Source organism: Coptis chinensis, chromosome 1 (assembly GCF_015680905.1).
Source record: "Coptis chinensis isolate HL-2020 chromosome 1, ASM1568090v1, whole genome shotgun sequence".
In the NCBI taxonomy this organism is placed as follows: domain Eukaryota; kingdom Viridiplantae; phylum Streptophyta; class Magnoliopsida; order Ranunculales; family Ranunculaceae; genus Coptis; species Coptis chinensis.
Window position 1 is genome coordinate 76,996,696 of NC_141456.1, and position 72,089 is coordinate 77,068,784.

Sequence of the window (72,089 nt, forward strand, 5' to 3'; positions counted from 1 at the left end):
GGAGTCGAGTTCAGGAACTCCAATAGTACGAAAGAGTCATCTCGAGGAGAGAAGAAGGAGTCATCTTGAAGAAGTACAATATGTAGCGAGAACGACACCGAAAGTGGTGCAAGAAGAAGAAGGTAAAGCACTAGTCACAAAGGAGATGGTGCAGGAAATGATGCAGAAGCAATTAGGAGATCAGTTATTGGAAAAGGTCTCGGCGTCGATAAGAAAGCTAGCAGATGATGTCGGTAGAAATCCATTAAAAAAGGAGATAGAGAGGGCCTCATTACCTCCAAAGTTCAAAAATCCAAAATTGAGCCAATATGAAGGAGCTACTGACCCCAAGGACCATCTTTTTAGTTATCGACATCAGTTCTCGATATATCAAGGCACCGAATATTGGGATACTGTACTATGTCGATCATTTTCGTCAAGCTTGAAAGGGAAAGCATTAAAGTGGTTTTGCAGAATTCCAGAGGGATCCATTTCATGCTTTCGAGAGATTGAAGAAAGGTTCCTCACTAATTACGGTCACCAGAGGGTGAAGCCAAATCAGGTGTCAGCCTTATTCCAATTGAAGCAAATGAAGAAGGAGTCATTAAAAGATTTCTTAACAAGGTTCAAGGCTGAAACGCAATCAGTGGAAAGATTGGATGAATCAGAAATGACAGCTGTCATAGCTTTTCAAGCTCGGGTAATACCAGGATCTTATATGCATAAGTATCTGTTGAGGAAAGAGGTTAAAACATTGCAAGAGTTGTATGATAAGGTTGATAGAGATATCATAGTAGAGGAGGGGTTGAGAGCCACCACTGTGCAAACAGTATTACAAGTCACCGATGCGGTGAAAAAAGATAAGGATAATAATGATCGCTATGAAAGTCAAGAATCCTCGAGGTCAGATAATAAAAGACCTCAAGAGCATTATACAAATCGAGATAGTCAGCCACAACAGTGAAGAAAGTATGACAGAACATTGAAAGAGGAGCTCGATCCTAGCAATTTCATAACTCTCAATTCCATGCTAGAAGATATTTTGCGGAGGATAGCAAAGGAAGATTTTGTGGTGTGGACGAAATACACTCTTAGGGAAATGAAAGGAAAGCCTTATTGTCAATTTCACAAGATTGAGAACCATGAGACTAATAGGTGTCTCCAATTATTGAAAGAGATAGACAGGCTCATGAAAGATGGGAAGCTGAGAGAGTTTCGTGCTGATGTTAAACCTGCAGAAACAGCGACCATAAGGGAGAAGCCATTGGGCGTAATAAAAATGATTTACAAGGGGGAAATTCCTTAGAAAAAGATTTTTCGAGATAAGATAAGGAAGATCTTGAGGTCAATATCGAGCCAGTGCCGGTGAGTCAGTAGCTAATATCGGCTAGCATTCCTGGGGAAATTATGTTCGTACCAGAGGACTTGTCTAAGGTAATGTTACAACATGATAATGTGTTGTTAATTACTTTGCGTATTTCGGGCTATGATGTATAGAAGATATTAGTGGACTGTGGTAGTTCACTTAATATTTTATTTTGGAAAGTATTTAAAGGAATTGGTCTCAATGAGTCACATTTAAAACAACCAAACTTCAATTTATATGGTTTTAATGGAACTTCTACCAAACCTGCTAAAGAGATAAAATTACCAGTTCGAGCTGGACCTCAAACGGTGATGACGAAATTCGTGGTTATCAAGCACCATTCTGATCACAATGCCATATTGGGAAGGAAATGGATACACAAAATGCGTGCTATTCCTAGTACATTTTATCAAGTGCTCAGATTCCCAACTGTATATGGATTGCATGAGATTAGGGATGATCAATCCAAATAAAAAAAGTGTAATTTCGTCACAATAAAGGGAATGATGAAGGGGAAAAGCGAAGACACTGGGGGCGTCTTGGAAAATTCTAATTAGCAGTTACAGCAAGCTTTACCTGCCGATACCAACATGCAGATGCAAGAGTAGGTAAAGTTCACTAAAGAGATGAACAAACATGAAGAACCACCATAGGAAAGAAAAACCATAGAGGCGGTGGAGAAGATTAATATCAGTAAAGAAGAAATAGTGGGCATCATACGCTCATTGGTACAGAAATGGCTGTAAGTATAAGAAAGGAGTTGGTAGTATTTTTGAAAGAGAATCAAGATGTTTTTGCATGGTCGATGTCGGATCTCATCGGTATCGATCCAGATATATGTTCGCACAAACTGAATATGGAAGAAAATGCAACTCTAGTGCATCAAAAGTATAGAAAGGTGAGGCTAATGTACGAAGAAGTAGTGCAAGTGGAGATACAAAAGATGTTAGATAACGGCATCATCAGAGAAGTTGAGCATTCTGAATAGGTAGCAAAAATAGTGATTGTACCTAAGAAAGATGGTAAAGTTTGAATTTGTGTCGACTTTACCTATGTAAATAAAAAGTGTCCAAAGGATCATTATCCCATGCCTAGAATTGATGAATTGGTCGACCGAACTGCTGGTTTCAAGTTGATCAGTTTTTGCGATGGTTATTCAGAATACTTTCAGATTCTAATGGTTGTATTAGACCAGTTAAAAACGGCATTTGTGGTTAATGGAGGAATATACTGCTTCATCAGAATGCCATTCGGATTGAAGGATACAGGAGCCACTTACCAAAGACTAGTGGAGAAGATGTTCAAGAAACTCATCAAGCGTATTGTCGAGGTCTATATCGATGATATGGTCATCAAATCTATGAAAGTTGGAGATCACATAAAGGACTTCGACACGGTATTCAGAATATTGAGAGAGTTTAATATGAAGCTTAATCCCGAAAAATGTACTTTTGGGGTCAGTTCTGGCAAGTTTTTGGGATACATAGTTACGAAGCGAGGTATTGATGCTAATCCTGAGAAAATACAAGCGCTTCAACAAATGCCATCACCTACAACTCGAAAGCAAATACAAATGTTGACGAGGAGAATAGCGGCGCTCAATAGATTCATCTCCAGAACTTCTGATAGTTGTAAGCCACTTTTTAAGTTGCTTAAAAAGAATGTCAAATTCTGTTGGAATGAGAAATGTGAAGAAGCATTTTCTGAATTAAAGAAATAATTGCAAGAAATGCCAACTCTGACAAAGCCAGATGAGGGAGAAAGTTTGCTTCTTTATTTGGCTGTATCAGATTTTGCTATAAGTTATGTCCTTATGAAAGTAGAAAATGGATTGGAAGACCAGTGTATTTTCAAAGTAAAACAATGCTCGAGGCTGAGACTCGATATTCGATGATAGAAAAGTATGCCTTGGCACTGTTATTCTCGTCTCAAAGATTAAAGCCATATTTTCAAGCACATTCGGTGATCGTGATGACGAATCTCCCATTAAAGCAGACTCTGGTGAAAACTACTAAGTCAGGAAGGATGTCTAAATGGTCTGTACTAATAAATGAATTTAGAGTCGAGTATCAAAACTGAGTATCAGAAAAGAGTCAGGTACTGGTTGATTTTCCATCTGAGGATGCCAGTTGGGGCATGGAAGAAGAAGAATTCGCAATGCTGCAAGAGCCTGAAGATGTTATCGATGCAGACGATCCATGAGCTTAAACAAATGGTTGGAGACTTTTTGTCGATGGATCCTCTAGAGGAAAGGGGTGTGACATCGGAGTGGTGTTGGTTACTCCTGAAAATCAAAGGCTCGAGACTGCAATAACATTGAGTTTCCATGCGTCCAATAATGAGGCTGAGTATGAAGCCTTAATAGCTGGTCTCAAGATGGCTAAATCTCTCAATATAAAAAAGTTATCGATCTTTAGTGACTCGATGCTCGTGGTCAGCCAGATCAATGGGGGATACTCGACAAAATGTGAAAATATGGTCGATTATTTGAATTTTATAAAATCCAAATTGAAGAATTTCAATAAAATAAAACTTCAACATCTCAATAGAAATGAGAATAGGCATGCGGATGCCTTGACATAGTTGCAGCGATGCTGGAAAACACAGAGGGTCGTACTCTGCATATCGGAGTTCAAGAGAAGCCAAGCATTGACATTGACGACTCAGCAGTCATGGAAATTGATACACTGGGGGCGTCATGGATTGAAGCATATATCTCATATTTATTTGATGGGAAAGTAGTGGAGGACAAAAATAAGGCCAGAAAAATTAAGTATGGCGCCTAAAGATATGTATTGGTTGATAATAAATTGTATCGAAAGAATCCTGGAGGTCCACATTTGAAATGCATATCGTATGAGAAAGTGCAACTAATCATTGTCGAGCTTCATGAAGGCGAATGTGGAAACCACTCAGCTGGTAGATCATTGGCCAATAAAATCACGAGACAGGGATATTTTTGGCCTCAAATGCGAAGGGACTGTCTTCGATACACGAAAAAGTGTGTACAGTGCCAAGTTCATGGGAAAGCCATACATGTCCCAGTTGCATTGTGTCTCAAACCCATGGCCTTTTGCTCTATGGGGTATGGACATTGTCGGTCTGCTTACACCAGGGAGAGGCAAAAGAAGATTCATATTGGCAGTCACAGATTATTTTACAAAATGGGTAGAAGCCATAGCTCTGCAGCATATCAAAGAACAGGATGTCATAAGTTTCCTTTTTCAACGAGTCATATGTCGATATGGATTACCTTATGCCATTATATCAGATAATGGGCTACAGTTCGAAGGAGGAAAGGTGAAAGCTTTCTTGGAATCTTACAAGGTTAAGCACTTCACATCTGTGCCATACTATGCTCAGGATAACGGGCAAGCAGAGGCAACAAATAAGACCATTATGGATAATATCAAGAAAAAATTAGAAGACAAGAAAGGTCTTTGGGTGGATGAGCTAAACATTGTTTTGTGGGCTTATAGAACGACACCTCGAACAGCTATAGGTGAATCACCTTTTACTTTGGCCTATGGTATGGAAGCAGTAACTCCATCTGAAATGGTGGTATCGACATCTAGAACAAAGATGATAGAAAATGGTCAAAATAATGAAAGAATGGCTTCAGAAGTTATAAATCTTGAGGAAACAAGGGATCAAGCAAGGGTAAAGCTCGACACCTATCATAGGCAGCTTAGAAAAGCTTTCAACAAAAAAGTAAGAGAAAGGCATTTTCAGGAAGGTGACTTGGTATTGAAAGTGGTCACTCAAGCTACTAAAAAAAAGGGGCTGGCAAACTAGCAGCAAGCTGGGATGGGCCTTACATCATTCACAAGGTCGGAATCAATGGAGCTTATTACTTAAAACCGGCTTAAGGTGTAATATTACCAAAGCCTCAAAATGTAAGCAATTTGAAAGTATTTTATCAATAAAGAATGTTTCAAGTATCATGGTGTAATTTTTGTTATCAAGGCTATACATTCAATAAAGATATTGTCATTCTCGAAATCAACATTTATACATGTATAACAAATATTTGTATCTCTAGAATTATATGATTGATAATAGCTCAAGCAAAAGCCTGGTGATCTATAGATCTTCATCTCGGTACCAGGTCAAGTAAAATCCTAGTGATCTGTAGATCCTCATCTCGATACCGGTCAATAAAATCTTGTTCTTGGCAGAAATGCAAGTTCAGGTAAATAAAATCCAGTTCTTGGCAGAAATGTCAAGTTCGGGTAAAAAAAAATTTGGTGATCTGTAGATCCTCATCTCGATACCAGGTAAATAAAATCCTGTTCTTGGCAAAAATGTGAGTTCAGGTCAATAAAATCTAGTTCTTGGTAGAAATGTCAAGTTTGGGTTAAAAAAATCTTGGTGATCTGTAGATCCTCATCTCGATACCAGCTCAATAAAATCCTGTTCTTGGCAGAAATACGAGTTCAGGTCAATAAAATCCAGTTCTTGGCAGAAATGTCAAGTTCGGGTCAAAAAAATCCTGGTGATCTGTAGATCCTTATTTCGATAGCAGGTCAATAAAATCCTGTTCTTGGCAGAAATGCAAATTCAGGTCAATAAAATCCAGTTTCTGACCAGAAGTGTTGAGTTCGGATCAAAATATTCAATTCCTAGCAGCAATGTGAGGTGAATTAGTAAGGTATGTATTTATAAGTGATATTTTAATACAATGTCGATGTCAAAATTCATTCAAATATATATTAAGTATCGATACTGCTTTTAGTTGGAGTGGTATCGAAACTCAATGTTAAATTCAAAATATATATTAAGTATTGATACTGCTTTTAGGTGGAGTGGTATCGAAACTCATTTTTTAAAATTCAAAATATACGTTAAGTATCGATACTGCTTTTAGTTGGAGTGGTATCGAAACTCGTTTTTTATATTCAAAATAAATATTAAGTATCGATACTGCTTTTAGGTGGAGTGGTATCGAAACTCGTTTTTTAAATTCAAAATATATATTAAGTATAGATACTGCTTTTAGGTGGAGTGGTATCGAAACTCATTTTTTAAATTCAAAATATATGTTAAGTATCGATACTGCTTTTAGTTGGAGTGGTATCGAAACTCAATTTTAACTTCAAAATATATATTAAATATCAATACTGCTTTTAGTTGGAGTGGTATCGAAACTCGATGTTAAATTCAAAATATATATTAAGTATCAATACTGCTTTTAGTTGGAGTGGTATCGAAACTTGTTTTTAAAAATTCAAAATATATGTTAAGTATCGATACTGTTTTTAGTGGAAGTTGTATTGAAACTTGTTTTTTATATTCAAAATATATATTAAGTATCGATAAAATATATATTAAGTATCGATACTGCTTTTATTTGAAGTCGTATTGAAACTCAATTTTAAATTCAAAATATATATTAAATATCGATACTGCTTTTAGTTGGAGTGGTATCGAAACTTGATGTTAAATTCAAAATATATATTAAGTATCGATACTATTTTTAGTTGGAGTGATATCGAAACACATTTTTAAAAATTCAAAATATATGTTAAGTATCAATACTGTTTTTAGTGGAAGTGGTATCGAAACTTGTTTTTTATATTCAAAATATATATTAAGTATCGATACTGCTTTTAGTTAGAGTGGTATCGAAACTCGATTTTAAATTCAAAATATATATTAAGTATCGATACTACTTTTAGGTGGAGTGGTATCGAAATTAGTTTTTTTAAATTCAAAATATATGTTAAGTATAAATACTGTTTTTAGTTGGAGTGGTATTGAAACTCGTTTTTTATATTCAAATATATGGTAAATATCGATACTATTTTTAGTTTGAGTGGTATCGAAAATCGGTTTTTATATTCAAATATATGGTAAGTATCGATACTGTTTTTTAGTTGGAGTGGTATCGAAACTCGATTTTAAATTCAAATATATATTAAGCACTCATATGAAGTATTCAAAATGAGGTTGCTTCCTGTTTATGGATGATAAATATCAGATGTATTGCATTCAATATGAGGTTGTTTCCTATGTATGGATGATAAATAGCATATGTATTGCATTCAAAATGAGTTTATTAAAAGCAAAAAGATCTATTTTCCATAATTCAAAAGAAGTTTAAAGCAGTTAGAAGAGATAGACAGACCATTGTATCAATGTTACGATTACAAAACTTCAAGACAAAGAAGTTAAAGCTGGGTGGAGTTTACATCAAGATGTTTGGTTTCAAGAAGAGTATTGATGCCAGCTTGCACTTTATGGTCATCTAAGCAGCTGGGTGTACTGATGAGAGAGTCGGGGTTGAAGATTGGAGTAGCCATGTCAGTCTTGGAAAATTCAGCAGTAGGCGGAGTGGAGTCTACATTAACGATATCCAGATCATGGGTCGCAAGGTCGGAGGGCATCTCGCTCTCGTCATCAAAATCAAGATTATACTCCTTGATAACATCAAGAGGAAGATAGGATCTGAATCCCTTCATGGTATCAACACAATATTGCATATGCTCAGTGTTGGTAGCTAGTTTAGCATGGGCCTTCTCTAATTCAGCTTCTAGATCAATCTTTTGGGCTGCCCATTCCGTTTGCTCAGAGGCAAAGGAGGTTTTTGCTTGGGCAAGTTCTTTCTCCATAGCCTCAAAAGAGCTTTGCAGTTTCTTGTGCAGTGCTGTGTGTTCGGCAAAATAATTCTTCATCTCGACAGCATGATCTTGCTGAACTTTCTCAAGAGATTGTTGAAGATTTTCTTTGTCCTTCTTCAACTGTTGGTTCTCATCCCTATAACAGCAACTTTAACCTCGGGATGGAGATATAGTTAATGAATACAGAATAAGTAAATTAAGATAAGAATAAGAGGAAGGATAGATACTTACTTTTTCAATAGAAGAACACAAAAGTTGGAATCGTTCATCTATGCTAATTTCAGTCATTGCTGATCTATCTCGAGGAAGTATAGTATTCAGCACAATAGCTTCTCCGAGGCCTGGTATCGGAGGTTCAGAAAACAGAGAAGTAGTTTTTGGAACTTTGGCCTGATCTCGAAGGACAAGTTTCACCTCGAAATCGCCAGCTGAAGAAGAAGAATCAGAAGCAGTAGTCTTTGGATTGGCTGGAATAATTGAAGATTTGGAGGGCATATTTATAGGTGCAATGTTAGTAGTAGTTTTTGCATTTTTGCTTGGTTTCGAGGCTGGTGGTGCTGAAATATGGCAAGGTTCTTTTCTTTTTTTTGAATGAAGACCAGTGTTGACATTTTTATAGGAGCTTGGGAAGAACTGCCATCTGTTGGTTTTCTCTTGAGCAGAAACTTGTCCAGAGATTTCGATGATTTGACTAGAACTTGGGGAATGCAAGATGCCATATCTGTGAACAATAAGCAGTGGTGGTCAAACACATCGTGCAAAAGAGGATAATTATATAAATCGGGAATCTCTTGTTTGATTTGAAGAAAAAGATCTTCGATCATTTTAAAACCTTTAAGCATATATTCAAAATAACATTGAGGAGTGTTAGCAGGTAATTCCGTAGAATCAAAAGTTTTTCTTAATACTTTTTCAGAGGAACAAGGCTGTAAGGGACATGGAGTAGTTTTGAATGGCATAACAGATTGGGGAGGTAAAGAATCTTGACCTCGAATGACGGTACTTTTTAAGAAGCATAAAGGAGAGACATAATTGTCAATATCTGGAAGATCGACAGTAAATTTTGGATTGTCGTATTTATCAGTGCTAGTGCGAGCAGTGATTTCTTCATCAGTGCCTTTTAGAAGACTTTTCATTTAGGCTGGTTTTGGCACTGAAACAAAGTTGCAACAATAGACCAATCAGATAGCAGCTCCGGGATAAAGGAGGGATGGGATGTCGTAAAATAACGTACCTCTAGTGTTAAAGACAAGATGTACCAAGGATGGAACAGAGATCGCAGCAGATGATTCCCATTGCCCAGATATAACGATAGGGTATAATGGCCATCTGAAATCACTATCTCGATTTATCCTTATAATGCCTACGCGGTTCATTCATTTTTTGGGATAAAAATAACCACTGGGTTCTTTTATACCATGTTTATTCTTCTCATTACGTTCAATAAAGGAATAGTGTTTTTGGATGTCGATAAGGCGAATTCTTTGGGATGACCAGACATCGGGAACAAGGTGAGAATTATAGAAATTACAAATGTACAGCAATCTCCAGAAATTGCCTGTGCCTTGGCCAGGAGAAATGGTTAGGTAGTTAAGTACTTCTCGATCGAGGTTAGATAAGGAAAGGCGCAAGCCAGCAGCTAGTTACCCAACAGTAATAATGGTGGTGTTAAGATCGCCACTTTCGCATCGAGTTCCTTTTGTACTTCTAGTATAATGTCGAAGATGGACAGAGTCTGGTATTTGGTAGGCAACTCTAACTATGTCTAAGTTGGGTCTTTTTGGAAAACAAGGGTTCAAACCGCTACTCCACATGTTATGATCATCCATAACTTCACGATCAGATTCGGATTCCACGGTCTCAAAGGGATGGCAGGCTAGGCCATCAGCCAGATACGTGGAACGCCATTTTGGTTCGTCAGTCTCAATCCTTTGCGATGACGGTCCTTTGTGATGACGAAGCTGAAGAGGACGAGTTGTTTCGAGTTGCAAATTCAATACTTTCGTTCGACATGTCGGTATCACTAAAAACAATAAAGTTTTTATTATAATTATATCTTTTATCTGAGCCACTATCGCTATATCTAGTATAAGTATATAATATATTATTTACTAAGCACGTATCGAGGTCTCGAGATGATAATGTCGGGGTTCGAGGTGAAGAACTGTGTCTCAAACGCATACGTTCTTGACGTCGAAGCCAGGATTGTTTCGAGAGAGTGCGTATAAAGTTAACACAAGTTTTTCTCCTAGTCATACTATCAAAGATTATATTAAAGGTCTAGTTAGTATAGGGACACACAAATAACACATTCAAGCTCAAAACCCTAACCCTAAATTCTAGTAATATATAAAGGAAAACAGGCATTTTTCTTCAAGAAATTAAAGACAACGATGAAGTTTATTGCAGAAAATCTCATTTTAAGTGTTTATGTTAACTAACCTGACAAATTTGCAGAAAGTTTTGATGATGGAGACTGCGGAAAAATCCAAGTTGAAGCTTTTTCAGTTTGTTAATGGTGGTGGGGTTGGAGTGTCTCAAGCTTTTTGTGAATAAGTGAAGAGAGAGAAAGCAATTGGAAGCTTTTATATCTAATATTTCGTGATAACTATTCATTTTCCAAATGTAACCGCTTGATATTTTGAAATTTTGAATTTTGAAAATTTTAAATTTGTGTTGGTTCTCGAAATATTCAAAATTTTCATGGTTGAAATTTGAAAGTGTCGAGAGGGGGCGATGTCGTGGGCAAATATTGTCAACCCGATATTCCAGCCCAAATATCGTGACTAATAAGAAATATCGATGTAATGGTCGATATTTCGCAAATGCAGTTTGTGTATTGCAGATTTAAGGCGGGAAAAGGAGGAAGAATAAGAAAATGATGGACATGCGGCAGTTAATGATTGGTGAAGGCTATTCTCAAAGCACTGTATAAAGACTGGAAAGAGACGAAAAGGATTCATTCCAAATCATTATAGAAAAATTTGTAAAACTAGAACAAGAGAGAGAGAATATTGTAACCGAGGTTGTTATTCAATAAGAAAACTCATCTTTAGCTCGATTCAATCTTTACTTTACATCTTTAGCAATTCATTCTTGTTAATCATAGTTAGTTTCTCTTGATCACTACAAATGATATCTACTTTGTTAAAAATAGAATTACATATATATTTTCTGAAAGTAAACAAAATATGAAAATAAATCGTTAAAAATATTTGTAAAGCATATTTTAAATAAATTTATTTATCATTTCTTTTCTTCAATAATCCATCTCCCTTCCTCAAATATAATATATATTTTGTTTTACAAGAAATCAATTTAGTGTTTAAAATAAATAGCATGAGTAAAATTGTCCGAATGATTTATATTCAGCTTTCAGAGCTAGGTTATTCTAACAAAAAACAAACATGTTTTTCATAATTCAGCAATCAACATTTAGAGGATGGGCCATTTAGCATCCACCATTCAGAGGCTCAGAAAAATAAACAACCCCTAAGCAAAATTCCCGTCTCTGGAATGCAATTTCCAACTATTGGAGTATGCTTGTCATGACATCGCATTTATAAAATGTTTTGAGTAGGAATGATAGTATGATACACTGGTTTGCATATTAAAGCAAAAATGGTCATGTTCTACAAACCTGACATTAAGAACTTTTGCGTTCGATGGGGCCTCTCTTTATTTCAGTTTAAACACCACTACAGTTTTTCCCCCACACCCATTCAAAATAGAGCAATGTCTTCTAACGGTTGCAAGTCATCTTTCAAATAAGAAGCCGTTATAACAATGGAGAAACCTGAGGTACACAGTTACCATGTGGACGGGCTCACACAGTTGCTTAAACAGGTAAAACACCTACAACTCCTATAGGCACATTTGTTTACTCTTAACTTTTACTATCATCAACGAGCACTAATTCCCTTGGACTAGAAGTTCGGTGGACGGTGGTTAGGACCAAAGAGTGGAGCCAACAAACTCAGCCATAGCACATTCGTACTGCCTAAAATAAAGAAAAAGAGTACCAGGTTGAAGCTAATTATGAAATTTTTTGTGCTAACAGTAGCTCATCATCTCATGTCAAATCAGAACTTGATTATTACAATAATATGTTGTGCAAAAGGGGTTGTTATGTACTTATCTGTGATTGCAAGGCAAGACAGGGAGGTGGTCCTGTGCTAAATGAACCCATGGGTAGGGACTACCGGACTAGGTGTCGAATCTCAGATACTCACACCACTCTTTTGCGGGAGTGGCAAAGCTGTTTCAAGTTTCCTTTCCCCTCGCTAAAACCTAACTATATGCGTTACTTATACTGCCTCTTTTGGCTTGTGGGGCACCAACAAAGTTAGTAAGCTACTTCCAAATCTAACATTGGAACCATATGGCATCGGATGTAGTAGGCCAAAAGAGTTCACTATTCTCAACAACAACCTGTGTGATCTAAACAACTTTAGGTTGAATTCTTCTGAGCGTTTCGTGATAATCTAGGCACTGTCTGTAAATGTACCTCAACACTGCACCTGTGATCTTCAACACTGGACAGACTTTGATGAGACCAGATTGACCAGCAAGAAATAAAGATAAATATCAAATAGCTTTAAGCAAAATGAGATGCAATTGTGGTCTTGTTGTAAATATAAGCGTACAACTAGATGGCAGGTAAGAAGAACCAAGACCAACCTCTCATTCCACTGTAGGATGGCAATTTGGTGTACTACACTCTGAAAATGCATGCCATCTTTAGTTTCAGTCTTTCAGACCGGAAGGGTCCCGAGCAGGAAACAAATCCATTTAGGACTTCAATATTAGATCTGAAAAGTCGTGTTCTTGCCTACAAATGGCCATTAGAATGTCAACAAAAGCATTTATGACGATGCATTAGGCATTATATTTCCCCGTACACCTGGCTAGTCAAGATTCATGAGCTACAGTTCTATGTTAAATGTCTTATCAACTGGGAAGCTCCTCCATTAAGCCCTATAAAAAATAAGTTACAAAATATTATTAAGGAACTTCACGAAACAGTAATAGTAAACTTCTAGACATTAGAATAAAGCCTAATTCACCTGCGATATGAACAGCTCAGCATCAGTTCGCTTGAGAAAGTGTATAGAGTGGCGTGCGAGATTTGGTGATTGATCACTAAGAAACACGTCACCAATATCATCAAGGACCCTGACTTTGATGTAAGGATCCTTTGGGGGAACCATATCCTGGTGATTTTATGATAACAAATCAAAACTACTAATCCATGCGTACAAATCCGTGTGCTTGAGTGTGTGCACATTTAAACAGACATGGACAGAAAGAAAGCTTTAGACTCTCTTACAGCATAGCCTGTTGAGTCATAACGAAAGCTACTGATCATAATGAGATCATGCTTCAATACTTGCTATAGTTTACATCGTCAATCAAGCCTAACTCATTCCATTGCCAAACAATTTAACTTCCTCACAAGGAAAAATAACTTTTTCTGCAGGTGCCGACTAGCAAAGTCGGTAAAACCTTTGGGTGAAATCAAAAAACTATTATATTACCTATAGTTTTCTAGGGCTCGAACCCCGCCCGCATCAAAGGGTTACTGATCTCATTTAAAACAGGCTTTCCAATAAAAAAAAAAAAAAAAAAAAAAAAAAACTTTTTCTTAGAAACTGATTTGACATCAATATTGAAATCAAAAATGAAACTTCAGTGGCTGATCAATTACTCTAACAGCTAAATATCTTATGACGGTCAACAAGATGCCACTTCTTCCACCATCTTTTTGACGCATTTGACACATTTACCAGTCCTAAACTCAGTTCAGTATTCCCATTGGACATCAACTATTATGGCTGTAGTTGCAATTGTGGAAATCTGCTTGTAAATTGATTTTGACCGATTTTTGTTTGTATAAAGCTAGAAAAATACTAAGTTCCAGCAATTCCATACATGTTCCAATATTATTTACACGTACACTACCACTGTGTCACAGTCACTCAATTGTGTCTGAGAGACAGAGGGATAGAAACTTACCACAGTCAAATCGACTTCCATCTCTGACATGTACGACTCTAAGGCTGCAGAGTGATTCTTGAAATACTCTTCCTCTGAGTAGTTAACCTTTTGCTGAACTTCTTGTGGGAGGACAGCCCCCACCTTCCATCTCAAACTTTGGATAACTTCTGCACGATTGTACCTGGTTAGTAACAAAATCATGAGATAAGAAGATAAAAAGATGAAAAGATGAAAAAAATGCATTGAAAGGTAGCCAGAACCAGTTTCCTACAAACAAATAAGCACAGAGAGAATACTCACACATAAGCCATAAGACAACGCTTATTACGTATTAAAGCAAGGTGGTGAATAACAGCACCATAATGGTCTGCATTTCTAGTTGTTTGTATGTCCAACCCTTCTTCTTGGATTTTCCTGTCAATAGATTATATAGAGGACGAATAATGGAAATAGTTAGATACTAACATAATTCTTGAAGAGTATCAATTGCTTGTAAAATTCTCAGAGTCAAGACAGTATTGGGCACAACGACATGAAGATAGCCTGGGCCGCTGGGCCAACATCCTATACTAGTAAAAATGTTCCAGAGGATATGAGCGCTTACTCAACTGTGTTTTGAGTGGAAATTGGGTGAGATGCGTCAGTTCTTTCTATTAAGATTACATTGTCTTTTCAGATTTCCAATTTTTTCTCCTTCCTTCTTTGAAACTTTAATATCAGAAGGAAAAAAAAAACAATCACCTACTTTACCATTGTTGTGAGCCTAGATAATCACCTGACATAATAAGTACTTTCCTATGGCCACATGGCATTATGATACCGTAATTCAACATTGCATTTCCCATATTTAAGCATTATGTTTTAGAAACTTAAAACGAGTTCAACCCAGCCACTTGCACTGGAGGATACTCATGAAAAAAAATGTACCTCATCATGCCCTGAAGCTCAATGTGGTGTGCATCACATTCTTTAATTACTTGATCAAAAGCATCAGTCTACAAAACATGTGATTACAGATTAGCCAAAAAGAAATATAAATTGAGGCAAGATAAGTTTTGAGCTTACATCGAAAGAAGAAAGTTGACCAGGCTCATTGGTGGAAAGATCTTTCAATAATTGAGATGCCCTTCTTCCATACATCTTCTATTTCGCTTCCTCTTTTTTGCTTCTTAGAACCCACCAATAATAGATTAGCAATAAATATAAGAAATAGAAAGAGAAATGAAACCCTAGTTTGTATTTGAAACTAGTTAATGCCCGTGCTTGGAAGCTCTAAAGGTTTTTTTTTGACGAACTTATACAAAATAAGTCTGAAAAAACATTATCCATGTGCTCCAACTTCCATGCCCTGGTACATATTTGATTTCATTACAAAACTTTTTGCTAGCGATATTTTTTGGGGTCACATAAATTGTACCTCTTATGTGAACATTATAATGGAAAAGATATTCTCGCCAGTCTGAGTTCAAATAGTAGTCCGTTTTTTATAATCTTATATATTTACTAAAGTTAAATCCAAAATGATATTTACTAAAGTTAAATCAAAGACCATTAATACTGAGTAGTTGAGAATGCTCCCAGTGACCCACGTCAGCCCCCCTTTTTTCTCTGAGACTGACACATCAGATTTTTCATAAAAAAAATGAATTCTACGCCCTTTTTTGCAGATTTCAATTGTTAGTAATCCAAACAAAGATAAAAAAAAAAAACTCTTCACCAGACAAAAAAAATAAAAAAACAAAAACAAAACAAAACCTATCACTTCTTATTCACCGCCATTACCACCACACTTGGTACGCATTAGCCTCAAGTCATGGCCACCACCACAGCGGCTGCAACTCGCTTTTCTTGGGCACCCATTTACAAGAAGCCACTATCTAAAACTTAATTTCGTTACTGATTTAATCTTCTTTTGCAGATGTAATAAATCGTTTGAACTCTTTACGCGGAAAAGGCATGACCAGCATGTATTCTTGGTCATCCAAGAGGTACATACGGTACATTATTTATATATGAAACTAATTAGTTTCTCTCTGTTTCGTTTCATTATAGGAGTTATAAGAATGGATTTGTGTGGCATGATTTATCAGAAAACGATTACATCTACCCAGTTCATGGACAAGAATATGTTCTCAAAGGTTCGGAGCTAATGCAAGCTCAAGAACAGACAATAATTTCTTCTGAGAAGCTACCACAAATACAAAGATCAAATGATGAAGAAGAATGCAACTTTCAAGTAGTTACCTTCGATGAAGAAATCAGTCTTGGAGTGCCGTTGATCTTCACGAATATAAAGTCTATAAAGCAGAATCATCTACCGGTGAAAGAAAAGAGATATTTGAAAAAGACATCCATGGTACATGAATTTTATGCTTTGAAAATCAGGACAAACTCTGGGTATTATTCTGCTTCTTAAAGCTGTTAAAATATGAAACTACCACAACAGGGCAGATGAATACAATACAACAGATGAAAATATTCAACTGCAATCAAGACAGACCAAGAACCTTCCCAGTAGTAGCGTCCACATCAATGTCAAAGAAGCAGGGCCGAGTTGGAAGCCCCGACATTGTACTCATGGTCCCCACTAGAGGATAAATGAATCCGGCACCAACGCTTGCCTTGACATCCCTAATTGGTAACACAAATCCAGTTGGTGCTCCTTTCTGAGGAGACGTTATATAAGTAACTTATGTGAGCTCTAAAGGTGCCGATGTGGGAGATGACTTCAAGAAATGGTTTGAGCTCATCGTGCATGAGGGGACATAAATCAAATTCAGTGTGAATGTTGAGGGTCTGGGGTGGATCCTCTGTCATTTCTTGAAGTCCTGTGACGACGGCCCTATTTGGTGTACTTCAAGATCAGAAAGCAACATATATTGGTGCATACCACTATGTAAGTCCTGTCATGAAGGCCCTATTAGTCAAAGGAAAGGAGAAAAGGGTTGTTCTGGTGTTATAAATAAATGGCTTTGACCATGTGTGTTTCTGTAAGTGAAGGGAAAAGTAATGTTTTGTTTTGAGTTTTGAAATTTCAGGGGAGTTATTAGATTTAAAAGTGAACTAGGGGTGTCATTTGTGGGGGTGATTTTGTTGTTAAGTGGCTGTCATGAAAGCTGGTCAGAACAAGTAACAGTGGAGGTAATAAGTTGGCATGGGTAGTTTGGGACCATATAGGGAGGGAATATCTAAAGGGAGGGCAGATGCTTTTCTTCTGTATAGTTATTCTGGTCCAGGGAATGGAGAACTGTTGATATGATCTTTCTGCCAATGTGGTGGTTTATGGATTATTTTACAAATGCTTAGTAATTAATGCATGATTTCCACCAAAATGAAACAGGTTGTGAGATGTTTGTCTGCAATGCAAGTTTCTTATGATGATTCAGCTATGCAAGCTTTTGCTGGATTGCATCCAAGGGGGTGTATATATTATAAGCAAAGTATACATAAATCTTATGCTTCCTCTTTTTCTTAAGTTCTCTCATTTACTGTGTAGTATTCGGCTATCCGCTCACTCATAACTTATTTTTCAGGAAGAGAATGTCTTAGTGCACTAAGCTGCGTTTTTGCCATGAAGATCGGTAGAGAAGAAAATCCTTGCTTGCTGTACATCTCAATCTGTTTCTCAGCCTAGATAACCAAGAAAGAAAGAGCATGTGAAAAAGAATGACCAACAGGATAATGTAGAAAGAAAGACTGCTACAAAATAAAGGGAGAACATGAATAAAAAAAGGTGTGCCGGAGAGGGGGATTGAAAACATTGCTACACAAAGTGAAGGTTTTACCTGTTCTGAGTATTCGACACCACTGGCACCATAGGACCCTGCTATCGCCTCTATTTTCTCTTTGATGCTTATGTCCAAAGGATACAAAAACCTGAATGCCAGTGTAACATTCTCACATGCTTTTTGAACAGCAATGCCAAGATCAAACTGAGAATTTGAGGTACAGATGGGCAAGTCAGCCATTGAATCCTTCCTAGCACGTCTTATCATATATAAGTGTATCAGCTTAAATATTCGTCAATTCATTCTACTTAGTTCTTTATTAGAGTGTGCAGGTCCGATAACGTAAACGTTTAGAAATCATCTATATCCAATCAACAGATATGAATAGAATTTGGTCTCGATGTCAGATGTTTGCCAATTTAGACGAAAGTGCACATATTGCATACTTAAGTCAGATCCCGTGGCATTGATGTGGTGGACAAAAACACGAAGAAAGGAGAGGTAAGGGTAGCTGATGTATTTAAGACACTAACTTTAGAGGAATGTAGATGTGATAAATCACTAAAACCACGTATTCCAGGTCACACATTGAACCTGATCATGTGGTAAGTAATCCTACCTCTTTCCTAAATGTTGGTGTCATTATCTACTAGAACTCTCTGTTCGTGTCTTACACTTTTTTATAAACAGAACAACTGGGAAGCAGTCTATAAACATAAACAAATGAGTGGACTTCAACCACTGGGGGATGAGAGTAAGCTGACAAGTGAATCCAACCAGCTAACAATATGGAGCAATTCTCAGACAACTGAAGGATCATCATCCCGCATGCATTCAGGGGGTTCCGAAATATCACCTTACCGGAGTGAGGCTATTCAATCCCCCTTTCATGAAGGAATGGGTTTTCTTGGCATTCCTAAGGAAGTGAAGAGCGTTAAGGTGAACAATTCCATTTCATATTTGGTTTCAAAGAGAACGATTCTGTAATTCTGACAGAACATTTTGAAAAGGAAGACATGCTTGCAGTATCTTGCTCTGGTGATCTCCACAACTTGGATCTTCCACAAGAGAAGAAAATTTCAAAACCCAAATTCTCAGAGGTTGGTTCTCCCAATTTATTGTCTTCCTCCGATAGACCAAATCCTGCAAGACATAGACATAGCTTGGATGGCTTTAGAAACGGTGATGTTCTTGATCAGGAGGCTAGGTCCTTTATGTCTTCAAATGTATGGAATAGCGGTGAACTGGATTTTGATAAACCATAGTTCTTAAGAGAAGTGTATCAGGGTAGTCCAGATGTGTACTCTTCACAGTTTCCTCTTGCCCCACTGTTACCAAAATCACTTTCTGAGTCTTGGCTATGGCGTACCTTACCTTCTGTTTCCTCCAAGAATTCTGCTGCATTTCATTTAGAAAAGTGTTCCAAGCCTCCCTCTGTTGATCAAACATGGGAAACAATTGTTAAGACTTCCAATGTTTACCATAGTCATTTACGGTTTTCAGAGGTAATATCATCACTACTTTATTTTTGTACTAAGGTCATCCCTTCAAGCCCTCCATTCATCAAGTAAATCAAACTATTGCAATAACCTTACCAATATTATTGAAGTTTCATAACCTTTTGCCAATGGCATTGCAAATGTCATCGACCCCAATGATCATATTCGGGTGAATATTGAGTTTGCGCTCTCTCTTTTTCTTTTTTTTTTATTTGTTTCTGAAGGAAATATGGTGATGGTGGCAATGGGCGTGATTTGGGTCTTAAACGGCAACGCATAATTGACCAGCCTCCACCCTTTTATGGGGCGCCACCCGGTTCCAGTTTCATTTAATTCTCTATACTATTTTATGCCGTTGAATTAAGATCTGATTACCGGATATCAAAAAATTTGTAGACAACTTCAAGGCGTCTTGCAGATAGGAAGGTGGAGAAGTTTGAGAAGAACAGCATTGCCCAAAACAACTGCAAAGAAAGGGGCTGACTATCCAGTTACACCCATCGTGCTTGGCTTCTTTGTCTTCTTTGTCATTGGTTCATGTGAGCTTTTTCCTCTTTTTAACTTTAACATAACTGTTAATCTGTCATTTATCGTTGAGTTCTTTAGAGCTGATCTAGAACACAGGCCCAGCTTGGGCATACTGAAGCTCTACAGGCTTGAATTCAAGTAGATGACCCACCAGTAGTTAACCTGCCATGTGAAGTACTTCTCTTGAAGGAACCATGTTCCACAAGTTTGTCAAAGGACCAAGTGAGAGACATTTAAAGTTCCTTATTAGTCAGACTTCACAATTTGTATACAAAATTGCAACCTGAAACTAGAAATTCAACAATGGGCTTTCGTGAAATCTTCTAAATGGTTCAAAAAGGGTGTCACAGAATCTATATTACGAGCACTGGCATGCCCAATGTAGATATTTAGGGTAATCAATCAATATAACCAAACTGGTCCAGCACAGGCTCCAATAATAAAAGACGGGAAGATTAATATTTTTATTTCTTTCTTCTAATGATAATGGTGAAGATATTATATTCCTTTTAGCGGAGAGATATATTGCACTGCTTGAAATGCATCTGATGACAATAAATTTCCAGATTTGAATGTGTTGCACATTGGCGGTTCTGCTACTTAATCCAGTGTCTACAGTGGTGGTAATCCTACAGAAACCACAGATTTCTTACCAGGTAATAATGGCTCTTGCATATCTTCTGGACAGTGCATTGCTTAATTTTCATTTCGGTTTTTCCTGACTTTGTTCCTATTCGATAATCACGGTATTATTAGTACCAGGTTACTAGGTTAGCTATATTAGACTTTATAGTTTCGTCCCACTTCCTTAAGTTGTGACCATAGAACAAACTACCGTTCCTGGATGTAAATTATCAGATGCCTCCAAAACTGATATTTTAGAAATTTTCATTATATACCAGTCATTGAGTGGAGGTTTGGCATCTCTGTTATTAGTGAAGATATTGATACATGTAGAAAAATTTTAACTAGAAGACGAGGTTTCAAATAAGGAATAGAGGGGACCAAGTGAAATCATGTGTTTGCCTGTATCTTCTATAATTTGTTGTATCTTATGATCAGAACTGAGTTCATTAAAGAATCAATCGATTTCTCTTTAGGTCTCCTTATTTCCACAAACACACTTGAATTAAAACTCTGTGCCTTTGAAGAAGCAAGAAAACGTCTTCAAGATCCGTATTTTCTTTTACATTCCAGATTAAAAGAAAAAGACCAAAGAATCGACCATGCTAGGGTTAGTAGTACATTTTTATTTTTATTTTGTCTATATAATTAAACTTAATTCTTTTTATATATAATTTTATTTTGTTTGACTTTTTATTTAGTCTAAAGCGAGTCAAAGTGCACTAGCATTGAAGAAATTTGTGGAGGAGAGTCAGAAGTTGGCTACTGAGTGTACTAATCTTTTGAACCAGTGTACAAGATGGGAGAAAGAGTGTTTGCTTTATGATCGTGATCGAGAAGCGTTGATGGAATTTGCTAATGAAGCAGATGAAAGGGCTAAAGAGGCTGAGGTTTGTGTTCTTGATATCGAAGATGAGTTGAAGAATGCTTTAGAAGAGTTGGAAGAGTATAAAAAAAATGCGAGAAGCACATGGTATATTTATTATTTATATATCCTCCCTAATGTTGTTTTATGATTTTAAAAGGTTTAAATTTTTGTTGGTTTCTTAGTTGGGTTTCTTTGGTGGCAGGTTAGCGAAACGCAGTTGATTGAGGAGTTGCATTTGATGAGAGAGAAGATTACTATGCTTGAGCAATCAAGGTATATAATGGGTACTGGCCAAATGTTGTCAATGAGTAAATAGGTAAATTTTGTTTTCGTCATTCTTATAGTTGTTCAAATTGATATTATGATATGAATATCCGCCTTACTCTGATTTCTTTTATCTAACAGGTGATAAGTTTCAGTTCTAATCTTCTCGAGATTGAAGTGTACAAGTTAGCCAATGCTGTTTATTCTCTTTTTATACATCTCCTTGGCTGGCCAATTCTCTTGACAAGCCACTTTTGTTGTTGTAGAAGTCACCGATTTACTGAAATTCAATTTTGGTATTGGTGTCTGTAATAGTGTAATTACATTCATACATTGTAATTGAATCAGTTGCAACCATTACCGTAATAAAAGAGGATGCTTCTGTCAGAGTAATGTACATATATATGTTCAACTCCATTATGCAGTTAAGCCCCAGACTATATGCAACTCTAGCGGATCCCTCCCTTTTATTTCTTTATCTATTTATCCTATGCATATATATAGCATGTAGTGATGTAGACTGAAACAATATATTGATTGTTACAGAGATGGTCGAATTAAGTTACTTGGTAAAGATATTACTCAAGCTCTACTACAATCCAATGACGAGTTCGAGCAAATTTATACAGGTTTAAATATTATTTACTATTTAGTGGTTTCATTGCATGCATTATTCCTGTTTCTTTACGTACCGTTTAATTGACATTTGTTTTTTATTTGTGTTGTTACAGTTTCTTGAGAACCAAGGCATTCTGTTTAATGTTACTGTCCAGAACAACATTGAGGCAAGTCCTATATGTTGACTCATTACTCATAAATGTGATTGGTAGTAAGTCCAAAAACAGTCTTATAACTTAAGCTTTTGTTTACAGAAGAAACTATGTGTCATATGTTCACTTTACAAATGTGATCCGCAGTTTTACTTTTAGGCCTTATTTTTATGCACTCTTTGGCCCTTCGTAATATTTTGTGACTTAATTATTGGTTTGTTAAACCACTGCATTTTCTTAGGTCTGGGATATAGAGAGGAAGCAATTGTGTGATGTGTTCATGTTGAAAGAAGATATCACCTCTTTTATAGTCGTTCAACAAACTTCTTATGCGTAAGCTTTTCCAGCTTTCCCAACGTTATGTAGGATTTCAAAGTTCTTGATTATCACATGTCACTAGAGACACACTGCAACACTGTAGGTATATTGGAGACTCTGGTGGAAATATATCAGTTATGAAGCTTTATCTTGCTAAATATCATTTAGTACAGATGAATTACAGAATTCCTCTTTCAACATCTCACGGTGAGAAACACACTCATTTGAGACGTTGTTCGTTTTCATATGCAGAATTCTTATTCTTAAATTCTTTTATCTGAGGTTCATCAAAATGCATTGAAAAATTGCAAACAAAGAATGATTCTTAGAAGTGTGTGCCATCTTCCTTTGTTAATAGCAACTACTGGTAGTTGTGTAAACGTTTTTAGAAGAAATAAAATTATTAATGTGGAAGTATGTTAAGGAGAGTGTATGTTAGAATTTAGAAAATTGAAAAGACAAATATCCAATTTCAGCTATATCAGTAACTCAAAATGAACTTCCACACTCTTTATAAAAAGGATGCTTCTGTCAGAGTAATGTACATATATATGTTCAACTCCATTCTGCAGTTAAGCCCCAAAATATATGCAACTCTAGCCGGATAGAAAAAAGAAGAAGAAGATTAGTATGGAATTTTTAGATTCATATTGTTCATCTGGGGTTGCCAGTTGCCACGGTTGCCTTAAAATGCCTTGGTGGCGGCCTGATTTTGTAATTCTATTGGATCGGAGCAAGGTATAATGATAGCTTAGTGCACAATTATAACCATGAAAGCTATTAAAGACATGGGTTTTGAGACTATCACTCAAGTAACTCTTGAAAACTCTTTTTTGTTGTTTTCTAGATCGGTGCTTACTATGTAATTTAGAAATAAATTATTTTTGTGCAGAGATTTATCTAGAATGAGTTTAGTTTGATGAAATGAGAACACTAAGTATTGGATTACAATCGAAACTTGCTATGTGAAATTAATAGGATTCAATACTTAAGCAACCAAAACTTTTCAGAATCTTTTTGTAGGTGATTTTAAAATTTAAGTCGTAATAACTTGGTTTAGTCTAGAAAAAACCTCACATGTTTTAAATAAATAAATTCAATTAAGCCACCCATGCACAAAAATATTGGTCAATTGCTTTATACTATTCGTCACTTGGTTGTGATTGCGCATACATGAATTCCACTTACAACTCATTTACTCATTCCACTTCTCAGCCATGCACAATTGGATTTTAATAATCTCCATCCTTTGTTGATTATATTATTGCGTATGAATATTTATTAACGTTTGTACGATGATTGAAATACAATGTAAACATAATCATAAGATCATCCACTATTAATGTACCAAAATAGATAAAAACCTTTTTCCATGTTTTTTTTTTCAATTCTACAAAACACTTCCAACTCTCCAAAAAAAAATTCATCTCTTCAAACTCTCTCTCTCTTATTCTTCTCTTCTTCAAGTAATTAGATTTAAAAGATACTCCAAGCCTTTAGTTATGTTCTTCTCTCAACTAAAAGAAGCCAATCTAGAGAGTATGGCAAAGAAAAAAATGGGAAAGATTCAAATTTGTAGCAAGAAAAGCGTAAAACCGATGGAAACAGAAAAGAGTCCAATTTCATTCAATTTCGGCATGGAGTTGTTGACGAGAGTTTTCCTAGCCGTGATAAAAGCGAGTTACTTTTAGAAAGAAGAAGAAAGGCATGATTTTCTATCTCTTAGCTGTTTATCATTTTTGTAATTTTTCAACAAAAGCGTAGATTGTGCATAGCATACTATAAAAATCTTCATTCAGTTGAAGAAACAACTACAGAGCATCTATGTTTTATTGTTTTTGTAGTTGTGTAGTGGTCAGTTTATTGCATACAAGCAAAACTGAAATGCAGTCCCGGAATAACAAAGAAATAAGAGGCTTGCTGGAATCACATGGTCTCTTTTTTCAGTGGTCCCATCTTCTCATTCTTCTTCTTTTCCAAACCATCATCATCAACAACAACAACATAGTGTGAAGAAGATCGATTCAACTCAAATGGGCGAAGAAAATAATAATAAAGTAGTGATCTTTACCTTTTTTGTACATATATTAGATATTCAAGTAGACTTTCGACTATTGAATTGTTAGCTATCAATGTAGCAGGCCCAGCCAACAAAATTCTAATCTCCAATTTACGTTTAATTTGGAATTAAAATTTACTTAAGTATTCTTCACTTTCTTTGGTATCGACTATAGATTAACATATCGAGTTGGGATTAGAATATCACTATACTGTCTCTTTTTCTACTACACAACATTAAACGTACTCCTACAAAATTTTGAACTATCAATACTGTTCTTGGAAATTTTATTTTTTACACATTGTTTATGCTATGTGCTAGGAAACTGGGTGAGACCAAGTCAGTGCTCAAGGATCATGTTTTTGCCATGTATAAGCAAAGTCCTACAATTTTTCCTCTTGCGTCTTCAGACTAGAAGTCTAAAACTATCAGTACTTAATACGTACTCTATTGTAAATAGACTACTCGCTACTGAAAGGGAGTTTGTAAACCTAGAAATAAAACTCTTCGCCAAAACTCTTTAAAAAAAAATTAGAAAAATATAAACCCTTCAAATAAAATATGCAATGAATCATTAGCTATCAATATACATATATTATTTATTCAAGTAGACTTTAGACTTTTGAGTCATTAGCTATCTATGTAGCAAGTCCGGCCATAGGCCGGGCCAAATAGCTAGTATATATATATATGGAGAGGATACACTCACTCTAGTCTCGCCCACTCAAAATCGCGAGATCATCTCGAAATATAAGGGACGCAATTAAAACAAAACAAAGGAATGAAATAACAAAACCAGAGCAAAAAAACCCTTTGTCTCTTGCCCACTCCCCAGAAAAAACAAAAACAAGTTCCTATTCTCAAACCACAAGTTCCGACCTTCTAGGACCAAATTCTCGAACTTCTCAAACCAAAAATCTTATCATATTTTCATTTTATCAACTTTTGAAATAGATACTACTTCCGACTTTCTCAAACCAAATTCTCTACTTCTCAAATAGAGTTCAAACTTCATTGTTGTCTTCAAGCTTTAGGCAAGTAAAAAAAATTCGATTTCTGCAATGTTGACATTTTTGTTGTATTTTTTGCATTGATCTACTTTTTGTTGTTTTGATTATGTAAATGTATTAGTTATTAGAGTAAATTCAGACCCATTCATTGATAAAGTTATTATTGTTTGGAGAGTGTTGAAATCGGGACTTGGACTGGGAGTTTATTACAAATTGAATTGGTGTTTGGATGGGAGGAAATTATATATGATTGATTGTATTAGCATTTGATTTGTTTAGGCTATTGGAAAATATGTCAGAACTGAGAATGGCCTGAAGTGGTCTATCAGTGTACTGAAAATGGCCAGCTGAATACTTGAATAAACTCCCAGTACATTGATAGGCCACTGCAGTTCATTTTCAGTTCAGTTCATTGGGGTTTTAATAGTTATTACTATTAGTTTTGGGTTCAGTCTTTTGAAATTTGGATATTTTTTTGCTAGCAGTTCTTATGCTTGATTCGGGCTCTGGTTGATTTGTTTTGTGCTCATCCATTTATCAGGTAATTTTGTCTTATGTTTTTTTCTTTAATCTTTACCCCATCTTTAATTTTTATTTTGGTGATGCAAATTTCGTTTTAGGAAGTGGGTGTATGGTATTGCTAGTTTAGTTATTTTGGTGACGCAAATTGGTTTTAGGAAGTAGGTGTATGACATTGCTAGTTAAACTAAAAACTAATTGTATATGGGTTATTTACTATCAATGTTGTCTATAAATTATTTATTGTCAATTGTATATGGGTTATTTACTGTCAATGTTGCTATAAATTTTGAAGTCTATCTAAGTATTATTGTGAAATTTGTTTGTTCTGTATTTTTTGTCTTATTTTTTGTTTTGATTTAGTATGAAGGTATTGAAAATAATTATAAAGTTACACTATTGTACTTGATATCCATGCATGTTATCTATCTTGAAATGGGGCCCTTTGAAATGGGATTGTTATAATTACACTATCTATTGTGAATTTGGTTGAGTGTGTGCATTGTCATGACCTGATTTTCGTTGGTGGTTGTATTACATTGTCATGACTAAGTTTGCGAATGAAAAATGAGGTTTCCTTGTGTTATATAGTCAGTTCCTTTTGCCAAAGACGATCAATCCTATTTTTGGTTTTGAGTTGTTTATTAATTGAATTAGTAGTAGAATATACATATCACGGGGAAACTCAGAAAAGAATTGTTGAATTCATACAAAGAAAGAATTGTTGTCATTTTCGGAGGACGATAACTATTTTAAATTACCTTGTTACTAATACTTGTTTATCACTATTTTTTGTAGTAATAATGGCTCCTCGATCAAAGAATGTGAAGAATGTAGCGAAAACCATCTACACAGGTGCTAAGAAATTGCTTAGTGGCGGTAGTAGTAGTTTGGATCGTGCTAACTCGCCTGAGAAAAAAAGAGGAAAGGCCACGTCGGCATCCGCCCGTAGAGGGGATCGAGAAGCCACTTGTAAAGGTTCTTTTTGGACGAACCTTACGTGTGTAGGAATTTTGGGGAGAATGATGTTGTGGCTGAGTTCGAAGGATTGAACTGCCTACGTATCTAGTTCGCTGACAACCTGGAATCAAGTCGAACGTAGTTCATTGTTGGGATTCTATGATCGAATGATCGATGGCAAATGGAGAAAATGGAGAGTGGAGAAGAAGCATAGAATTCTCCTCCTTGTTTAGAGAGTGGAGAGAAAATATATAGAATTCCCTCCCCCTTTTGGTGCTCTATGAATTAAATGAGATCCACTTTTGGTGCTCTATTCATTGATGATATTTAATATTGCATTGATAGCTATTATTGCTTTGTATCCATGTTCATTTTGTAACCATTTGGTAACTCATGACTCTTGAGATGACCAATTGTAATGATCCAATAACTTAGTCTCATGATATGATCAATAGCAATGACACGTGTCGCGAATATATTGATGACAATATATGTCCCCCACACAGCCCCCTCTCGTTAGGTCATGCTTTCTTAAGAATGATTTGTCGAGAGAAATAATTTGACATGTGTCCAAGTGGAATAGTGAGCATGTTGGAGCTCGTGTGAGCGTAGGTTTAGGACCCTTTAGCGCTTATATAAGCGTTCTGTTCCAGTAAGCGTAGGTCAAGGGACCTTTTAACGCTTATGGAAGCGTTCTGCTCAAGTGAGCGTAGGTCAAGGGACCTGTTAGCGCTTATGTAAGCGTTCTGCTTCAGTAAGTCAAGGGACATTTTAGCGCTTATGTAAGCGTTCTGCTTCTAGTAAGTCAAGGGACCTTTTAGCGCTTATGTAAGCGTTCTGCTTCAGTAGGTCAAGGGATCTTTTAGCATTTATGGAAGCGTTACGCTTTCGAGTGGCGTGGGTCAAGAGACACATGTAAGAGTTACGCTCGATAAGTCAAGAGATCTTTTAGCGCTTATATAAGCGTTCTGCTCCAGTAGGTCAAGGGACCTTTTAGCGCTTATGGAAGCGTTCTACTTGAGTGAGCGTAGGTCAAGGGACCTGTTAGCGCTTATGGAAGCATTCTGCTCAAGTGAGCATAGGTCAAGGGACCTTTTGGCGCTTATGGAAGCGTTCTGCTCGAGTGAGTAGGTCAAGGGACCTGTTAGCACTTATGGAAGCGTTCTACTCGAGTAAGCGTAGGTCAAGGGACCTTTTAGCTCTTATGGAAGTGTTCTGCTCGAGTGAGCGTAGGTCAAGGGACCTTTTAATGCTTATGGAAGCGTTCTGCTTGAGTGAGCGTTTTGCTCAAGTGAGCGATGTGGCCCATGGGAGCCTAGTGCTCTTAGAGAGCCTTCTACACTGAGTCGGTCCTAGAAGTATAGGTCCCCAACTAGTGAGAAGTGGTGGTGCTATGTAGCGTTTGAGCTCGAGTGAGCATTATACCCAAGTGGGCGCCGTGACCCGAGTGAGTCTGCCTACTCTAGTGAGCTGGTGGCTCTAGTGAGCGTCCTAATTTGGAGATCGCAGTTGATAGCTAGCCTTGAATTGGCGTGACTATAGCTAGCTCCAGTTTATTTTTGAAATTTAATTTTCCTATAAAAATGCAAGCTGGCACGAAAAAGTTAGTACGAACTAACGATGGTAATTCTGGAGATGCATAGAGCATTGGGCTCAAATAATAACTGAATTGAACATGATTAGATGACAATAACTAGCTCCAGCTCGTAGATGGTTTTGGCTAGCCCCCAGTTTGGTTGGATTTCAATTAATAAACTGCAAGGGAGTGAGCCTCCACTTCACAATTCGAGCGACTCATCTGTTTTATGTTAGCGACAGTTCGTAGTACAGGCGACCTGCTAAGGAGGGAGCTGTACGTACGAAAAGAAATCAGTAATATCAATTTGCATGGAGCATTGAGCTTAAATCACAAATGAATTGGACTATGCGTAGGGCGTGGCTCGCTGAAGCTAGTTGTAGTTAGCCCCAGTTTGGTATTTGACCAGCACAGCTGAATCGAACTATGCGACATTTGTTATCCCCTGCAATAGATCATTAGGTCGCCTGATATCAAGTAGATAAAACAATATGATATGTCACAGGTCGGTAAAGGCTAATATATACAAAGTAGCCCCATCTGATCAAATTTGGTGAGGGCAATGTCTTATCAAAGTCGATAGCTTAGTTAAACATTCGCACGTTGCTGGGTCGGGGTCTGACCTATGCACGACCTGCAATATATGGGTAGCTAGCCCCAGCTGTCTCAAAGCATTTAAGTTTATGAGTTTCTATTGTATCCATGGCTGGCCGGTGATTCCTCTTATTGTTTGAAAGTTAGACAAAGGAATAACAAATTATTTCGTTTGCTAAGTGCGCTGTTAAGACTTGAAAATGATGCAAGTAACTGTTGCAGTATTCTCATTTAGCGACTGGGAGTCATAGGATTCAAGCTCGAGTTCAAACGTGTATTATCTTTTTCTCCTGTCCTTCCTCCACCTTGTAGAATGCACAGCCTTGAAATACCAATGCATATATAAAATAGTAGTAGGAATATTAATCTAGAAATTTGAGATAAAAAATGCATTCTCTTGAAAAAGAGATAAGTGGCTTGGTCACCGCATGATATTAGTCTTCCCAAGTGAATCCAACATAGCCAATAGACTCTGCAGGTTAATATATAGGGTCCCTGTATGTGGGAGGGAGACTTTGGTAGCCCTTGGAGTATACTTGAGCGATCTGCCAAGGATCGAGTTGTAAAGTATCGAACTGTAATGGGTAGAGAACTGAATGACATGTTTATAAATATGTTGATAATGTTGAGGTTAAATTGATTGAAATCTGAGATCGATCCCTGTGACACGTAGTCCAGCGATGGCTGGAATGCGTTCTTAGGATTGGATTCATCGCCTTGTAAATACTGTAGCTGCTCCGGTTGCTTAAGATCCACCTTAGGAACTGATAAGGTTGCTGACTTAGGAATGACTTGTAGGCAACAAGGCAATATTCTGGGTTCGTGAACCACCAATAAGATGTAAACCAGTAGCAGTTTAAGTGTTCTTAAATGATTTACGGAATAAGATCAAAATTCAATATAAGCCGATGCATGCCAAGTTTAGTCAGAGATCGATTGTAATATTGTTTATGATCAGGTCGCATAAAATAAGGAAGTGTATGGACCAAGAGATGTCCGCCACAAATAAATCGAGGGTCTTTAGGCTGCTTCCAATGTATCCGACGCAAATTAAATAATCTAATGATGCTTAAATTGTTATTCATATTACTGATGTAAAGAAGAACCTTGCTGAGTATTGAATACTATGTTGATCAGAAACAAGAAAGTTCAAAAATGAACTGAAACTTTAGTTGTTCATGTAATCTTATGTCGAAAAGAAAAAAAGCAAACAAACAGAAAGTTCTCATAATGGGAATGAAAACTTATCTTTTATGCATGTATTGATTGACTCCATAGGTGAGTGAGCTTTTTGATTATTCTCTTCGGAACAACCATTACCATGCTTCGCGGGCTTGAAAATTGAAAGTAGCAATAGAACTTTAATTTGAGTAGATGAATTTTCAAGTTATTCGATCCACAGACGGCGACAATGTAAAAGTTCTTTTTGGGTGAACCTTACGTGTATAGGAATTTTAGGGAGAATGATGTTGTGACTGAGTTTGAAGGATCGAACTGCCTACGTATCTAGTTCGCTAATGACCTGGAATCAAGTCGAACATAGTTCGTTGTTAGGATTCTATGGTTGAATGATCGATGGCGAATGGAGAAGATGGAGAGTGGAAAAGAAGCATAGAATTCTCCTCCTTGTTTAGAGAGTGGAGAGGAAATATATAGAATCCCCTTTGGTGCTCTATGAATTGAATGAGATCCACTTTTAGTGCTCTATTCATTGATGATATTTAATATTACATTGATAGCTATTATTGCTCTGTATCCATGTTAATTTTGTAACTATTTGGTAACTCATGACTCTTGAGATGACCAATTGTAATGATCCAATAAGTTAGTTTCATGATATGATCAATGGCAATGACACGTGTCGTGAATATATTGATGACAATATATATCCCCCACACCACTGATCCGAGTAATGTAGTAGGTGTAGGCGATTTAGAGGTAGTAGAAAAAATAAAAGAAGAAGGAAGAAAGAAATAAGGGCTCATATTGTAGATGAGGTCGTAGATTTAGATTTAGATGAGGATATAGATGAGGATGAGGATGCCGATGTAGTTTTTCCTGAGAATTTAGATGGTGGTGATAGTGAAGAGGAGGAAACTGATGGTGATGAGGAAGGGGAAGAGGAGGATGGTGAAGAGTCTGGTGACGACAATGAGGAGGGGGACGACGATTTGGAGGAGGATGACAATAAGGAAGAGGATGATGATGATGATGATGAGGAGGAAGCGGTGGAGGAAACAATGGAGGCATCGGTGGTACATCCTGTTCAAACTTTTGTGAGAAAATCGAAGAAAGACAAGGAGTACCAACTAGGCACATATGGTGGTGGCTCGACTAAAGGGCTAGGACATGTCAAGGACCAGCTGTTATATGACTATGTTGTGCACGTTTCTTGCGATGTTTGGGAGGGGCAGATAATATTAATATTAATTAGTACTTTAATTATTTTTTTTTACGAAATTAAATCTTCTCCTCATTGACCCTTTGTTTTCTTTATTGTTTTAGGAGCGTGGAGTTTTGAAGTGTGGTCAACACCTAACCAAGTTAAATCAATGGGATATGGAGTTAGAATTTAAAAACTCTCCTAGATTTGAAAACGAGCTCAGAATGATGGGTTTGTATGATCTTGTGATGGGAGTATACGAGCATAAGGATTCAGTGTTGGTCTCTGCGTTTGTGGAGAGGTGGCATCCGGAGACCAACACATTTCATATGCCGTTTGGGGAGATGACTATCACTTTGGATGATGTCTCCCAACTCCTAGGAGTCTTGATAAGAGGAAGAGCCATGCAAGGGAACATTGATATGAAGTTGGAACAAACTCAAAATATTTTTAACCGCGCTCTTAATATATCGTTCGGAGCGATTAAGGAGGAGTTGGAAGCCAGCCACTTCATATCAAAAGTAAGGTTACAATTCCTGAAACATCACATGGCTGGGAAGGTGCATGATAGTGCGATTAAAGTAAAAGGGGGTGTGAAGCAGCCGTCGACTTTGGTTGAGGTACAACATGCTGTTAGAGGTTATTTGTTATTGCTTTTTTGGATGTACTCTCTTCCCCGACAAGTCTGGGACTGCAGTGCCTGTTTGTTACTTGAGGTTGTTGTTGAAGTTTAGCGAGTTCAAAGACTATGCGTAGGGTGCAGCAATACTTGCATACTTGTACCGTGGTCTTGGGGCTACCATAGGTGACAAAGTCAAAGGCATTTCAGGCTATTTCACTCTCCTACAGGTAAAATATTTAGTTTTTTCGTTTATATGTTAACCCTTAATCTTATTAGTATTTTAATTGTGTGTGTATTTTCTCATCTAGGCATGGATCTACGAGTACTTCTCGTGCTTCAGGCCAATCCCAAACCTGGAGTATGAGTTTGCCCAGCCTCGATATTGTAGGCACTCAATTGCTGCTCCGCACTATGTTAACACAAAACATGCAGCAATGTTTTCGAAAATTTCTTAATGAGACAACTTGTTTGATGGTAAGTATATGGGCTTGTTTAATATTTTATTTATTAATTGATGGTTGGAGTATGTGATTACTGATTTATTCAACTTCTCATATGACAGGTTGAATGGTGGCCCTATAACAATGTTAGAGCTTTACGCCCGGTGGATGATATTGTTTATTTTGAAGGCTTTATATGCTTTTTTGGTGTCGTGGAGCTTTATGCTGTTTGTAGGGTGGTCCGTTAGTTGGGTCACCTGCATCTTATAGCCGCCAATCCTCCACAGCCAAATGTCGCGACGAACACTACCAACGGACGCGGGTACGAGGTCAAATGGAATCTTGTTTCGGCATATTGTACCATATGGGACAATCAAATCCAACCCCAAAATCGAGGACCCCCGGCAAGTTATCCATGGGAGTGTGAGTTTGGCTACATGGAATGGTATGAAATGAATACTCACATTCAAATGATAAATCCTTAGCTTCCTATTCATTTCTCCCTGCAGACATTTCCTAGTTCCCTAGGAACTCGACTGGTGAGTTTTGTGCTTTTAGAATTGTAGTTCTACTCTTTTAAAACTGTAAATGCTAAATTAGGTTTGTATTTCTTTTTACAAAGCATGGTTCTCGACGAAACTATTCTCATGCTTGAGAAAGGTCTGCAATTGGGTGGGCCTGAGATTCCCGATGAAGCAAGGAGATCATTCCTATAACACCCCGTTTTATTTTTGTATATTTTCCTAGTACCATTAATAATAATAATAATAATAATAATAATAATAATAATAATAATAATAATAATAATAATAGTAATAATAATAAATAGATAAAACAAAAAAATAGGATAAATATTAATTAAGGATAGGAAACCCCATAGGTAAAGAGATAAACCTTCATCCCTGTTTTTGGGGGTTTTAAAACAAAAAGGAACAAATAGAGGAGTTTGCACAGAGAGTTTTATTTTACACAGAGAAGAAAAAAAAAAGTTTTGCACATAAAAGAAGAAGGGAGGATTCTTCCTGGAAATTTACTGATAGATAGTTGATAGCAAGAGCGTATCATGGGTGAGTATATTTTTAAATGTTTCACTGAACTTCATTGAGGGTTTTCTTTCGAAACAAATTGATTTCATATAACTGCGTGTATACAAAAAAAAACTGATTTCATATAACTATAACTGTATTAGTTAAGCATTATTCATTCTGTGCCATTATAGATGATTCTGTGTGCTCTGTTGATAAGAGCCCAAAATTATAGTTTTAACCCCTTAACAATATTGCTTTTAGACCAATTATGTGATTAATAAGTAAGAGTTAGTACTGTTATCGTGTTTTTGTGTATTTTAGGCATTAGAGTCGAATATGTGAAGAAAGGCGTCCCTTTTATGAGATAAAGGAGCAAAGGTTGGTTGCTAAGAAGTTCTATGATTAAATGCCAAGATTCAAGGAGAACAAGCCTTTTTAAAGCCCGGTCAAAGCTGAAAAGTCAAAGTCAACGCGCACAGAAATAGCGCATAAAAGTCAGTAGAACTTTCGAAAGTCGTATCTTTGGACTCAGACCTTGGAATTGGGCCTACCATATGTCAAAACGATCGGCTCAGAAAGAACTTTCTAATTGTTCAAGTCTATACCCAATCAGAGGAGCAGAAGTGGACGAAAAGGCTGTTGAAGTCATTTCCAGCTGAAAACCCCTTTGTTGACTGAAGTAATGAGGTTTTGGGCTCGATTTTCCTGCCCAAAACATGGCTCCTAAGCCCATGCACGAAATTGTGGATCTAGCCTTTTCTATATAAAGAGACTAAGACTTAGCTCTTAAGTTACTTAGTTTTACTTCATAAAAATTAGTTTTAGAATAATAAATTAGTTTGTTAGACTTAGTTACTTAGTTAATAATCAAATACTTAGTTTGCATTTCAAGTTTTAGTTTCTAATTCAATATTTAATTCATAGATTTAGTTTGTCTTAAATTGATAATTAGCTATTCATAATCTTAGTTCTAAATTAGTTTTAAATTCAGTTTTAATTCAATTTGAATCATTACCCTCTTGTTCTATTAGATTAATAAAGTGTATTGCTTATTCAATAATGACTTGTTCTATTTGTTCTTGTGTTAGAAATGATAGTGTAATGATTCAAGGCTAAAACCTCCATTAGAGGGGTTTGAAGAAGCCTTGATGAAACTTGATTTCGATTAGTGTAGAAATGGTCGTAGTAATCTATTCCATTCTAGAAAGTAATTAGTTCTCCATGAGAATGGGTTGATTGCTTCACATGCTAATTGTTAGTTGGTAGAGATTGCCATGAATGATTAGAGATTAGATAGACCCAATTGTTATGCGAAAACATTTCAATTCGGATTATGACAATTCTTCGTTAGTTAATTAAGTCAAATCAAGGTGGAATCAAATTCCCCTAATTCATTCTCATATTGTCAATTTAGTATTGAATTGCCGTCATTTCATTTATCGCATCTTGATTAGTTGATTTACCATCAAAGTTAATTTCAATTCCATTACTCTCACGACTTTGTTAGCTTACTAGAACTAGGAAACCTTACATCTAAACGACTAGGAGTGGAACGAATTCTCTACTCTAAATATATTGCATTGATAAAGAGAGTAGATAATTTTGATATATAAGCACGAAAATAGTTTTAGTTTTACTTACATTTGAGTTTCATCGCTTATTTGTAGGTAAAACTATCATTTTTACGTTAATCAAATGGCGCCGCTGCCATCTTAGTTGTGTTTAGTTTCATTTCCTTTAGTAGTGTTAATCCTACCAAAATCTCATTAAACCCACCCACCCTTGTTTGGTTCTACCTATGGTTGTTTGCTTCAGAACTGATTTTTTCTCACAGAAATACACTGAGTGCGCCCCGCGCCTCATTGCCTTATTTTTCGAGGGTGCCCCGCGCCAAAGTGCCTGGACATCGTCCAAGGCTAGATTGTGCCACGCTCCCTTGTTAGACAAATTTGAAGCGCACCATGCGCTAAAGTGCCTAGACCTCGAGTCAGGCAAGAGCGCGACTTGCGCCCTACATAGGCAATTTCTGAGCACACCACGCCCTTCTTATGAACAACCCAATTTTCACATGTTAGTCCAAATTTCCATTTCTTCAAGTTATTCAATGTTTCTAACTTGTTAAATACACTGAACTCACATATACAAGACACTATTCATAAGCGAAGTAAGGAGGCATTCAGGTAATTCTTTCTTCCACTCCTCGCATCTCCTATTAGAGGATTTATACTAGCATATCAGGATTGTTTTGATTGTTGTCGTGTTTATTTAATATTGGACTTAGCCTTGCATGAGATTAAGGTCAGGTAGAGAAAAAATGACTAACATAATTTATCGTGAACGTCAACACACACCTATCTAGTATACCACACACTACACCAAAAATAATGGCTGAAGAAAGAGAGACTCCTCTCTCTGACTTTTACAAAGCCCTAAACGATAGCCCAAAATCTTGCATCATTCTTGCAGACCCAGTGGGGGATTTCCGAATCCCCCCGAATATATTTAATTTGTTACCAGTTTTTCATGGGTTAGACCATGAAAAACCTTATCAGCATATGCATAGGATTGAACAAGTTCTTACCACATTCCATCATCCTACGGTAGGTGTGGAACAAATTAAACTGAGGGTGTTTTCTTTCACCCTAGCCAATAAGACGGCGTCTTGGTTAACTGCCCAAGTGTCTAATTATGTGGACTCATGGGCCAAACTTGTTCAATTGTTTATAGAACATTTTTACCCACCACTGAAGACAGATGAAATACTTTCCAAAATTCATTTTTTTAGCTAGAATCCTCAAGAATCCTTTTCAGAGGCCTGGAATCGTTTCATTGATCTTCTTATAGAGTGTCCACATCATAACCTTGCGAACGACACGTTAGTTCATGCCTTTTTCAAGGGACTTTTACACCACCATAAAGAGGTCCTTGATATAATGAATGGGGGTAGTTTCCTCAGTAAAGGAGCCTTAGAGGCTTATAGGTTTTTAGAAGATCAAACAAAGCGTAATAATAACTGGGGTAGTGACGATATCCCCTGCTCCGCTAGTTCTTCTTCAATAGTTAAGGCTACCAGTAAGTTTGAGGTTAAATCCAATCATGAGCTTTAAACTCTAATTGAATCCCTCACTAAAAAGGTTGAAGCTATTTCTGTTAAACAAAAGCCTACCCCATCATGAATGTCAACTCTACTCCATGTAATTTATGTTTGAGTCCAGAGCATCCCGACTCCTATTGTCCCCTCGCCTATGAACAACAACCATCACAACCAGATAATGTTTGCTCCATTAATAGCTATCCTATTCCTAATGCCCCTTGGAGAGAAAATCCCAACTTCAGTTGGAGAAATAATCAACAAGTTACACCTCTAGGGTATAAAAATCAAAATGTTAGGCCAGCAAACAATTACAACGAAGCCCCACCATGACAAGGACAAGGACAAGAGAATTATAATAATTATAACAATAATAATTATAATGCTAATAGAGGTATCATTCCAGTAAATAATAACTATCACAACCCAACCATAAATAACCAACGTGACATAGTTCTTGTCACACAACCTATAACAAACACTCATCCACAACCGGATCATTTCAACACCTTTATGCAAACCCAACAACAGATTTTACAATCCATCCAACTTTCCTTACAGCAGTTAACACAAGAGAAAGTACAACCAAAAGGTGTGTTTCCAGGTCAAGCGATACCTAATCCTAAAACAACAAACACATCCTTTGAGGTAAACAGTAATACTAGTAATAAAAATGGAAACATAGGTGAGTTAAATGCCATCACCACTCTCCATTATGGTAGAGTGGTTGATAACGCCGTGACTATGCCTGTAGTTACCCCACCAGTAGTCCCTACACCTGATATTTTACTAGATACCGAAGTAATAACTGAAGATCCTACCCCAGTAGAGGTACCAGTTAAACCACAACCTAAGAAACAAAAAACCAAGGTTAAACATCTTGTTGATCCATATGCAAAATATAGAGAGAAACCACTATTTCCCCAAAGATTAACCATATTAACCAAGGATATGAATTTCGATGAGATTAGGGAAGTTTTTAAAAATCTAACAATAAACCTACCCTTTCTTGAAGCGATTAAAAAGTTATCTCACCATGCTAAGTTTCTTAAAGAGTTTGTGGTGTACTATTAGGCGTAAAACAAATATTCCAAAAGACGCCTTTCTAACTAAACAATTTCTAACTTTCTCTGAACATAATGGAATCATTAAGTACAAGGACGTTGGTCGTCCTACTGTACAATGCACCTTATGAGATTCCCACACGACGACCGTGCTATTAGACCTGGGGGTGAATGTTAACTTACTCCCTTATTATTTATATAAACAAATAGGTCTACAGGAGATGCAACCTACGAAAACGTGCTTGTTAAGGTTTAGGATTTATACTATCCTGCTGATTTTGCCTCGCTAACGACTCTGTTCCTATCATTTTAGGGTGTTCTTTCTTGGCAACTGCCAACGTACTTATAAATTGCCGCGATGGTTCAATGTCCATGTCTTTTGGTCATCTTTCTGTTGAGATAAATCTTTTTAAAATGATGAAACAGTTACCAGATTTATCTATAGATGGGGAGGTTAGCATGATCGAGAGCTTAGCTCAAGACTATTTTAATAACACGTTTCCAAAAAACTAGATGCATAAATTCCTTTCCTTTAGAAGTTTAGATTTTGTCGATGACTCCTATTTAGAGGAAGTCAACGCCATTTTCGAGTATACTCCTATCGTAGACCCTTCTGTTGCTCCATCTACTGAGTTTGAAGACCTGCTACTTAAACAAGTCTTCACTACTCAAGATAAGGACCCTCCAGAAACCTTTATCGACATACCTCCCACCCCTGTCCTTAAACCTCTTCCTTCTGAGTTGAAGTATATTCAACGTGATCCAGGTGGTAGTCATATGGTAATTATATCTTCTCTGTTGTCTATGAATGAAGAGGCCGGTTGATTAAGGTAATTAGGGAACATCATTCAGCGATTAGTTGGTCCCTAAACGACATTAAGGGGATTGACCCTAATGTTTGCACTCATTGTATCCATTTGGAAGATAATGCAAAGACTTCTCGTGAACCTCAGCATCGCTTGAACCCTGCCATAAAAGAGGTGGTAGGGGAAGAAGTCTTACAGTTACTCGATGCGGGTATCATATACCCAATCTCTGATAGCGAATAGGTAAGTCCCATTCATGTAGTTCCTAAGAAATCGGGGGTTACCATGGTACGTAATGCTAAGGGTGAATATGTTTCCACATGAGTCCTTATAAAATGGAGGATCTGTATTGATTACAGACGTTTAAATGTCATAACATGAAAGGATCATTTTCCTTTACCCTTTATCGATCAGATGCTCAAACGTCTACCTGGTCATGCTTATTATTGTTTTTTAGATGGCTACTCTGACTATTTTCAAAGTATTATTGATATTGATGACCAAGAAAAGACTACCTTCACATGCCCTTTTGGAACATATGCCTATAAACGAATGTCTTTTGGCCTTTGTAATGCTCCTGGTACCTTCCAGCGGTGTATGCTTCATATATTTAGTGATATGGCCTGGTAGAGCGCTTCATGGAAGTTTTCATGAATGATTTTTCTATCTATGGAGACTCTTTCACTGACTGCCTGTCTAACCTGTTTAAGGTTTTGACACGATGTGAAGAGAAGGGTCTTGTTTTAAATTGGGAAAAATGTCATTTCATGGTCAAAAAAGGAATATTGCTAGGTCACATTGTGTCTAGTGATGGCATCGAAATAGATAAGGCCAAACTAGATAAGATAGCATCCCTACCTATACCACGAACTGTCCGTGACATTAGAGCCTTTCTAGGCCATGCAGGTTTTTATAGGCATTTCATCAAAGATTTTTCAAAAATAGCTAGGCCTTTAACTAATTTGCTTTTAAATGATGTCATTTTTTATTTCAATTATAACTGTAAACAGGCTTTTGAAACTTTAAAAGCTGCTTTAACATCTGCACCGATTATATAGCCTCCCGATTGGTCTAAACCTTTCGAACTTATGTGTGATGCTAGAGATTATGTCGTTGGTGCTTTGTTAGGATAGAAACTAGATAATAAGTCCACTGTTATTTATTATGCTAGTAAAACTTTAAAAGATGCTCAAAGAATTTTTAGCAGTCGTTTATGCTTTAGATAAGTTTCGTCCTTATTTGGTAGGTACTAAGACCTTAGTTTACACGAACCATGTAGGCCTTAGGTACCTTCTCGCAAATAAGGATGCTAAACATAGATTAATCCAATGGATTCTTCTCCTGCAATAGTTCACCTTAGAAGTTAAGGATAAATGAGGGGTCGAAAATGTAGTTGTCGGCCACTTATCTAGACTAACAAATGACGACGATAGTGATTCTGAGTCCATACCTAACTTTTTTTTTTTTTTTTTTTTTTTTTGATAAGCATCTTTATGCTATTTTTTTCTGCACTATGGTATGTTGACATTGTGAATTATCTAGCTTCTGATATCATTCCTGATGTTTGGTCAAGAAATGAACGTAAGAAGTTCTTAGCCATAGTTAAGCTATACTACTGGGATGAGCCCTACCTTTTTAAGTATTGTGCGGATCAGATTATTCATCATTGTATTCCCCAGTGGGAATATAATGAGGTTCTATCGTTCTGCCATGATAAAGAGTGTGGTGGCCATTTAAGTGATATGAAAACAGTTGCTAAAATTCTTCAATGTGGGTTTTATTGGCCTACCCTTTTTAAAGATGCCCAAGTGCATTGCAAGACGTGTGTTCGTTGCCAACAACTGGGGCAAATCACAAAACATAATATGATGCCTCTAAATCCCATCATGGTAGTAGAAATTTTTGATGTATAGGGCATTGATTTCATTGGTCCTTTTCCTGTTTTCCACGATTTTATTTATATTCTAGTTGTCGTGGACTACGTGTCTAAATGGATAGAGGCCATGGCTTGTCATAGCAGACAATTGTGTTTTTTTGTTAAGGAATACATTTTCTGTCGGTTTGGCATTCCGAAATCCATCATTAGTGATGGTGAAACACATTTTTACAACAGAGTTATTGCGTCTCTAGTTAAAAAGTATAGAGTTACACATAAGGTGGCAACTCCTTATCATCCACAAACTAGCGGCCAAGTAGAATTTTCTAATAGGGAAATCAAAAAAATATTAGAAACAACTGTAAATCCTGATAGGAAAGATTTTTCTAAGCGTCTAACTGATGCCTTATGGGCGTATAAGACTGCTTTTAAAACTCCTATAGGTATGTCTCCATGTAGACTTGTATTTGGAAAACCTTGTCACTTGCCCGTTGAATTGGAGCACCGTGCTATGTGGGCTATAAAAAGCCTTAACTTCAATTTTGATGAGGCGGGTGTCAAGCGCAAATTGCAATTAAATGAGCTTGAAGAAATCCGTAACGATTCTTATGATCTCGCAAAGGATTATAAAGCTAACATGAAACATGTTTATGAGAAGCAAATCTTGTGCAAAGAGTTTATGGTTGGTCAAAAGGTCTTGCTTTACAGCTCCCGTCTGCATATTTTCCCAGAGAAATTAAAAACCCGTTGGTATGGTCCTTTTCTGGTTACTGAAGTCACCCCTTATAGGTTAATCACCTTGGTAAATCCCAAGGACAACAGTACATTTTAAGTCAATGGCCAACGGTTAAAACATTTTCATGAGTTAATATCCCCTGATGTGGAGGAAGTCTTTTTACAGGACCCTGTCTATGAGGACTGACCTTTGTTGTTTGGTGTACTTCCTTCCACTTCCATATATTGGTGAGTGCACCATTCAGGTAACCGAGCCTTCCTATTGGAGTGTGTGGCTGTAAATACCAGATCATAAGTTCACGTTTAACGTAATTCACACTTTCCACTCTCGCATGTTTTCTCGGTTTTTGAGTCATGTTTATATATGGAGTGATTTACATTTTTACTTCTTATTGTTTTCCTTATATTAATCTTTTTCATTAATATATATATATATATTAAAAACATAAATAGTAATCTAGGAAGTCTCAAGAATCTGACTTTAAAAGACTCACGTTTAAAACAAATTTTCTAAACTCTGTTTTATAAATTAAAATTTGTTTGGGGGTGGGGTGTTGGTCTTTCCATCCTTGATTGCTCAACTTTCCATTTTTGTTGCTTATGTCGTTTAATCGTATTTTGATTCGGGTTGACATTATCTATGAATTTAGATTTTATTTGTTCGCATAACTTATGTCATTCACGCACTACAAGGTATTTTCCACCTTTTTATATGTCAACCAAAATTAGAATAGAGTGTTTTATGGATCATTGGATTGGAAATTCTCTCCTGATCGTTTTCATATATCATTCGCAAAAATCGGACCGGTAACGAGTCGAGAATTTCAATTTTAACTTTGCGCGCATAGGGACAAAATGGGTATTTCCGAAATTGTTTGGGCTTGGGCCCAAGTCCACAGTAAAAGCCAAAAACACATCGCGTTATTCTTCTCCACTCCGCCATCAGCTTCCATTAATGAACCAAAACCCTAAATTTAAAAAAAAAATAAAAAATACAAAAACCACCGATTCTTCCACTCAATTCAAACAACACCCACTCCAAATTCAACCCTTACATCAATTCATCTCCTCCACGTCCATTAAACCGCCCAAAACATAAACTTAAACCAAATTTTTCTCTAAAAATCGCACCAACCAAATCCAACCAACCACTCAACCCAAATTTCAATTTCTTTGTTAAATACCTCTCCTCCACCTTACCCTAACCCATTTTCAAAATCAAAAACAAAAAAATGACCCAAAAACGCAAAATCCTCTAGGAACAAGTTTTCAAATCGTACCATTTTGCGTCGTTTTACGATGACGAGATGAGACATAGGAATTGGCAAAAGTTGTGGTATGAGGAGAACGATTTTTACCATGAGGATTTGGTTTTGAATTTTTACAAGCAATAAATCGAGGGTAGGAAGATTTTTGTGAAGGTGAATGGTGTGAAGAAAGAAGTGTGTGCTTCGATGTCGACTCATGTTCTGGACATTATGCCGAACCACCACCTTGTAGCCACCGTGCAGGAATCCCAGTATAGGGGTAGAGGCGTTGATGAGAGAGACTGTTTTGGAGGGATAGTACAATGCGAAATCGCATTGCATCCGACAGTCGTCTCTGAGAACCAACCAGCTGGCTGTAGCTCAGTGGGTTGGTAGGAATGTTATTAGGAAAGAGAAGTTGAGTGACATCAGTCTGAACTGTCTGCACATACTCTGGGTATTACAACAAAAGAGGTATGATTTTTGTATAATCGACTTCTTGTTAACTATGATTAAAGGAGTTAGAGTAAGTACCGCACCCTATCCTATTTTGATTACTAAGATTATGTTGTCTTTTGGTGAGAAACTGAAAACTGAGCGGATTATGTTGAAGTTGCATGCAAATGCAATTGCTTATACGGAATGTATCCAGAAAACGTGGAGATTGCCTTGAGATAGGGTTGCGGAAGATGTTGATGAGGATGATGACACGGCATGTTTTGATGCTGATGCCGATGCCTTGGAGAAGTGTAATTCTGATATAGAACGTATGTCAGTGCTGCATCGTGGCTTGCGTTCTTTGAACCAGATTTGTGAAGACATCCGGACTAGGCAAGTTCGCTTCCATTAGAATGATGAGGAGCTCAAGACTACCGTGGAGACCCTAGTCCAGCGTGATAAGGAGCGAGAGGTATCCATGAAAGCATACCTAGAGAGTCAGTGGAAGTTCCAACTAGAAGTGCTATGACGCTTGCCACCCTATTAGGGTTCTACTTCTGATGAGTTTGAGAGGCATGAGCGTCGTCGACGCAGGACTGATGACTCGGAACCATCCTTATCTTGTGGCTCGTAGTCTAGTTGTTTGGTGTTTAGGAAATTTTCCTGTTTTAGTAGAATTTTATTTCGAGTTGTTTAGTTTATTAGTTAGATTTGGATTATATTATGTAATCATTTTCTAATATTTGATCGTTAGTTGAATTTTTAATTTAATTTGGGTTTTGTCCAAGCATGCGATGAATTTTCCATGAATCCCACCTTCCTGAATTGTTTGAGGGTGGTATTATTATTTTTTGTATTGTTTTTATCTTATCCACCGTTTTAGAAGTTAAATCTTGCAAATCGTGGAAATATGAGTTGTTGGGAATGTTGCCAATATTGGTGTGGCTAAGATTATATATTGTTATGGTGATGGAATTTCAATGAATAGAATTAGGAAGTTGCTATTTTGAATTCAACCAAAAAGCTATTGGTTTGTATTTGGAATATGCCCCTAACTTGTTTCCGTTTTGTTATCTAGACAAAGACGAGGTTATTTGGTCACCGAGTAGCACCGGAGAATTCTCTGTAAAATCAGCGTATGCAGTTCTGCGGAAAGAGAGACCAAAGGTAAAATGGTACAGGGTGGTCTGGGGGAAGCTCTCTATCCCAAAATTCTCGTTTACTTTGTGGCAATTGCTCTCAAATTGTCTTCCCACTCAAGATCGCTTGATACAGAAGAAGACCTTGCAATTCTCTGAATGTAGTCTCTGCGGTATATCTTCGGAGCACTCAAAGCATTTATTCTTCGACTGTCACTACTCTAAACAGGTCTGGGCATCTGTGAAAAACAACCTTGGACTAGGGGAGCTTGTCAAAGACTCCTCTTCTGAATGGTATAGTATTTTCAGGTTATGTCGGCATAACACCACCTGTGTCGATATCTTTAATGCTTTTATTGGAGCTACTGTCCACGAAATCTGGTGTGAAAGGAACAGACGGAAGAAGAAGAACATCTTGTTGACGACCCAACAGCTAACCTCAAGGATAATGGCCACAATGAAGATGTACATTCAGAAAAACCTGTTAGAGGCCAAAGACTCTTACTCTCTTCGAGCTCTTGCTGATAGGTTGGGACTGCAAATGAACTTCAAACCTCTGGAAGTTCTTTGGTGTTGGTGGAAGTCAGCTGAACAGGGAGCTTACATGCTCAATATTGATGGTTCGGTCCATCAAGATGGAAGTGGGTATGGAGGGACTATACGAGATGGCTTGGGGAATGTTGTTCGCGCTTATGCAGGTTGCTCATCAAGGAATTCAGTCATACATCAGGAAATTCAAGCCATTGCAGTTGGGCTTAAGCAGGCCCAAGAGATGGGTATAGAAAATCTGGAAGTCAATTCGGACTCTCTGGGAGCCAAAAACATTTTGAACGGGAGTGAGCGCTGCCCATGGTATTGTGCTAATATGGCTGCCTGTATTAGAAGTCTTACTCGCACATTTGTTAAATGCTCTTTTAGTCATATTTTTCGAGAAGGAAATCGGGCAACCGACTACCTTTCAAAAATGTATAGATCGCTAGAAGAAGGTGTTGTTTTATTTTCACTTCCTCTAGATGAGAAGTTACACCATATCATAGAGGAAGATAGAATAGGCACTATGTATCCCTGTTTTTCTCCTAATACAGGTTGAGGTCAGCCATAACCTCTAGATTATTATAAAAAAAAAAAAAAAAAAAAAACTTGTTTCCGTTTTGGTTTTTAGTATATTCTTTTTCTGAAAATTGCCTTAATAATTTTGGCAACTTATGGACGTTGGTTTTAGAAACTAAAACCTTATAAATACTTAATTCACTCTGCACTCACAAACCACACCTCTCACCTTTCACTCCTCATTTTTCTCTTAGTTTTCCACTGCAGAGCACTCAAGTTATCGTGAGCGCACCCCGCGCCCTATACATGCCAATTCAGAGCGCACCCTGCGCTTGAGCGCCTAGAACTCGAGTAAGGCAAGAACGCACCCCGCGCCCTGACCTTTGCAGCCACTGAAATTTCTGATTTTTTGTGAGTTTTTCCAAGGTTGTTCGCAGCACTTCTAGAGTGTATTTGTTATGATGACACCACCTCATATCATACCGGAGCAGTCTTTTGAAGATTTGTTCCGAAGTAACACCTATGGAGGATGGTTCGGTGATAGAATCATGCAGTCAAAATGGACACATCTACTGGTAAGTCTTGATGACTCGTATTCACCTCAACTTACTGAATATTTCTATAATAATTCAAGGTCCTTTTGTCGACCAGATGGAGAACAAATGTTCTCTGTCGTAGTTAATGATACGACTATGTATTTCAGCAAGTTCTTAGTTGCTTTTGTTGTGGGACTGCCTATGCCTGTTCCTACAAACTCATGGGGATATCTGACTAATAATGCATACCTTTATAACTATGAGTACTTTCACGAGACTCATGGGGGAAGGGTTTTCGTGTAATGGACCAAGGGCAGTGTAACATAGCCCTTGGTAGCCTATCCCTGAATGTAGGCCTTACCATGTTCTTCATTATGATGAATATTTTAGGGGATTGGCAGTATACTTCTGGGCATAGTACGGCTGGTGACGTTTTCCTCGCTTTAGCTGAGGGACGCTTCCTATATGACATTATCAAGGTTTTAGTGGCTAGTCTAGCTAGAGGCCATAGTATGAGGCATAAGTACCTTCTTATGCCTGTTTTGGTTTGTCGTATCATGTGCTATTTTTTCCCTGATTTCTGTACCCGCTACACAGATTGGGTTGGGGTTGAAATTATGAGACCCACCAATTGTGTTATTCGTTCGTTTCGTTTTATGACATGGCGGGATGGAGGGTACAACCTCAATGGGTTGCTCCTTACACCCGATTAGATCGAGTAACACTTAACTGGTTAGCACGGGTTGATCATACATGGAGAGAGGCTTGGCAAGTTATCATGGCGTGGCAGGACTCAAAAGAACCTCGTTTCTATGTAGACGAGGATGATGACAGCTAAATGCTAGATAGGAGGTAAATTTTTATTTTTTGTTCGCATTTGCTTATGTCCCAAGCAATTTACTTCTTTGTTACCCCATAATGGGTGGAACTCATATAGAGTTACGTCTGTTTTAATTTATCTATATTAGTATGTTTTAACTTTGTTTTGCAGATGTTCCAAAATTTCACGTGTTTCCATGATATTTTTCTACCCTTTTTATTTCAATACTTTGAGGACAAAGGATGCTTTTTGTTTGGGGGTGACATAGAAACACGCGTAATTTAAGGCATCTGTTAGGATATAAATATGTACAATATGCACCTATTTTCTAGTAAATAAAAATTTATGCTATACACTTAGGAATATTATTATTGTTTTGTTTCTATGCTCTTAATAATCTAAAAGTTTTACGTTAGCTTTTGTATTATAATAGTTTTTAGAAACTTAGGTTAATATGTAGGTAATAATCTTTGCATCTTTCTATAAATATATTGCATGAGTATCTATGTTTGTATTGGCAGTAAGTTTCTGAAATCTAGGCTAGACTACTTATTCTACAAATCCTGTGAGAATATAGCCTAAAGCCTTATATGAGTGAAATATTTGAGAAATGACACAAGGGAGAAGTAAATTCCGAATAAAGAAATCACACGTCCACTTGCTTGATCACTATGTCATATCCTAAGCAAGAATTTAGGCCCTCTTTGGATCGATATAGCCAAAAATTCAAATCTTATGAAATTATTTTCCGCTAGTCGCCCCTCTGAGCCTTTCTTTAGCTTTTCATAAACCGCAAATCCTTTACCCTTTTATAAAACAAAATAAAAATAAAAATCAGCCTACAAATTCTTTGAATAAGTTTGAGAATAGAGATAAAGAATAGAAAAGAGAAAGGCCTTTGAAATCAAGAATTTGTTAGTTGCTTCAAATAAAAAATAAAGTTTCCATCTAAAGAAAAAAAAAAAAAAAAAAGTTAGAACTCCAAAAATAGAATCAAGGGAGTCAAAAGCCAAAGAAAAAGAAAAAATGGCTAAGGATGGAAACAAAGTGTAGAAGCAAAGTAAAAACAAAGTTTTCTCTAGTTACATAATATGAAGACTCTATTATCTCAGACTGGTTCTTTTTTAATATCAATTTCCTTCATTCTTAAACCCTCACTATGCCCCGCAACACCTAATAAAGACCTCTAGCTCAATTAGGAATAGGTTAGTGTGATAGTAAGTGGTAGATGTGTTTAACCGACTTCGACTTCCTTGTGTGTCATTGAGATTGTAAGGTAAAGTGTGCCTACTGCACACTGGAGTAGCGAAACTTGAGCGGAAAAATCAGAGTGTTTTTGTCTTAACATTTATGTGAGGACCTACTTAAGGATGATATTCCAAAGTTTCAGAAACGGACCTGTTACTACATTTCATAGCATTGCTAATTGTATATATATTTATTTGTAGATGATTGATTATTATACATTTATTAGCTTAGGTTTCGACTTGATTGATTATTCTGTATTCATTGCTAGTGAGATGTATAGATATCTGAGAATAAGTAAGGAAACAGTAGTTTTATTGCTTAGTCGTTGTAGTATAGATGAAGTTTGTGAGTACCTTCACTGGAAAACTCTCACGAGACTATAACTCGTCCACTAGGAAAATTCCTAGTGGTTTAAGGCCTTGTTGCATATGGTCAATGCAATCACACTCAGTGAAACGAGATTAGTTAGAACTCCATTTTTGGTTACTTATTCTAATTTCTCATATTTGCTTGAGGAAAAGCAAAATACTGTTTGGGGGTGGTTTGATAAGAGCCCAAAACTGTAGTTTTAACCCCTTAAAAATATTGCTTTTAGACAAATTATATGATTAATAAGTAAGAGTTAGTATTGTTATCATGTTCTTATGTATTTTAGGCATTTGAGTCGAATATGTGAAGAAATGCATCCCTTTTGTAAGATAAAGGAGCAAAGGTTGGTGGCTAAGAAGTTCTATGATTAAAGGCCAAGATTCAAGGAGAAAAAGCCTTTTTAAAGCCCGGTAGAAGTTGAAAAGTCAAAGTCAACGCGGGCAGAAATAGTGCACAAAAGTCAGCAGAATGTTTGTAGGCCGTATCTTTGGACTCAGACCTCAGAATTGGGCCTACCTTATGTCAAAACTACCGGATCGGAACGAGCTTTATAATTGTTTAATCCTTGACCCAATTGGAGGAGCAGAAGTGGACAAAAAAGCTATTGAAATCATTTCCAACTGAAAACCCCTTTGTGGACTGAAGTAATGAGGTTTTGGGCTCGATTTTCCTGCCCAAAACATGGCTCCTCAGCCTATGCACGAAATTGTGGATCTAGTCTCTTCTACATAAAGAGACTAAGACTTAGTTCTTTAGTTACTTAGTTTTACTTCATAAAAATTAGTTTTAGCACAATAAATTAGTTTGTTAGACTTAGTTACTTAGTTAAGAATCAAATACTTAGTTTGTATTTCAATTTTTAGTTTCTAATTCAATATTTAATTCATTGATTTAGTTTGTCTTAAATTGATAATTAGTTATTCATAATCTTAGTTCTAAATTAGTTTTAAATTTAGTTTTAATTCAATTCGAATCATTACCCTCTTGTTCAATTAGATTAATAAATTTTATTGCTTATTCAATAATGACTTGTTCTATTTGTTCTTGTGTTAGAAATGATAGTGTAATGATTCAAGGCTAAAACCTCCATTAGAGGGGTTTGAAGAAGCCTTGATGAAACTTGATTTCGATTAGCGTAGAAATGGTCGTAGTAATCTATTCCATTCTAGAAAGTAATTAGTTCTCCATGAGAATGGGTTGATTACTTCACATGTTGATTGTTAGTTGGTAGAGATTACCATGAATGATTAGGGATTAGATAGACCCAATTGTTATGCGAAAAATTTCAATTCAGATTACGACAATTCTTCGTTAGTTAATTAAGTCGAATAAAGGTATAATCAAATTCCCCTAATTCATTCTCATATTGTCAATTTAGTATTGAATTGGCGTCATTTTATTTATCACATCTTGATTAGTTGATTTACCATCGTAGTTAATTTCAATTCCATTGCTCTCATGATTTTGTTAGCTTACACGAACTAGGAAACCTTACATCTAAACGACTGGGAGTGGAACGAATTCTCTACTCTAAATATATTGCATTGATAAAGAGAGTAGATAACTTTGATATATAAGCACGAAAATAGTTTTAGTTTTACTTACATTTGAGTTTCATCGCTTATTCGTAGGTAAAACTATCAAGATTGTTCTCTTTACAGTTAAAGTTATGTGTTTGAATACCTTTATACTGCCGGTGTAGATTGGTTGTAAGGGTTGTGGTATACTATATGGTTGTTGTGTTTTTAAATCAAGTGTTTGGTTGTTTAAATTTCTTGGTTGTTGTTGTGAAGTGTTGGGCATGTTGAATTGGTGTTTGATTGGGTACTGCGAAGCTTTGAAAGGCAGTAATCGAGTCAAATCGCGATTTGTGAGGAGTGGGGAAATCGAGTTTTGGCTATACCATAATGTTGGGTTTTTGTTGGGGATTAAAACCGAGCAGTTTCGGTGGAGTTTGGTTGTTGGTTGAGTGCTGTCGAAGTAGCTCAGGAGGTCGTTAATGGCGTCAAGATAGATTTCTAACGAGTGATGGAATTGGGTTTTAGTTATGTCAAAAGATTTGGTTTTTTATCAGGATTAAAACTGATGGGTTTAAAGTGGAGGAGGGTTGGTGGTTGATAGTGGCTATTCGATGGAGGTGGTGAGCTTTGAGGAAGAAGAAGAAGAAGGTAGCGATGTTGTTCCTGTTTTTGTTGGGCTTGGGTCGAAATAATTGTTGGCTTGAGTGTTTTTGTTTTAGATTTTCATATATGGGCTTAAGTTATTTTAGTTGGGCTTGGGAAAAGCTAAAGACTTTGGGCCTTAGTCTTTGGGTTTTTGGTTAGATGAGTTTAGGACTGGTTGAATGTTGTTAACCAGGGTTGACTTTGACTAGTTGACCATGGTTGACTTTGACTAGTTGACCAGGTTTGACCTTTGACTTGGCAAAGATTAGGTATATTAGGATATGTCTAGGGCTATTAGTGTGCTTGGCTTTAGGCTAAGACTTTATATATATATGTGTTTACGTGTATTAAATACTATGTGAAATTTCATTCTTACTATAATTATTTTATGCGACGCTATGACACTTAGACATCGATATAATTAATAACGCGTAAACAATACTACACGAAACAAGATACTCCTCCTTTTTTGAAAGAATATGTGCAATAAAGTTCAATAATGTTCTCAATAAATTTATCACGCCCTTTTAGAACTCTCCATGCCTTAAGTTTTGGAAATGAGATTTTATGACTGGTTATGTCTTGTGATAGGTGGGCATTTATTGAATGTGACATAAATGGCCCGTTAGTGTTATAGATGGGTATTCATTGATTGTGCCATGAATGACCCGGGTATTCATTGAATATGCCATGAATGACCCGTTAGTGATATGATAGGTATTCCTTGAATGTGGCGAGAATGACCTAAGGTATTCATTGAATGTGCCATGAATGACCTGAGTTTTATGCCCAAAGAGGCTGTGAAATTATGTGTATGAAAGCCCAGAGATGGCTATGATATCGTGGTATTCGGTAGGAGAGAGGCACACAGGAATGTGTGATTTGGCAAATGTGTGGAGTGCAAATCGTGGAATAGGTACTAAAGGGTGGGTGTATAGGAAAAGTAATCGATTAATTAATAAGAGAAATTGATTTGATTGTACGGATGTGCTTGGACTTGCACTGGAATACTTATAGGATATCTACATATGTTTATATAAAATTTCTAACTTAGCTTCCGTTTGCAGGAGGGTAGGACTTAATAATATTTTTTGCAAGGGTGCTCTCCTACCCTTATACAGAAGTGGATATCGGTAAGATTTAATTTAGTTACTAAGTTATTAAAATGAGTTATTATAATAAGTTAATAGAATGGAAGTCTTGCTTTTTTTTTTGGATGCAAGTAAGATATTTTATTAATAATAAGTAATAAAGAATACAACTCTAACAAGATGGATTTACAACAGACTCTAGGTATCAAATATGTAGTAAGTCTGGTGAGGACATTCTAATGACATAATGAAAGGGGGTCTATTGGGACTCCAAGAGTACACTCCTTTACTCAAAGTTGATCCATGTTTAGCTGTCGCATCCGCCCCAAAGTTTACTTCTCTCAGTGTATGTGAAATTTTCCAGTCGATAAGCTTTGAAGCTCTATACCATCTTGCTCTCAGCCACCATTGAACTTCACCTCCTTTGAGTCACTCTCTATCCAGAGTTGGTGCCAGCCTTTCTCCATAGCAGTTTTAGCAGCCAAAACCACTGCCAAGCTTTATGCTTCATAACTTGTAGTAACCCCTAGGCCTTGAACTCCAGAATTTTTGCCTTGTTGTTTCTGAAGATGATTCCCGCACCTCCATTGCCTGGATTTCCTAAGACCGAACCATCTGTGTTGGCCTTAACTACCCCTAGATCAGGAGGAATCCATGACACTTCTCTGATTTTACTCGATGGCCGCACTCTTCTTTTGATGTTTAGTTAGTTTAGAATCTAAAAATCAATGGTAGAGTTACTCATTGTTCCAGTTAGTAGGAGACCAGCTATGCTTACTGATAAAACATAAAATTGATAGTTTACCTACGAAATGAACGATAAAACTCAAAACGTAAGTAAACTAAAACTATCTTATGTGCCTATATTTTATCAAAGATTCTACTCTCAATCCTGTGAGATATAGTGGAGTAGATGATTCGTTCCACTCCTAGTCCTTCCGCATGCTGTGTTCTCTACGTATAAGTAATCTTAACTAAAAAGTCTAATGAGAGATTTACAAAATGGCAACTAGACTACGATGCAACTACCCACAAGATGCAACTAGTCGACTATTAGAACAACTATGGGAATGCTACGTTGATTCTATGATAAGGAGTTAGAGGGGGATTGATTCCACCTTAACTCGACTTAATCCTACTAACGACGAATCGTCGTAATCTGAATGAATCGCTTGTGAACAATATGGTTACTCCTAATCCCTAATTACACATGGCATTTCTACCAATTCATAACTAGCATGTGAACGATTACACCCATTCTCATGGTGAACTAATCATTTCTAGAGTGGAAAGGAAATTACGACGACTCTACGATAATCGGAATCAAGCTTTCATCAAGGCTTTTCAACCCCCTCAAATGGAGGTTTAGCCGAGAATCATTACGCTATCATTCCCAACGGAATTCAAACAAGACATGATATCAAGATTTGAACTTTGCTTATTTAAACTCAATGGAAACTAATCATGCAATAATTTAATTAAACTAATAATGACATCAATGAATTGCAATAGATGTTTAATGGAAAATGAAGCTAGATTATCAAAAACAACTAACTTTATTAATCTAATGAAAAGTAACAATGATTCAATACTCTATATTAAAACAAGGTATGAAACCTAATTAATTAATGGGATAAAACTCAAAACTAGATCTAGATCTATCTTTTTCTAACCCTAAACTCCATTAACATTAGCTTCCTAACCTAACTTATTTTCTAACCTAACTATCTACCATTAACAAAGAGTCAAGCTCTTGTTTTTATACTTTCAGATCCAAAAATCGTGCATGGGCTTGGAGCCATGTTTTGGGGCAGAGAATCAGGCCCAAAACCCAATTCTTTCAGTCCAAAAAGGCCTATTCAGCTGCAGTTGGCTTCAATGGACTTTTTGTCCACTTTTGCTCCTCTGATTGGGTCAAGGCTTAGACCACTGGAAAGCTCTTTCCGAGTTGGTCATTTTGACATAAGTTAGGCCCAATTTTGAGGTCTGAGTCCAAAGATACGGCCTTCGGAAGTTCTCGACTTTGTGTCTTTGTTTACGCCCAGCGTCGACTTTTCAGCTTTTGACCAGGCTTTAGAAAGGCTTTGTCTTCTTCAATCTTTGCCTTTAATCACAGAACTCCTTAGCAACCGACCTTTGCTCCTTTATCTAGCTAAAGTGGCACATTTCTGCACATATTGGACTTTGAAGCCTGAAATGCATAAAAACACGTAATCAGTATTAACTCTTAATTATTACTCACATAATTGGTCTAAAAGTATGACTGTTACAGGGTTAAAACTACAATTTTGGGCTCTTATCAAACCATCCCCAAATAGCATTTTGCTTGTCCTCAAGTAAAGATGAGAAATTAGAATAAGTGACCAAAAATGGAGTTCTATCTACTCTCATTTCGCTGAGTGCGATTGGATTGACCATATGCAACAAGGCCTTAAACCACTAGGAATTCCCTAGTGGACGAGTTATAGCCTCGTGAGAGTTTTCCAGTGAAGGTACTCACAAACTTCATCTATACTACAACGACTAAGAAATAAAACTATTGTTTCCTTATTCATGCTCTAAATTAACTATACCTCTCACTAGCAATGCATATAGAGTAATACTATAAACCTAAGCTAATATATGCATAATAATCAATCATCTACAATAAACATATATACAATGAGTAATACTATGAAATGTCTAGCAGGTTCGTTTCTGAAACTCGGAATAGCGTCCTTAAGTAGGTTCTCACAATAATAGTCAAGATACAACACTCTGATTTTTCCACTCAAGTTTATTTACTCCAAATAATGCGCAATGGGGCACACTTTACCTTACAATCTCAATGACAACAAGGAAGCCGGAGTCGATCAAACACATCTGCCACTTACTATCACACTAACCTATTCCTAATTGAGCTAGAGAAAACCTTGTTATTTTCTTTTGCTTCTATACTTTGTTTCCATCCTTAGCCATATTTTTTTTTTTTTTTTCTTTGGCTTTTGATTCCCTTTTATTCTATTTTTGGAGTTTTTATTTTATTTCTATTTTTATTTTTCTTTTCTTTGGATGGAAACTTCTTTTCTTTATTTTCTGAAGCAATTAACTAACTTTTGTTTACACAGGTTTTTTCTCTTCTTCTTTCTTCCTCATTCTATTCTCAGACTTATTTTAGATTGGGTAGGTTGATTTTTTTTTTTTTTTTTTTTTTTTTGTAACAGTAAAGGAATTTTGGTTTATGGAAGGCTAAAGAAAGGCTCGAGAGGGCTAATTAGCGAAAATAATTCATAGGTTTGAATTTCTGGCTATATCGATCCAAAGAGGGCCTAAATTCTCGCTTAGGATATGGCATAGTGATCAAGCAAGTGGACGTGTGATTTCTCTATCCGGATTTTACTTCTCCCTTGTGTCATTTCTCAAATGTTTATTTCATATAAGGCTTTTTTAGCTATATTCTCACAGGATTTGTAGAATAAGTACTCTAGCCTAGATTTCAGAAACTTACTGCTAACAATCATCGATACTTATGTAATATATTTATAGATAGATGCAAAGATTGTTACCTATATATTAACCTAAGTTTCTAAAAATTATTCTAATGCAAAAGCTACGTAAGACTTCTAGATTATTAAGAGCATAGAGAAAGAAACAATACCAATATTCCTAAGTGTATAGCATAACTTATTTATTTATATTTTTGAATTTTTGAAATTTTAACTAGAAAACAAATGCATATTATACCTATCTATATCCTAACAGATGCCTTAATTACACGTGTTTCTATGCCCCCAAACAAGAAGCATGCTTTGTCCTCAAAGCATTTAAATAAAGAGGGTAGGAAAAATACTATTGAAGCCGCGGAACTTCGGAACATCCGCAAAACAAGGTTAGAACGCATAATATAGGAAATAAAAACTGACGCAACTCTATACGAGTTCTACCCATTATGGGGCTAACAAGAATGAAATTGCTTGGGACATAAGCAGACACTAACTAGAATTAAAACTTACCTTATCTCCCGCTTTACTCATCATCTTCCTCATCCTCTTCTTCTATAAAGAAGTGAGGTTCCTTCACGTCCTGCCATGCCATGATAATTTGCCAGGCTTCCCGCCATTTATCATCTATTATTGCTAACCTATTAAGAGCCACTTGGTCTAACGGGGTGTAGGGTGCAACCTGATGAGGTTGTATCCTCCACCCTTGCCAAGTCATTGCACGGAAAGATCGAATAATACTATTGGTGGGTCGTCGCGATTAATGGGCCGTAATCCAATCCGTGAAACGTGTACAAAAAATAGGAAAGAAACATAGCATAATACGGGAAATTAGAACATGCATAAGAAGGTACTTATGCCTCATGCTATGGGATCGTGCTAAACTAGACATCAAGGTTCGGGGAAGGTCATGGCACATACGTCCCGTGGCTAAAGCAAGGAAGACGCTACAAGTGGCATCATTCACAGAAGAAAAACGCCATTCCCCTAAAATGTTTAGCATGATCCAAAACATAGCAGTTCCTATGTTCATGGACAGGCTACCAAAAGCGACGTTATAGTCCCCTTGGTCTTCGATACGGAAAATGCCTGCCCCATACGACTCATGCAAAAAATCATAAGTGTAGACATACATATTATCTACCCAATAGTACCATGGGTCTTGTATTTCAGCGGGCATAGCAAGTCCAAGAACAAATGCTAGCAAGAACTTGGTAATTTCCATTGGTTCATCATCAATGTTGATGGAGAACACTTGTTCTCCATCTGGTCTCTCAAAGAAAATGCAGTTATCATAAAAATAAGATGCTAGTGTTGGAGAATAAAGTGCATCGTCTTACCATAAGCGGTTCCCGACCAACGATGTGATCGCCTTTTTCGAAAAACCAAGCACCATAAGTAGTGCTTTGGAACAAATCTTCGAAAGACTGTTCCGGTATCAATGTAGGAGATGTCATCTCAAAATTACACTCTGGAATAGCTGCAAATGACCCGGCAACAACCCGCAGAAAACTGGAATTTTTCTGGTCCACGGAAGTCAGGGCGCGAGTGCGCTCTACTTGGGCGCGAGTACGCTATGAAGATTTTGGAATTCCAGTGTTTGAGCGCTAGTCGCTCAACTTAAGCTGAAAAGCTCTGTACAAAAATTTGACAAAAAAGTGTAGAGCTTAGTGCGCCCCTCCAGCGCGCTTGAGGTGTCAAGAGCTTTGAAAAAAATGAGGCGAAACGTGGGAAACATGGGATTGAAACGTGAGTGATGGAAGTTAGGTGTAGTGTGGGTTGTGAGTGTAGAATGAATGAAGTTTATATAGGTTTTAAGTTGCTAAAACGGATTGAGAAGTTGCCAAAAAAATTTTACGGCAGTTTCCGGAAATACTAAAATTTCCAGCCCCGAAAATGGAAACAACTCATATTCTTGATTCTAAAACAAACCTAGTATCTTTTAGGTTGAATTTAGGATAGAATCTACCTATTGTATCGAGATTTCATTCTACCATGATACTTATTCATAGATATGCCTAATCGACTATATTCTCACCTTGACTCCGCAATAAATTCTAAAACGAGGGTCATATAAAAATCATGCTGGAATAGATAACACCACCCCCAAACAATTTGGGAAGGTGGGATCAATATGAAACAACCACGCACAATGAAAATAACCGCATTATATTAAAATTTTCATTCGAAGTACATTTCACTATAAAATTCAAATTACGGAATTAAACTTACATTAAAATAAATAACAATAATGAAACTAAAAATAAAAAAAACATCAAACTATACTATCCCTAACCACTTCGCATCGGGGTAGCGAGGGCACACGCCTTCGAGAGATTGCTCCCCGAGCTCCGATCGGGCGGCCACACCATTCGATCTTTTCGGCGACGACGCTCATGCCTCGATGGTATGTCCTCAGAAGGAGATTCCTCGTGAGGTGGGAATCGTGCAAGCATGTCGGCCCGGAACTAGCGCTGAGCTTCTAGCTCGGCCCTCATCTGTTCCCACCGCTCGTCCTCCCTCTGGGTACGGATCTCGAAATTATGGTGGATAGTTGCCTGTCGAGTTCGGAGGTCTTCGCAGATAGTGTTGAGTGAACACATGCCATGATGAATTACGGCCATGCGTTCTGCATCTGACCAACACCTCTCCAAGGCATCAGCATCAAAACAAGTCAAGTCCTCCTCATCCTTCGAGGCATTCTCATTTCCACCATCCTCCTCATCCTCCTCATCCTCTTCCCTATCCTCCTCGTCCTCTTCTCTATCCTCAGGCAACCTCCAAACTCGTTGGACACAATCCTTATAGATCCAAGGATTTCGGTGTAGGGTGATGTAAATCCTATCAGACGCCGGAGCTGCTCTCAACTTCAGCATGATCTTGGTTATTAAAACAGGGAGAGGTGCCATCAACTTTCCCACTCCCCTAATCATGCTAATCAAAAAATCTAAGATACAGAACTCGTACTTCTGCTCCTGGAGTATCCATAAAATGTGGAGGCAGTTCAGACCGATGTCACTGACCTTCTCTTTCCCCAGGACGTTCCGACCAATCCACTGAGCTGCAGCCAGCTGGTTGGTTCTGAGGGATGCCTGACGAACACAATGCGATCTCGCATTGTAGTTCCTTCGTAATCGCCAACGCGCATCAACGGCTCTACCCCATTATATTGGGACTCCTGTAACGTGACATCGGATGGATTCTAGGCGAATGCCTAGAATCTCGACCAACAACCCAGTAGTTACTTCCTTCCTACCCTTCGCCACCATAACAAAAACTCTAGTCCCCTCCACCTCCTTCGTGTTGTAAAACCGTCGGACTAAGTCTTCGTGGTAAAAGGCTTCATTCGAGTACCACAAGCTATTCCAGTCTCTACTGATCATTTCATCACCGTAAAACGGTGCGAAGTGGTCGCCAGTAAATGCTTGCTCCGGCAAGATTCGACGTTGTTGAGCCATTGGAGTGTTAGGAATTTTGTGGGGGTGTAAATGGGATGTGGTGTTGGAATTTGAGTCGACCGAATGAAACAAACAGTGGTGGTGGCGCGACAGTTCACAATTTTGAAATTTTCGGTGGTTCTTGGTGATGTAAGTTGGTGGATTTGGTGGTGGTTTGGGTTTAGAGAAGATTTGAAGTGGATTTTTGATGGTTGGCGTGGGTTAATTTAGGTTTCTTATTATTATTATTTTTTAGGTTTTGAAGCTTTGGTGGTCATTAATGGCGGCTTGGAAGTGAAGAACGCGACTGTTGGTGCAAAGGTAAGGGCGCGGGTGCGCTGCCGGTGCGCGCGGGTTGGGCCCAAGCCCAATTCGAAATTTTCGAATTTTTCAATTTTTCTTGCAACTTCAAACTAAAATTGCCGCTTCGTTACCAGCCCGATTTTTGCGAATGAGATATGGAAATGATCAGGAGAGAATTTCCAATCCAATGATCCATAAAACACTCTATTCCGATAGTGGATGACATATAAGATAGTGGAAAACGCCTCGAAGTGCGTGCATGACATACGTTATGCGAACGAATGAACTATAAATTCATAGAATATGTCAATCCGAATCGAATTACAATTAAACGGCCTAAACAACACTAATGGGACATAAAACATTCTAGGACGGAAACACGACCACCCCACCCCCAAACAAATTTTTTACAACAAGGTTTAGAAAATTTTTTTTTTTTTTTTTTTTGGTTTTTTTTTTTAAGTGGGTCTTTTAAAGTCAGATTCTCGAGACTCCTAGATTACTATATTTATTATTTAATATATATATATATATATATATATATATATATATATATATATATATATATATATATATATTATATATATAAGGAAAAACAATAATGAGTAAGGACATAATTCACCCCATAGAGAAACATGACTCAAAAATCGAGAAAAACATGCAAGAGTGGAAAACGGAATTATGTTAAACGTGGACTTAGGATCCGTACTTACAGCCACACACTCCATAGGGAGGGCCCGTTACCTTAATGGTGCACTCACCAATATCTGGAAATGAAAGGGATGCACCAAACAAAAAATTGAGTCATTTATAGTCAGATACTCAAGACTTTATCTAAACATATGTATGAACATGCAGTTTATCATATATCAACAACCGAAATAGTTGTGGATCATTCCATAAATAAATATCACAGAAAACATATCCAAACACAATCAAGCACCAAGATTTCCTATGACGCAACCTAGTGAAATGACAGCGAAGTCGGATAACCTTATAACGTAACCTAGCATGCACCTTCTTTTTCATTTTTGCACGAGAGGGTGTCCTAGTGAATAAGTGTGGAAAAGTGAACGGTTGTGGAAGATATGGTGGATATGGATAAGTTGTAGAAGGAAAGCATGTAAACAATGAGGATGTGGGTTTAGCACAAAACTCATTCATAGTGTAGGTAGGGACTGTCTCAAGTCTGAAAATGAAGGTGTCAAATGGTTTGTCCTTCTGAAGTATTTGTTTACTAGGTGGATTTTAAAAATTTGAAGAAGCACAGAAAAACAAAAGGATCGAGTGCAAACTCGAGATTCCTTTGAAAGGGTGGAAGGAGGGAAGTCGAGGTGGATGTTGTGCAAAGTAGTTCTTGATAGGGTGAATCATCACCTGCTCTAAGAAACTCATCGAATTCCTCATCTAGATTGGTCATATTCATATTACTATGGTAGTCCTCTATATCTTTGAGAAAGTCATCTATCCATAATATGTGTATCGACTAGTGTAGGGATGAAATTGTTGGAGTCTGAACTTCCAAAGGAAAGAAATTTGGGCATATGATTATCAGGGAACGTGTTGTTGAAATAATCTCGAGCGAAGCTCTCAATCATGTTAACCTCTCCATCTATAGACAAATCGGGTAAATGTGTCTATATTTTAAAAACATTTACTTCAACTGCAAGATGGCCAAAAGACATGGATATTGAACCATCGCGGCAATTAATGAGCGCATTGGCAGTTGCCAGGAAAGGACGCCCTAAGATGATCGGGACAGAATCGTTAGCGACTTCTGTATCGAGGATGACAAAATCAGCCGGATAGTAGAAATCCTGAATTTTTACCAGCACATTTTCAACCACACCCTTAGGATACTTAATTGACCGATCAGCTAATTGCAACGTCATTTTAGTGGGTTGCATCTCGTCTAGACCTATTTGTCTATATAAATAAAACGGGAGTAAGTTAACACTAGCCCCCATGTCTAATAACGCGGTCGTCATATAGGAATCTCCAAAGGTGTATTATACAATAGAACGACCAGGGTCCTTGTACTTAACGATTCCATTATGTTCAGATAGAGTTGGCAATTGTTCTGTTAAGAAGGCGTCTTTTGGTATATTGGTCTTACGCCTAGTAGTACACAACTCCTTAAGAAACTTAGCATGGTGTGGTAGCTTTTTAATAGCTTCGAGGAAGGGAAGGTTTATAGTTAGATTCTTGAAAACGTCCCTAATCTCCTCTTAATTAGTATCCCTAGTTAACATGGCTAATTTTTGTGGAAACGGTGGTTTCTCTCTATATTTAGCAATCGTATCACCTGGATGTTTAACCTTGGCTTTCTGTTTCTTAGGTTGTGTTATAACTGGTACCTCTACAGTGGTAGGCTCTTCAGTTTTTATTTCGGTATCTAGTAAAGTAGCAGGTGTAGGGGCTACTGGTGGGGTAACTATAGGCATAGTTACTTTGTTATCAACCACTCTGCCAGAACGAAGAGTGGTGATGGCCTTTAGCTCACTTACATTTTCATATTCATTACTAGTATTATCGGTTACCTCAAAGGCTGTGTTTGTTGTTTTAGGATTAGGTATTGCGTGACCTGGAAACACACCTTTGGGTTGGGCTTTATCTTGGGCCAACTGTTGGCTTAAATTATTAAGGGTTTGTAGAAGCTGTTGGTTAGATTGAGCCATGGTTTGGAAAAATTTTTGGCTCACTTGTATGAAGGTGTCAAGACGATCCGGTTGTGTGGGTGTAGTAGTCACGGGTGGTGTGATTGGAACTATTTCGCATGAATTATTTATGGGTGGATTTTGATAATTATTATGTACCGAAACGATACCTCTATTAGCATTATAATTATTATAACTACCTTGACCTTGTGCTTGACCTTGTCGAGGTTGCACTTGGTTGTTATAATTATTAAAATTACCCTGACCCTGTCCTTGTCGTGGTGGAGCTTGGTTAAAACTGTGCGTTGGCCTAACATATTAATTATTGTACCCTGGAGGTGTGACGTGTTGGTTATTTCTCCAACCGAAGTTGGGATTTTGTCTCAAAGGGGCATTAGGTTAACTATTAATGGAACAAGCCTGTTCATCGGCTATAAGACAGTGGAAGTCAGGATGCTGAGGACTCCAACAGAAACTACATGGATTTGAATTTACATTCATGACGGGGATAGGCTTTTGTTGAACAGAAATGGCCTCTACCTTTTTAGTGAGTGATTCGATTATAGTTTTAAGCTCGGGATCGTGTTTGATTGCAAACATACCGGCAGCTTTAACTGTATTAGAAGAACTAGCGGAGCGGTGGATATCATCACTACCCCCCAGTTGTTATTTCGCTTAGTTTGATCCTCTATAAATTTATAAGCCTCCGAGGCTCCTTTACTTAAGAAACTACCCCCATTCATTATGTCAAGGACTTCTTTATGGTGGTGTAGAAGTCCTTTGAAAAAGGCACGAACTAACGTGTCTTTCGCTAAGTTATGATGTGGACACTCTATAAGGAGATCGGTGAAACGATTCCAAGCCTCTGAAAATGATTCATGAGGATTTTGTCGAAAGAAATGAATCTTGGAAAGCATCTCATCCGTCTTTAGGGGTGGGTAAAAATATTCCATAAACAGCTGAACAAGTTTAGCCCACGAGTCCACAGAATTAGGCGTTTGGGCAGTTAACCAAGACGCCGCCTTATCGGCTAAGGTGAAAGGGAATACCCTCAGTTTAATTTGTTTCGTACCAACCGTATTTTTTTTTTGCTAAAAGGTAATTGATTAACTTAAAAGAATAAAGGTTACAAGAAGAAAAAATAAGAACATTCTGACATGACTGGACTAAGAAGGATAAAACAACCATGTACCCTTCTCAATACAACATGTGCTTTAGTGAGTAAAATCTAAAGTCACGTAGTATTGTGGTTCTCAAGATGTCTCACGAATGGAGGTCGAAGTCCGCCACCATACACTTTGCCCTTTAGTTAGCCCCCTCGCCCCATGTCTAGCACAATGCTAATCTCCCTAAATTAGTTTCCCTCCGGATTGAGGTGATATTAATCCATGTTGCTTGTGCTTGTAATAGGTGCCATCGTGCCCCTGACTCTCCGGTGCATATATTACCTTGTTGGAAAGCTTAGACTATCGCGGAAAGAGTCCGATTCCACCCATATATGCCTCCATACCATTTCTATAGCTTTTGTGACTCCTTCCACAATCGCGATATGTCTCCGCCATGTAGTTGGTAGAAACTCCTAATCCCCCTTCCGCAGCCCCAAGGAAAGCCCCATTATGATCTCTATAAACAAAGACCCCACCCCGAGATACGGGATTACCCCTAGAACTTCCATCTGCATTCATCTTTAATATTCCAGGCGGGGGAAGATTCCAGTAACATTTGAAGATTTTTGGAGATTTTTGAAGTTTGTGGCTGAGTTTGAATGCTCGAAGTACCTTCAGATCTCTCATCGAGTTCTTCATGTGTCCCGAGGACTTATGATAAGCCCTTACTGTTGCCCTTCGAACCAAGAAGCAAATTTCTCTGAAGTTGGAACTCTTGCTATCATACATTACCTTGTTGCGATTCTTCCATAGACTCACTAGGCTGGTCAGGGAGCATGCCTTCCACATATCCAGAATTAATGAGCTGTAGTGCTATCCGTACCAACCGTAGGATGGTGGAATGTTGTTATAACTTGTTCAATCCTACGCATGTGCTGTAAGGTTTTTCATGGTCTAAACCATGTAAAACGGGTAACAAATTAAAAATATTTTGGGGGATTCGGAAATCCCCCACTGGGTCTGCTAGAACGATGCAAGATTTGGGGCTATCGCCAAGGCTTTGTAGAAGTCGAGAGAGAGAGTCTCTCCTTCATCGGGCATTGTGTCAGGTGGTGTGTGTGAAATAGTAGCTAAAGGTGTAGTGGGTGGTATACTAGATAGAATTGTTCGTTGACGTTGTTGTGTAATTACGTTTGGTGTTTTTGTTCGACCAGACTTTAATCTCATACAAGGCTAAGACCAAATTTAGCTAAACACATCAACACTCCAAACAATTCTGATATACTAGTATAAACCTCTAACAGGAGATCGAGGTGTGGAAGAAAGGAATACCTGATTGCGTCCTTGCTTCGCTTATAAATAGCGTCTTGTTTATGCGTGTTCAGTGTATATAACAAGTTAGAACACTGAAAAACTTGAAAAATCAAAGTTCGAATCAAAACTGTGGAAATCCGGCAAAATTCCTCTCTCGTCGGTCGCTAAGTTCAAGTCAAGTTACAAAGTGTTTGGGCTGGTCGGCGGCAAATTTCCAAGAGTTTGAGCACAGGTGCGCTCCTTTTGGGCGCGAGTCGCGCTCCGTGCAAAAAAAAATTTCCCGAGGAAGTTTAAAGCTGAAAAAGACAACCACAGTTAGAATCGAACAAGGGTGGGTGGGTGAAATGGGACTCTAAGAAGAGTTGTTATACTACAAAAACAATGCGAAAGTGAAACTACGATAGCAGCGGCGCCATTTGATAAAACATAAAATTGATAGTTTACCTACGAAATGAACGATAAAACTCAAAACGTAAGTAAACTAAAACTATCTTATGTGCCTATATTTTATCAAAGATTCTACTCTCAATCCTATGAGATATAGTGGAGTAGATGATTCGTTCCACTCCTAGTCCTTCCGCATGCTGTGTTCTCTACGTATAAGTAATCTTAACTAAAAAGTCTAATGAGAGATTTATGAAATGGCAACTAGACTACGATGCAACTACCCACAAGATGTAACTAGTCGACTATTAGAACAACTATAGGAATGCTACATTGATTCTATGATAAGGAGTTAGAGGGGGATTGATTCCACCTTAACTCGACTTAATCCTACTAACGACGAAACATCGTAATCCGAATTGAACTGCTTCGTAGAACAATATAGTTACTCCTAATCCCTAATTACACATGGCATTTCTACCAATTCATAACTAGCATGTGAACGATTACACCCATTCTCATGGTGAACTAATCATTTCTAGAGTGGAAAGGAAATTACGATGACTCTACGATAATCGGAATCAAGCTTTCATCAAGGCTTCTCAACCCCCTCAAATGGAGGTTTAGCCGAGAATCATTACGCTATCATTCCCAATGGAATTCAAACAAGACATGATATCAAGATTTGAACTTTGCTTATTTAAATTCAATGGAAACTAATCATGCAATAATTTAATTAAACTAATAATGACATCAATGAATTGCAATAGATGTTTAATGGAAAATGAAGCTAGATTATCAAAAACAACTAACTTTATTAATCTAATGAAAATTAACAATGATTCAATAATCTATATTAAAACAAGGTATGAAAACTAATTAATTAATGGGATAAAACTCAAAACTAGATCTAGATCTATCTTTTTCTAACCCTAAACTCCATTAACATTAGCTTCCTAACCTAACTTATTTTCTAACCTAACTATCTACCATTAACAAAGAGTCAAGCTCTTTTTTTTATAATTTCATATCCAAAAATCGTGCATGGGCTTGGAGCCATGTTTTGGGCCAGAGAATCAGGCCCAAACCCCAATTCTTTCAGTCCAAAAAGGCCTCTTCAGCTGCAGTTAGCTTCAACAGACTTTTCGTCCACTTCTGCTTCTCTAATTGGGTCAAGGCTTAGACCATTGGAAAGCTCTTTCTGAGCTAGTCGTTTTGACATAAGGTAGGCCCAATTCTGAGGTCTGAGTCCAAAGATACGGCCTTTGGAAGTTCTGCTGACTTTGTGTGTTGTTTCTGCCTGCGTCGACTTTTCAGCTTTTGACCGGGCTTTAGAAAGGCTTTGTCTTCTTCAATCTTGGCCTTTAATCACAGAACTCCTTAGCAACCAACCTTTGCTCCTTTATCTCGCTAAAGTGGCACATTTCTGCACATAATGGACTTTGAAGCCTGAAATGTATAAAAACACGTAATCAGTATTAACTCTTAATTATTACTCACATAATTGGTCTAAAAGTATGACTGTTACAAGGTTAAAACTACAGTTTTGGGCTCTTATCACTTACCCCTTTAAGAACTTCGCATCTTATTCTCAGAGGATTTATCTTTGCATCTTCAAAGAAAACACTGTTTCAAACTTTCCATAATTGAACCATGAGATTGATAGCTGCAACATTCCAAAGTTCCCTTCGGATCTAGGCTGTGTCCTCATCCTGTTTCCATGACCAATTTTAAGTTGATGTTTGTGGGCTTAATTCTAAAATAGTTCAAAGCCCATTGCCACAATGTCCTGGATTCCTCACACTCCCAAAGGATATGGTTTGCGCTTTCTGATTCCTTTCTACAGAGCCTGCATAGCGAAGCAAAGTGGATTCCCTTCTTTTTCACTTTGTCATCTATTGGTACCACACAGTGAATCAATTTCCAAGCAAGGCCAGCTTGCCTAGGATGGATGTGTCTTGCCCACACCCACTTATGCCAGCTTATCTTAGCTTCTTCACTGAGAAAACACCATCATGTGAGGGCTTCCAGATTCTAGTATCATGATCTTCACCTGTTGGGGGGTTTAGGTGGTTTACATTGATGCTTGCTTTCAAAAAAACTTCTTGAATAGGGCCTGCTATGTGCCATTGGTCATTGATGATAAGGTCTGATACCTTTGAGGAGAAGCCCCTCCAGTTTATACCCTGAACCACATCCGCCACTGCTAATCCTGCCCAAGGTTCCTGCCACACATTGATGCTTCTTCCTTGTCCCACAATCCACCCAAGGAAAGGCTTCATTTATGTTAAGGCCCATTTCAATCCCTGCCAGACTGATGAATGTTTGTCGTAGTTTAAGTAGTTACCATATCTCATTATGAATTTTTGCTTCATGAATCTGCTCTACTCAGTCTCCCCATTCAGAAAATTCCAAGCTAGCTTCATAAGGATTGCAAGCTTTAGCTCCTTGAGCCTTCTAATCCCGAGTCCCCCTTCATCGAGTGGCTTACAGACCTTTTCCCATTTTAGAGTGACTCCCTTTCTCACCGTTGGATCCCCAGACCAGATGAAATTTCTGATGGCAAGTTCACATTCCCTTATGTATTTTGCTGGCCATTTGTACACCGACATGTTGTAAACTTGAAGACTGCTTAAGATTGACTATGCTAGAACCACTCTACCTTGGAAAGACAACATCCTACCAGCCCATCCACTGGCTCTCCTCCTAATTTTGTCCACCAAGACTTGTATTCTTGCTCTAGTAACTCTACCTTTTAATATGGGAGCTCCGAGGTACTTCTCCGGCAGTTGGCTGAGCTGAAATTCAAACAGAAAGGCAACTCGATGCTTCTTGGTGTCAGACATGGCTCCCAAGTAGAGTTTGCTCTTTAAAGGATTAAAAAACTGCCCAGCTGAGCACTGGTAAAGATAGAGCATCTCTTTAAGAAATTTAAGTCCACGAATGTCACCATTTGCAAAGATGAATATATCGTCAGGAAAGAGGATGTGTGTAGGGCTAAGACAATTCCCGACCGCTATCATATGCTTAATTTTCCCCATATGGAAGAGCTAGTTTATTCCTTTGCTTAGAACATCTTCAGCTATGTCAAAAAGGATAGGAGAGAGTGGGTCACCTTGCCGCAAGCCTCTACCAGCTCCAAAGAAACCGCATGGACCCCCTTTGATCATAACTGAGATATGAGCACTTTTTAGCAGAGTAGAGATCCATGAGCACCAAGTATCATTGAACCCAAACCTCTAGAGGACTTCAAGGAGGAATTCCCAACTGAGTGAGTCAAAAGCTTGGGTGATATCCAGTTTCATTGCCACATTACCCCCCCTTTTCTTTAGTTCCAGCTCATTCATCATTTCCGAGGCCAAAGCAATTCCTGTTGTGCCTGTTCTTCCTTAATGAAGTCTAGTTTCTCTCCAGTTATAATGTTGTTTAGGATATGCTTGATTCTCAAAGAGAGAATTTTAGTGATAATCTTGAAGAGAAAGTTGCTTGGGAAGAAACTATGCTTGATTCTCAAAGCAATTCCTATTGTGTCTGTTGGAAGTCTTGCTTGGGAAGAAACTATGCCAGTTAAAATGACAGAACTACCTATCTTTCAAGCTAAGAATGGTTAAGTTATGGGTACATATAAAGTGTTTGTTTGGATAATTAAAGTCTGAAAATGTTTTTATGTTGTTAGTCTACTCATACCAGCAAATTCCATTTTGCTGACCCATGTTCGCTGTGTTTTGGCAACGTGGGTGTGTTCTTGGGAACATAGGTGGAAGGTAGTGGAACCACGATATTTGATTTGGATTCTTTCCTGGAGCAGTCCATTAGTTCTTTCATTAGGTCTGATTCTTATAGGAAGGATGTAATAACGTAGTTTACACATTCAGTATGACATGAGAATATGGTAATGAGGACTTTTATTCTTAGAGTTTGTTTGATGTTTTTTTCTAGGACGGAAGATAGACTATTAATAAAGTGATGGCGGATAAATATTGGGATTATTTATTTAAAGTTGATTCTTTTATGATATGGTTTTTAAGGTGTTTGTATGTGTTCTATCCACCCCGTCATAGTTTGGGTTTTAGACAATTGAACATAGTGATGTTTGAAATATTTATATTTCAAATATTCACTTTGTAATTGTTTAGAAATTTGGGTTGTGACAATTCCACGAAGTGGAAAACTTGACCCGGTGCAGATTTATTGGTGGGCGTTACCGTCATGATCGTGTCTAAAGTTGGAGCTTTGAAGTTGGATTAAGGTTTTGTATATATATTAGGGTTTAGTTAAGGATTAGGGTTTGAAGTTGGATTAGGGTTTGGTTGGATTAGGATTTGAAGTTCGATTAGGGTTTGGTTAGAATTTGAAGTTTGAATTTATTGTTTGAAGTTATTTTATATGAATTTTGAATTTGAAGTGATGTATATGAATTTGAATATGAAAATGTGCGTCTGAATTTGAAGTTGAATTTGAATATGAATTTGAGTTTGATTTTGAGTTTGAGTTGGAATATGGTTTGATGTATATGAATTTGATTTGATTTTGAACGTAAATTTGAGTTTAAATTTGAATATGATTGTATGTATATGAAGTTGAAGTTGAAGTTATGTGCGTATATGAATTTGGTTTGGATATGAAATGAACTAAAACAAATAGTAAATTTTCTTTGATTTTGGTCCAAACGACCTACCCAGGTTATAGATAACAATAGAAAATGATCCCCACATATCGTTCACAGATGAAACTGACCTTAACGACCTCCTCAGATTGCTGGTCTATGGAGCCAAACGATCTGATAGGGTCGTTTAGGTCATACTTGAAGCATCAGAAGAGGTCGTTTAGAGTGACTTCGAGCGGTCTGCCAAGATCGTTTAAAGTGATTCTGGAGCGGTCTGGCAAAATCATTTAGAGTGAAATTCAAATTCAATGACAAATTCGAATTCAACGTCAAATTCAAATTCAACGTCAAATTCAAATTCAAATTCAAATATCAAATTCACATTCAACATCAAATTCATATTTAAATGTCGACTTCAAATTCATATTCATATGTCAAATTCGAATTCAACGTCAAATTCAAATTCAACATCAAATTCATATTCAAATGTCAAATTCGAATTCAACGTCAAATTCAAATTCAAATGTCAAATGTCAAATTCAAATTCAAATGTCAAATTCAAATTCAATGTCAAATTCAAATTCAAATTCAAATTCAAATTCAAATTCAAATTCAAATGTCAAATTCAAATTCAACGTCAAATTCAAATTCAAATTCAAATGTCAAATTCAACATCAAATTCAAATTTAAATTCAAATGTCAAATTCAAATTCGAATTCAACGTCAAATATCGGTCAAATTCAACGTCAAATTCAAATTCAAATGTCAATGTCAAATTCATATTCAAATGTCAAATTCGAATTCAACATCAAATTCAACGTCAAATTCATATTCAAATGTCAAATTCAAATTCAACGGTCAAATTCATAATAAAACCATAATTTATATACAAAACCATAATCCATAACCAAACCCAATTCCTCATATACAAAACCATGAAGCAAATGCACACACCAATGGAATTTCCTATAGAACTTAGAGATCAAAACATGCATAAATCAACATTATATAACATTATGCAAAAAAATACATACAAGCACTAATTACAAAACACATAAGAAGATGTCTTACTTACATGAACAAACAACATTAGACATCTCTTACATGAATAGACAGGATAGAGATCTCTTACATGAACAGACAAAATAGAGATCTCTTACATTAATAGACAACATAATTTACATACATCAAACACCTAATTAAGGGTAATTAAACCAAAACCATCCAGCTAATGCCCACACCAACCAACAAACTCACAATTGAGAACAACACAATTTTGGCATTAAAAATATTTTTCTTCTTCAATTCTTCAATACTTTTAAAAGTTTCTTTTTCTTTCTCCGCATACGACTAATATTTCCCTGATATCAATCATTACGTATCTCCAACGTTTCATTCCGATGTTGAAAATCACTCAATGTATTAGTGTGACTCGTCACATTAGTGAAGCGCAGCTCCTCAAGATGGGACCAATAATCAGGTGAGATGTGGCTACACTGACCTGGATTGACAGAGGAATCAAACATAACTTTGTTAAAGAGGAATTGATAGAGGAATTGACAGAGGAACCAATTGACAGAGGAATTGACATAAGTTAATTCTTAGGGTTTGGGTAAGTTCTAAGTTCTATCTTGGTTCTAAGTAGTTGGGCTTCTTTTTTCGTACTGTGTTCAAAAATGGTTTAGAGTGAGAAATACAAATCGAAATCTAGTTATAAATATCTGGAATTTTGGTCCAAACGACCTAGTGAGGTCGCAGAGAAGTATTAGAAACAATCTCTTTAGACCTCTCATCAGCCTTCTAAACGACCCCATAAGATCGTTTTGGTCTATATCCCAACGATCTGCAGAGGTCGTTAAGGCCAGTTTCGTCTGTAAACGATATTTGAGCATCATTCTGGATGCTTTTGTGCGACTTGGGTGGGTCGTCTGGACCAAAATCTAATCAAATTTTTTATTTGATTTTAGTTCATTTCTTATCCAAGCCAAATTCATATATGCACATATCCAACCAAATTAAAACTCAAATTTATTTGATATCCAAAGATACCTAATCAAACTGCAAACCAAGATCATTTCATATCCAAACCAAGTTCACGTCATATCCAACCAAATTCAAATTAAAATTCACCTTCAAATTCAAAGTGAAATTCAAACACACATTTTCATATTCATATACAAACGCACATAACATGAAATTCAACGCACATAACCAAAATCCAAATTCATATACATAACTTCCCGACTTCATACATAAATGATTCAAACACAAATGATTCTAACTTCAAAATTTAAATTCAACTTCTTCACCATCTCTATCTTCGTTGTCTTCATCACTATCTCTATCTTCGTCGTCGTCATCATCTCTATGATCGTCCACATCTTCAATCTCCTCATCAATAACTGTCAAGTAAGAAACTGATGACAAATGTCAATTTTACAATGAACTCCAAACAGGAAAATTTAGTAAACTAGGAATGAATGAAAACTACGGAAATCACTTTACTTACTTATCCCCCTGTTCCTATTTGGATTTTGTGGACAATTGTATTTGTCGTGATTAACACCAACCTGGTTGCAACTAGTACATCTCCCGCCTGTCTTCCCTTTGGTAGCTTTTGCAATGCCTTTCTCCAAACCTCCTTTGATTCTAGTACTACTTTTGTAAACCTTCACTTCCTTTTTCCTTCCTTTAGTTTGTGAGATGTTGGGATTCATAAGTAATACTTGAGAGGCATCAATTGCAGGTTGTGAGTTTTCATTGACAGTGCATAAATCAACAACTGAAATCTTGGATCCGTCGTTAGTATTCTTTATTTCCTTAAGCTCCAGTGATAGTGTTTGTAATCTTTTCAACATCAATTGGTAAGTCTCATCTGCTTCAGCCACTTCATAGACTAATTGATTGGCAACCAGCTAAAGTTGGGTAGTTCTCAGTACCTCAGAACTCTCATGGCCACTTACTAGTCCACCATCATACTCAGTCTATATTTGTTAGCCCCTTTCATCCATCTCTTTATAATAAAGTGATCAGGTATCTCTATATCACGACATTAAAAAACCTTTACAAGGTGTCCATAGGGTATCCCTAGGAACTCGAAAAGTTTGCATTCGCAGTTACCTTCTTTTGTGGTTGAGTTGAACTTCACCTTCCACTCACGCTGATCACATACCACTCGAGACTTGTACGTGTAGGTCGTGTAGCCATCACTACCTTTTTCATCATCATCCAAGACATACTCAACTCGAGCTTTCTCACATTCTTTCTTGAACCTATCATACACATTCCTCGTATACACTTTTGATGCACTCTTTAAGAGAAAGACATTACTATCGACGATGCGATCCGAGTATTCTGTAGTATAATCCTCTCTTTT

General features: G+C 37.2%; 3 protein-coding genes across 5 annotated transcripts; 2 read left to right on the top strand and 1 right to left on the bottom strand.

Annotated features, from left to right (window-relative positions):
- Window positions 1-12,525: 12,525 nt before the first annotated feature.
- Window positions 12,526-15,460, bottom strand: LOC147525238 (uncharacterized). Its single transcript, XM_086605770.1, has 6 exons — window positions 15,028-15,460; window positions 14,890-14,957; window positions 14,263-14,376; window positions 13,981-14,143; window positions 13,032-13,178; window positions 12,526-12,942 (listed from the first exon to the last, which is right to left on the bottom strand). The coding sequence occupies exons 1-6, from the start codon at window positions 15,100-15,102 to the stop codon at window positions 12,916-12,918; spliced, it is 594 nt and encodes a 197-aa protein (XP_086461896.1). The 5' UTR covers window positions 15,103-15,460; the 3' UTR covers window positions 12,526-12,915.
- Window positions 15,461-16,216: 756 nt separating this feature from the next.
- On the top strand, window positions 16,217-21,183 carry LOC147525239 (uncharacterized). The gene is made up of 9 exons (XM_086578779.1): window positions 16,217-17,402; window positions 17,496-18,191; window positions 18,271-18,295; window positions 18,381-18,673; window positions 18,826-18,892; window positions 18,956-19,195; window positions 19,586-19,728; window positions 20,284-20,373; window positions 21,043-21,183. Exons 2-7 carry the CDS (start codon window positions 18,091-18,093, stop codon window positions 19,670-19,672), a joined length of 813 nt encoding a protein of 270 aa, XP_086434905.1. The 5' UTR covers window positions 16,217-17,402; window positions 17,496-18,090; the 3' UTR covers window positions 19,673-19,728; window positions 20,284-20,373; window positions 21,043-21,183.
- A 65-nt stretch (window positions 21,184-21,248) lies between these two features.
- Window positions 21,249-27,549, top strand: LOC147525240 (uncharacterized). 3 transcript variants are annotated; one of them, XM_086605777.1, is made up of 8 exons: window positions 21,249-21,314; window positions 21,412-21,482; window positions 22,020-22,102; window positions 22,205-22,258; window positions 22,485-22,576; window positions 22,665-22,768; window positions 26,116-26,171; window positions 26,948-27,549. In XM_086605777.1, exons 3-7 carry the CDS (start codon window positions 22,022-22,024, stop codon window positions 26,142-26,144), a joined length of 360 nt encoding a protein of 119 aa, XP_086461903.1. In that variant the 5' UTR covers window positions 21,249-21,314; window positions 21,412-21,482; window positions 22,020-22,021; the 3' UTR covers window positions 26,145-26,171; window positions 26,948-27,549. The 3 variants fall into 3 exon arrangements, 2 of the variants coding, with proteins under 2 accessions (XP_086461903.1, XP_086461902.1); XM_086605776.1 differs by lacking the exons at window positions 26,116-26,171; window positions 26,948-27,549 and adding an exon at window positions 23,134-23,452; XR_015221138.1 differs by lacking the exons at window positions 21,249-21,314; window positions 21,412-21,482; window positions 22,020-22,102; ... (1 more) ...; window positions 22,485-22,576; window positions 22,665-22,768 and adding an exon at window positions 24,164-25,654 and having other exon boundaries at window positions 26,948-27,457.
- The last annotated feature ends 44,540 nt before the right edge of the window (window positions 27,550-72,089 follow it).

Coding starts and splice junctions, on each gene's coding strand:
- LOC147525238 (XM_086605770.1), bottom strand. CDS start 15,102: ATGTATGGAAGAAGGGCATCTCAATTATTGAAAGATCTTTCCACCAAT. Junction 14,377..14,889: donor GAGCTTCAGGGCATGATGAG/GTACATTTTTTT, acceptor ATCTATTGACAG/GAAAATCCAAGAAGAAGGGT. Junction 13,179..13,980: donor TGGAAGTCGATTTGACTGTG/GTAAGTTTCTAT, acceptor TAAAATCACCAG/GATATGGTTCCCCCAAAGGA.
- LOC147525239 (XM_086578779.1), top strand. CDS start 18,091: ATGTCAGATGTTTGCCAATTTAGACGAAAGTGCACATATTGCATACTT. Junction 18,296..18,380: donor ACATTGAACCTGATCATGTG/GTAAGTAATCCT, acceptor TTTTATAAACAG/AACAACTGGGAAGCAGTCTA. Junction 19,196..19,585: donor GTCATTTACGGTTTTCAGAG/GTAATATCATCA, acceptor AAAAATTTGTAG/ACAACTTCAAGGCGTCTTGC.
- LOC147525240 (XM_086605776.1), top strand. CDS start 22,022: ATGGTCGAATTAAGTTACTTGGTAAAGATATTACTCAAGCTCTACTAC. Junction 22,259..22,484: donor CTGTCCAGAACAACATTGAG/GCAAGTCCTATA, acceptor GCATTTTCTTAG/GTCTGGGATATAGAGAGGAA. Junction 22,577..22,664: donor GTTCAACAAACTTCTTATGC/GTAAGCTTTTCC, acceptor GCAACACTGTAG/GTATATTGGAGACTCTGGTG.